General features: G+C 40.4%; 1 protein-coding gene across 1 annotated transcript; it reads left to right on the top strand.

The window, feature by feature from the left end:
• Nucleotides 1–36,021: 36,021 nt before the first annotated feature.
• On the top strand, nucleotides 36,022–66,705 carry DCT (dopachrome tautomerase). Its single transcript, XM_068526684.1, has 8 exons — nucleotides 36,022–36,316; nucleotides 44,313–44,612; nucleotides 47,179–47,279; nucleotides 47,413–47,579; nucleotides 49,715–49,894; nucleotides 51,517–51,652; nucleotides 62,986–63,187; nucleotides 66,527–66,705. The coding sequence occupies exons 1-8, from the start codon at nucleotides 36,022–36,024 to the stop codon at nucleotides 66,703–66,705; spliced, it is 1,560 nt and encodes a 519-aa protein (XP_068382785.1).
• Nucleotides 66,706–72,089: the final 5,384 nt, after the last annotated feature.

Below are 72,089 nucleotides of genomic sequence, written 5' to 3'. Positions count from 1 at the left end.
TAAAAATAATAGTATCTCCCTCATAGGATTGTTGTGATTGTTAAATTGCTAATATATGTAACTAAAACAGAGGCTGGTACTAAGCTCTAAAAAGGTGTTTGTTATATGACCATGTCAAGTATGTGTCATATAAAAATATTCTCACCTTCTTGAAAATTTAGTACAAAGAAATGAATGGGATGAGTTTATTAAAAGGAAACGTCTTTTTCACGTTCCCACCATTTGGAGGCCTCTAGAGTAGCATTTAACATAACACATGCCACCTTGGCACAAACTCCTGCAAAGGCAAAGGGAGCACTCGCTCCCCCGGGAATGAGGCTGGAATGAAAGAGGTAGGTCTCCCTGTGACATGAGGGGAGGATATAAGATGAGATGGGAAATAATTGCAAAAACCGAGGAGAGAAACCTGTATTAGTTTGCTGGGGCTGCCGTAACAATGTCCCACAAACTTGGTGGCTATTATCTCACAGTTCTGGAGGCTAGAAGTGCAAGGTCAAGGTGTTGGCAGGGTTGGCTCTTTCTAAGGGCTCTGAGAAAGAATCTGTTCAGTGCTTCTCGTTTAGCTTTGGTGTTTTGCTGGCACCTTTGTGTGTAGAAGCAGTACCTTGATCTCTGCCTTTGTCTTCACACAGTGTTCTCCCTTTGTGTGTGTCTGTGTCCAAATTTCTCCTTTTTATAAGGACACCAGTCATATTGGGACCACTCTGATGATCTCATTTTAACTTAGCTCATTACTACATCTGCAACAACCCTATTTCCAACAGGATCACATTCTGAGATACTTGGGGTTAGGACTTCAACATATGCATGTGGGGGGAATACAGTTCAACCCATAATGAAGCCCTGCTGGGGTTCTCCAGAAACAACCACTGAGAGTGAACCAAGAAAAGACTCTATTATTTCCTTTTTTTTTTTTGGCTGCGTTGGGTCTTCGTTGCTGCACACAGCCTTTTTTCTCTAGTTGTGGTGAGTGGGGCTACTCTTCATTGCGGTGTGTGGGCTTCTCTTGTTGCGGAGCATGGGCTCTAGGTGCGTGGGCTTCAGTAGTTGTGGCATGCGGGCTCAGTAGTTGCGGCGCACAGGCTTCGTTGCTCTGCGGCATGTGCGATCTTCCTGGACCAGGGCTCGAATCCATGTCCCCTGCATTGGCAGGCGGATTCTTAACCACTGTGCCATCAGGGAAGTCCCAAGACTCTATTATTTCTTGAGGTGAGAAAACAACCAGCTCTGCACAGGAGCTTAAAATGGAACAAAATCTTTCTCTTTTCATCGAAGGTGAGACGACAAAGCAGCCAGCACAGTGATGCTGGCTCAGCTTGCCCTATCCCACCTCAGTGCACATGACTCGGAGCCCACATGTCTGAAGCGTCCCAAGGCCACTGGTAAATGGCACCAGCGAGGGTCTGAGCTGAGCCAGGACGGCTGAGAGCTGGCCCTGGTCCAGGATTCTCTGCAGCCCCACACCCTTCTCATCTTGAGCAGACAGAAGGCCACACACGCAGCGGCTCCCTGGCAGCCCTCCATGCCTTGTGCAGTGATGCTTTTAATTACTGAGTCATCTGAAGGTGTTACAGCCCACTGAACTTGCAGCGCCTGTGAGGAGCTTTGCTGGGCTCACCACAGCTTCCGAGAGAAGTGAGCAACCAGTAGTTCTTGGTTACAGGTTGCAATCTTCTATGCCCCAGTCACAGTTGGTTTTGAGTTTTGCAGCGGAGGGTCTTTCCTGGATAGAACAGTCTGGAAGGAAATCATCTTGTCCTGGTATAAAGGGGGAGGGGTCAGCTCATTTTGCTGAATTTAAATCCACAGATGGATTCCAACCCCCTTTTTTCCCTCGCTCTCTGCTTCTCCCAAAGTGGTTTCCAGCTTTTGCGTACACACTATCCATACGCACTGGAGCTGAGCCCATGAACGGTGAGTGTTAACGAGTGACTTTGATTTGGGTTTGGCGGAACTGAAAGATGATTTTTAAAAGTGAAGTTTTTAGAACATTTTCTGAAAACTAAAATAACTTGAGGTCATTTCCGCCTAGCCAAAGGGGTGGGAAGATTTACAAAAGAGGAAGGAGTAGGCTATCGTACGTGTTTGCAGCAAAGCTTAGGGGGTTCAACGGGGGGTGTAAATACAGAAGAAGGAACTGACCCCTCCCCCATGAGGCCAGGGCAAATACGTGTCTGCTCACGACGGGGCTGCTTAGAAACGGCCTAGTTGTACAACCTCAGATACGGGCCTGGCCAGGCGGATACGACGATGGAACACTTCACAAAGGCACCATTGTTTTGCTTCCTCAAGGAATGGGTCAACCCCTGTAGAAGCTGTGATGCATTCAGTTTGAAGTTGGAAAGCTAAGATCCTCCACCCCTGGCCATGTGGTCGCTGGTGACTGCACTTGGGGGGCAAATAGAATTCATGGCGAAGAACCTTCATCTCCTCTCTGCTCCCTCCAAGGCACAAAAAGTGTATCCTGGGCTGTGGACCATTCACACACCCCTCGCCGTGGGACAGGTTGACGCTCACTGCAGCTCAGCTGTGTGAGGAAAAACAGGGACCCTGTTCCGAAGGTCTGGGTCTGAGTCCCAGCTCTGCTGGTAACTGCGTGGGGACCTAATCTTTGCTAAGATGTCTGATTTCTTTGGACTCATCTATAAAATGTAAAACAATGCCTGCCACCCAGGATTGTTGTGAGCTGCAGATAAAATCGCTCCTGTTCAAATGAAATCATGTGTGTCAACACACCCTGCCAGACAGAAAGCTCCTCTCTATGGGGGATTGTTGGTACTATGTGTTATTATGCTTTTATTATTTAGCACTGAATTTACAATTATTCTATCAAGGAATAATAGCAATGGGTAAGCGGAATGTAGTATATCCATGCAAGAGAATATTATTCAGCCATAAAAAGAAATGAAATCCTGATATACGCTATAGCATGAATGAACCTGATAACATGCCAAGTGAAAGCAGTCATTCACAGAAAGACTACATATTAAAGTAAGTCCCCTATATACGAACCTTCGAGTTGCGAACTTTCAAAGATGCAAACGTGGAGCTTACTAATGAAGACCTGATGGAATTGGAGGCCTAGAGAAAGGACAAAGAGAAACAAGAAGAAGAAGAAGAATTAACTGAAGAACTGAAGAGATTCACGATGCAGGAAATGGCAAAGGGATTTTCTTTATTTGAGGAGTCACTGTTAGTTTTTGAGGCACAGAACCGGAACGTAAAACGGTACACGAAGGTTGCAGCAGCCGTTCAGAATGCAATCCAGTGCTACCGTGTCATCTATGATGAGAAAAAAAGAGCCACTACCCAGACATCACTGGATCCTTTTTTCAAGAGGGTAGATAGAATTGAATCCAGCAAGGAACCAGAACCCATGCCATCAAAGTCAGGCATGAGTGACATTGCAGCTTGCCCTCCATCTCCCATTGCTCACGATCCTTCGGTTCTACCGTCTCCCACCTCCTCTCCCCCATCCAGTCAGTAACTCTTCTTGCCTGTTCACTCGATGCCAGCCCCTGTATGCCAGCTGTTGTACTGTACTACTGTACTTTTCAAGGTACTGTACTGTAAGATTAAAAATGTTTTCTTTATTTTTTGTGTTTATTTTTCATGTAGTATTTGTGTGAAAAGTATTATAAACCTATTGCAGTACAGTACTATATAGCCGATTGTCTTAGTTGGGTACCTAGGCTAACTTTGTTGGACTTAGAACAGGTTGGACTTACGAACTCGATCTCGGAATGGAACTCGTTCGTACGTAGGGGACTTACTGTATATGATTCAATTCATATGACATATTCAAAATAGGCAAGTCTATAGAGACAGAAAGTAGATTAGTGTTTTCTTAGGGCTAGGAGGAAAGGATGGATTGGGGAGTGATAGCCAATGGCTATGGGGGTTTGTGTAGTAAAGAAAATGTCCTAAATTTGATTGTGGTGATGGTTGCACAGCTCTGTGAATGTGCTAAAAACCATGGAAATGGACACTTTCAGTGGGTTCATTGAATGCCATGTGAATTATGTCTCAATAAAGCTGTTACCTGAAAACCAAACAGCAGCAGTTGGAATCACCCAAGTGTTCCGAACATGAAACAGTATCTTCTCTTTATGTACTCATTAAAGGTATCTGGGTTCCTCTATCAACAATAGTAGCAGCTAACCTCGATAAGCACTGTGAAGTGCCAGGCTCTCTGTTTCATCCTCACAACACAAGTTTTGGTCCCCAGTTTAGAGATATATAACAAAAGCTCAGAGAGGTGAAGCAACTTGCCCTAGATCACACAGCTAGTGAGTCGCCATGCTGGGGTTTGAAAGCAGGCAGATGGACTCCACAGCCTCCATTCTGCCCCTCACCTCCTCATATCTTCATTGAGAGCATATGTTGAAAGGTTTGGGACTCTATTTTGTCTCCGTGAACTTTCCACTAAACTTAGATGGTTTTGGCTAGTCCTATTTAAATATTTACCATGTAATTTGCCATCTGGGAGGAAAAAAACAGCAGAGTCTAACTCTTTCGGGGAATAGTTATTCTAGAAAGGCATAAACTCAGTACCAATGACTCCATCTGACTTTACTGCTGGGCATATATTTGATCTTGAGATCATGCCAGGAAGGTGTGTGTTTGTTTCTCAGCCTTTTCTTCCACCTTCCTAGAAAGCCAGAGCTTCAGATATTATTAAAAGCCTGTGTATGTATCTGTTTTCAGAGGAAAAAAAAGGGGGGGGGGTTAGGTCAACTAACTGGGGAATCGTTTAACATTTTGGTAAGATTTGGGGGCCCAATATGGTTTTGTGGTCTACCCTGTCGTGAGCCCGGAAGGCTATCGGCGAGGCGTCTGCCATTCCCCACATGCTCCAGATGACTTTCCCCTTTGACGCAGGGTCGGAGGCTGTTTCCCAGCACTGTGGCAGCCCTTGCCACTAGAATAGATTAATTTTGTCATTACCCTTTCTCAATTTCTGCCTTTGACCAGAAAAAAAGAGGTTAATTGTGTGCCATTTCTCAGGAGAATGAGGTATCAGCATTTCAATTCCTGATATTTTATGAATTGTGGGTAGCTAATTAAAACTTAAAGATTAGAGGAGCTATTTTGGCTGAGGCCTTTTGCAGGATTGTGAAATGGAGAGAACAAAGGGTTGTCTTTTCTTTTTATTCCGACAGCTTAAATGAAACTTCAGGCTGAAATAGAGCCTTGAATTGTTTTACAAACTGAGTATTCATTGTATTGATTCTAATTTTAATTTGCAGCGAGTGGTGTGGTATCTGAAAGCTGTTGAGGGGTGAACGCTGAGATTATTGGGAATGTTAAACAGCAGGATTTGTGTTTGGAGGCTCCGTTTGATCCTTCTTGACTTCTGAGAGACATCTTAAAGTCAGATAGGAACCACTTACAGATTCTATTAGATGTCCTTAATTGCCGTCTCAGAACTCAATAGGAATTTAGATCTCTTCTGTTGTCCCTCACAGTTAACTGTTGGAGTTGCTCCATGGTTGATTAATGGATCTCCCACAAGCATTGGAGTTTTCTTGGTTCCTTTACTCCCTGGTTGGCTTTCAGGCTATTCCATTTGTTTGGATACCACCAACATCACCGAAAACCCACATCTTTGGCATGTGAATCAAGGAAGCCCCCAACCGCTACCCTACTTTGTGCAAATTAGGAAAGGCACATCTTCAGCTGATGCAGTCCCCACAGGCATGTAGCTTGGAAAGTCAAGTGTGGCTGGATTTTAGCTCCTACCCACCTCCTGACTATGTTCCCTTGAGCTGGGCAGAACGCACACAACAGATTACAGTGGCCATGAGTCAAAGGACTCTTTCCATCTTAAATTTCTTAGCCATGTGTCTCAATATGCTTCTTGATCTAAAAGAATTTCTTCTCTTTGAAATGAGATTAGGTTAGATGAGATTGAACAAGTGTCCGGGTGCGACCTCCTTAGGTGCAAAAACCAGGCTGGGCTCATTTTTCATATCCCCGACTTTCTAGTTTTTTCCTTCTATCCAAATTGAATAAGCAGCTACTAGGGCCAAGAAATAACCAGATTGGGGGAGGGAGTGACGATGGGGCAAAGGAGAAAGGACTTTCCATCCAATCAGAAGAGTGTGGGCAAAGATTCTGAAGCTGGAAGGAATTTGGTGCATTCTAGGAATTGAAATAAGACCAGCAAAATCGAAGCTTAGAGATCAGGGAGAAGCACGAGGCAAGAAGAAACTGCAGGGAGGGGAAGAGGACAAACCATGGGGGGGGCCTTGAGTCCATGCTAAAGATTTGGGACTTGTATCCTATGAGGAACTGGAATCTATCCAGACACTCAGTTTTAAGCACAGATATAAGCTGGTCAAACTTGTCTTTTTTTAATAAATTTATTTATTTATTTATTTACTTACTTACTTATTTATTTATTTTTGGCTGTGTTGGGTCTTCGTTTGTGTGCGAGGGCTTTCTGTAGTTGCGGCGAGGGGGGGGCCACTCTTCATCGCGGTGCACGGGCCTCTCACTATCGCGGCCTCTCTTGTTGCGGAGCAGAGGCTCCAGACGCGCAGGCTCAGGCTCAGTAGTTGTGGCTCACGGGCCCAGTTGCTCCGCGGCATGTGGGATCTTCCCAGACCAGGGCTCGAACCTGTGTCCCCTGCATTGGCAGGCAGATTCTCAACCATCGCACCACCAGGGAAGCCTCCAAACTTGTCTTTTAAACACTAACTCTGGTCATGAAAAATGAATCAACTGGAAGGGAGCAGGAATGACTGTGGGAGATCTGTGCAGAGGTCATGACCCCAGGTCAGGCAACAGACCCTGGTGAGTTGAACGTGGCATTGGTGGAAAGTAGGGGAAAGTGAACAGTTTTAAGAAACCTTGAGGAATTAAAATCAACATGATTTGGTGATGGATTGACCAAGAGCAGTAGAGGAGAAAAGCGCCGAGGGTGACCCCCTGGTTTCAGCACGGGTGACTGGACAGTATTAGTGCCACATCTTGAACTGTGGAACCCTGAGAAGTAGGTTTGGAGAGTGAGATCCTGAGATGGGTTTTGGATGTGTTGGATTTAAAGTCCCTGTGTGTCCTCCAGGTTGAGCTGGCAGTTAAATACATATGCCCTGGCACGTGACTGAGGGCTAGTAGTGTGGAAGGCCCGGTTGAGGCTCACACCAACAATTTTTGGTGGCATCAGTCTGCCTGGTTGAATCATCATTTAACAGTTGCTCAGGTGCTGGCACAGAGATGGCCAATGTTTAGGTTAATCTAGGGTGGAGAGTAAGTCAGCTGGTTATGGAAAGGGAATTATGAGCATCTGCATTATTATAATGATGGAAAATAGAATTTAGGATGAATAAAGAGGGAAGAGAAGACAAAAAGGAAAGTGGAGAGGGCAGGGAGAAAGCCAGTGAGCCAAGGGTCTGGCAGTCCCATATGACTAATGTAACATCAGGTGACAAATAAAGGTTAACAAACATAAATAAGATGACGTTTATGGGTTCCAGGGCTTAGAACCTGTTCTCTTTGGGGGGCATTACTCAGCATACTACAGAGTACTTGAGCACGGAAGCAGGAAGGATGGGAGGTTGTGATCACAGAATTGGGTATTTACATGTTTTCACGACTTCACCTCCAAAATTACACAGAGTTGTCATTTTTGGAAGCGACACAGTTTCAAGTGATACTAAAGGCAAGAACAGGACCATGAAGGTGGTGCCTAAGCTAGAGGAAAGGAGGAATATTGGAGAAGAGGTCAAGGAGATGAGAGCCCGGATACCAGATGGGCGTTCACACAGACCTTGAAGTCACATTGGACGATGGCAGAAATGGCAGTGGTCAATTGTCAAGGTCCTCAGAGAATGAGGAGACGCTATTATAAGTCAGAAGAGGACAGAAAAGGAGGAGATGTTGGCAGGTGGAATAAAGCTAAAAGAGCAGAAGAGAAATTGTCTGGAAGCTATTTCCAACCTATATCATTCCCCTCGATCCCCTATTTCACCACTTACCCTCTTGTGATTTAGCAAATGATCACATTTTGGGGGGAAACTTTAGAAACTATGTAATTAGCATGCCTCGACATTTATTTGCAACAGCAAATCTTTGTATAAACTTTGCTTTTTTGGACACTCTTCTGATATTGGTTTATTTTGCCTTTCTTTGAATGAGCTCATAAATTACTTGATATTAACATGGATCGCTTCTAAAGATTTATTCTTTTGAAAAGTTTTTTGTTCCCTCCACTGCAAATGACACAAACCATGAAATCTTGAGCACAAAGAAGCATTGCTTAGTTCCCTTAGCTTGAATCATGTGGTTTTCATCAGACATGTTTCTCTTCTGGGCGGCAGTTTTAGGAGGGTTTAGATTTAAGGTAGAAAATAGTCGACCCAGCTTGTACCTCAAGGCCTAACTCTGCCAGTTTTCCTCTCCACCCACCCACACTTGACCATCATCTCTTTCTCCTTTGAGCTAAGCCAGGCTCACAGTACGTGGCAGGAACGCTAAATCAGCACATCCCTTCCCATACACAGGCCTGGTTAATAGGAGGCTTGGGAGCTACTGGGACCAATGGAATCTGGTTCCCGAGTCCTGTTCTGTGAGATGGAGGTGCTCCTATGGTTAGGGTGGGTGGACGGCATCCGAGAGCTTGGGTCGCTGCGTATCACTGCCTTGTATTCCAGCCACCGTGGATGTTGCCCTGTTTCTCATTTTCCTCTCTACAGTCTCTCTCGGAAAGGTCACTTTTCAGCCCTACAACTCTCAAATCTGTCCTTTAGTTCAGAGCTCGTTCTTGTGGTCTGGATGCATAGACCAGACATCCCACCAGGAGACCACACAGCACACGCCAACTCAACTTTTCCTCCCCCAGCCAAGCTCCCAGATGAGCACCTGCTACCACGTTCTTGGGCTGTGCAGCTGCGGGCCACTTCCTGGGCATGACCTGCACTGGTGCTGCAAACTGAGGCCCAGGCTCTCCCGAAGTTCTCGAGATTTGAAGTAGCTTCTCTTCTGGGTTGCAGCTCTAGAGCTTCCTCGAATCACTGCTAGCCCTTCTTGAGATTTTATAAGCCTCTAGTTCCTTGTGTTCAAACCCACCATGCTTGGAACACAACCAGGAAGCTTCTGTTTCCAGAACGAGTGGTGTCTGAGGCAGTAATCGGTAGGTGGCCTCACCATCTACCAGTTAGCTAAGCCTTAACTGTGGGGATGGTCCCTCGCCATCCCATCCCTCACCTCCCACGTCCAGTTGGTTTCCAAATTCTGTTTATTCTTTTTTTTTTAACATAAATTTATTTATTTATTTATTTATTTTTGACTATGTTGGGTTTTCGTTTCTGTGCGAGGGCTTTCTCCAGTTGCGACGAGCGGGGGCCGCTCTTCATCGCGGTGTGCAGGCCTCTCACTGTCACGGCCTCTCCCGTTGCGGAGCACAGGCTCCAGACGTGCAGGCTCAGTAGTTGTGGCTCACGGGCCTAGCCGCTCCGCAGCATGTGGGATCTTCCCAGACCGGGGCACGAACCCGTGTCCCCTGCATTGGCAGGCAGATTCCTAACCACTGCGCCACCAGGGAAGCCCCTGTTTATTCTTTTGAACCTTCTTCACACAGTTTGAATCTATCCCATCCTCTTCATTCCCCAGTGTTGTCAACTTGGTGTAGAATCATATTTATTTAACAATTGGATTATTGCAACATTCTCCTAACTGATTTTGCTGCCCTCTGTATCCTCTTGAACTCAGTCAGTGTTTACCACACTGTTGCTGGATTAATCTTTCTAAAATATAACTCTGATTCTGTTACGTCCTAGCCTAAATTCCCTCCAAGTCCTCCCTTCCTTCAGTGTAACATCCACGCTCCTCTGCTGGCCACACAAGAGCATCTGTACTATTCCACTTCTGCCCTCCCCCCCGACACCAGCCACATTGAGGGTCTTGAAAGCACCAGGCTTCTCATTCCCTTTTTTTTCCCTTCCGTGGTCTTCCCTTTGCCTCCTCACTCCCTGCTCTGCCTGGATAACAACTGTTTATCTTTCACAAGTAAGCACGGCCTCTCCTGACACGGCCCTGAAGTCTGGGTCACATGCCTCACCCTGTGCTACGGCAGCCCCGGAACATACCGACCCTTCCAGTGGGTCTACCAGCCACAGGAGCCCCAACAAGTGGCCTCCAGGGCTGCTAGCTGTGCTTGTTTCACTTAGACTGCAGCGGTCGGTGCAGCCTCTGTGGACAGTGAAACAAGAAGGCCTGGTTTGGAAAGTGGGCTTGAATTCAAATGCACTTTGCCCCATCCGCCTTCCCGGTTCGGTGGTCTGGCCTGAGCGCCAAAAGTTTGTCATAGAATTCGTATTTGACTATGTCCTCTTCCTCAGGCAGCCCTGGTCTCTTCCTGTATTTTATCAGGAGGGAAATGGAGAAAGTGTCCTTGAGGCTTGTACCTAGATGTGCCACCTCCCATCCTTGACCTTTTTATCTGGATCAGGAGGCAAGATAGGTATAACCAGGGACATACTGCTTTATCCTCCAGCCTGACTCCCAGGGAGCTGGGTAGAGTCTTCAGGGCCTGCCTAGTCCCACGTGGTGGATCTGGGGTCGGGCCTTGCTGCCCCCCTGCTGGTTTTATCTCCCTGTAATAGGCCACACCTGAGAAATCTCAGCGGCATACAGCAAGTCCTCAAGTTCTACCCATCATTTCATATGTTATTTCTGAAAAATTGATGATCGGGGGTTGCTGTACCAATTGCTTGGTGCGCTGAAATTTACTCTAAGCTCAGGATTATTCCATAGATGTCCGTAAAACTGTTAACAGACCGTAGATACCTCCCCACGTGATAAATTCTGGCCCTCTGAATTTATCAAGCACCTGGAGTGGAGAGAGTAATTTACATGCCCAGGTGGAAGCAGGGCAGGAACCCACCAACCAGCAGGAGCATGGCGTGTGAACTGGGACGACACAGCCTGGTCGCATCTCAAGGGCCCCGAGGACCGAGACAGCATCGTTCTCATCTCTGACAGTGCTGTGTCCTTGGGAATGACCGGTGCTCATCAGAAAGGCACATTCCTTCCCCCGTGCCACAAAGGAGACCAAAAGCACAGACGTGAGGCAGGAGCAATGAGGAAAACAGCTCTTCGCAGTTTTTAAAGACATGAGTAAGAATTTGACTTGGCGGAGATGTCAAACCGGCGGTCTCTAAACACGCTCGTGGCCTCTCCATGCTTTTACTCCCCTCCACCTGGGAAGCCCTCCTTCCTCTTCCTGTGCTTTCACTCCTCCCATAACTTCCTCTTCAAATCTTCCTACCTGCATGAAGGCTCCCTGCTTACAGTGGTCCACACTAACCTCTCCCTGTTCTGTTCTACTGGACTTGGATACTTTGGCTGTTTTTGTCTTAAATATTTCATGTTTCTTTGCTATCTAAAAAAAATAAGATATTTATTTTCCTGTGTATACACACATTAGTGTATGTATGCGAATGTGTCTGTATATACATATATACATAGGTATATATTTAGGGAAATTTAATATTCCTTGGCATTTTGTACTATAAATCTTGCGTAGATCATTGAACTGGTAAACTAATGTGAATTATTTAAGATTGAGTGGGGGGCTTCCCTGGTGGCTCAGTGGTTAAGAATCTGCCTGCCAATGCAGGGGACACGGGTTCGAGTCCTGGTCCGGGAAAATCCCACACGCCGCGGAGCAACTAAGCCCATGCGCCACAACTACTGAGCCTGTGCTCTAGAGCCCGTGTGCCACAACTGCTGAGCCCACGTGCTGCAACTACTGAAGCCCGCGTGCCTAGAGTCCGTGCTCCACAACAAGAGAAGCCACTGCAATGAGAAGCCCATGCACTGCAACGAAGAATAGCCCCCGCTCGCCGCAACTAGAGAAAGCCCGCAAGCAGCAACAAAGACCCAACGCAGACAAAACTAACTAAATAAATAAACTTATTAAAAAAAAAAAAAAAAAGCTACCCATTAATTCTGACGTGAAGAGGGCCAAAGACATAACTCTGGAGAATGGTATGGATAATAAGGGAGTAGAAAGAGGAGCTGGAAAAGAGATTGCAGAGAGGCCAGAGAAGAGGAGGGAACCAGTCAAGAGTGGTATCTTAGAAAGCAAAGGGGGGAACTTCAAGGAGGAAGCTGCCACGAGTGAATATTGTTCAATGGATTAGCACCAGCTTGGGATGCATCACTGATATTCGTGTCAAAACAACTTAATTTACTTTTTCAACAAAATTTATTGAGTGCCTGCAATTTGCCAAACCACATGGTTCCTCATCCAGTGGAGCTTAGAGGGTAATTACAATAGTAGGAGACATTTTTGAGCATTTACTTAGAAGCTAGGCACTGCTTACCCACTTTCTGTGCATTAACCTGCTCACGTGATTCCCATAGCAACTCCTATGAGATGGGTGCTGCTATTCTTCCATTTTATGGATGGGAAGTCTGAGGTTGATAGGTGTTAAACAGCTGGCCCAGAGTGTGTGTATCAGTCAGGGTAGGTCAAATTATGCTGAAATAACACCTAAGTGTTTTAAAACAACAAGAATTTGTTTCTCATTCACACAGTACATCCATCGTGGGTGGCCGGGAGCTCTACACCATCCTCACTTGGACACCAGGCTGCACATCACACACTGGCTTTACAGCTTTCACATCACTGGCCAGAGTGAGCCACATGGCTTCAGCCAAGTGTGTGGTGGTGGTGGTGGTGGTGGTGTGGGTGTCTAATTTTACCTTGAAGGAGAAAAGATCCGGAAATATTTGGGTGAACAGCAGCAGTGGCCGCCACAGTCAGGAAGTGGGAGCCGGGATTTGCACCCAGGCAGGCTACCTACAGAGCTGACCTCTGACTCACCACGCTGCCCGGCCTTCCACTTACAGGTGGGGGCTGACCAGGACCACTGGGGAGAGAACCTCACAGAGGTAAGGGTCTTTCAAATTTTAGACCTCACGTAGGTCTCTTTTGACTCTGAAAGACTTTGACATCAAGCCACCGGTTGTCTAAGTTGGCCTCTTATCCCCAAACGCGTATTCACTTTGCTTCTCTACACTCAACATAGAAACAGACTGGAGCTATGACACCAGAACAGGGAGCTGCGAATTGCCATCTCTCAGGAGGGTTCATCCACTGGCAAAGTGGAAGTTCAGAATTCCTCATGGAGCATCTTGGCCGGAAGAGACTTTCAAGGTCATCTAATTTAAGTACCAATCCCCTGCTTTTGTCCTTCTTTGAGAGTTGGTCATCCAGGCTCCTCTGGAGCCATCCCCTGGGACAAGGAGCTCACCAAGTCCTCAGGCAGCCTCGCCTGTAATTGGGCTTCCCGGCTAGAAAGCACTTCTCCATAAAGAGCTGAAATGTGTATCTCTAAACTTTCTTCTCAGACCGCACACAACAAATCAGATTCCCTTCTCCCAAAAAAGCCCTTCACATTTTTAAAGATGGCTTTCATGTTCCCCCTGAGTCTTTCTCCTCCAGTTTGAAACTTTTCTCTAATTTGAAACACATTGAACTGCAAGTTCCATTTTTGTGACAGCAATTGAGATTCTTCATGCAATTTAAGATGTTTCTTCTCTTCCTCTCCTCCTTCCTTCCCTCCCTCCTTCTCTCCACTCCTTCTCCCCCCTCCCCACCACACCAGTGCTAACAGAGTAATAATCTGATTTAAAAGAGATAAATAAAAGGGGACTGATCAAATAATGGACACAGCTGTGGCAACTCGGTCACTTTCCCAGGTCAGAACTTGCACGGACCCAGTGTTCACCCACCCAGCTCTTTCTCTGAAGCCAGATATTACAAGCGAATGTATGTTTGCTGCCTCATCTGTGCCTACCTCACTGGGCTATTGAAGGATTAAAGGGAATAATCCATAAAGTGGTCTGCTCACTGTCTGATATATATCAAGAATAAAATGTTAGTTGTTACAAGTAATCAGGGCAATATTAGATAGCTCTACCACTAACATAATACATACAGATTAGTAATAATTACTTTTTCCTCATATCATTATGAAATATAGCATGCTATGTACATTCTGGACATATTTGCAAGTCACTGAGGCTTGACTATGTAAGTTATGTGAAAAGCATGTAAAAACATGACTAAAGAACAGTGTATGGGGCCTTGAAGTGCACATTTTTTCTTTTGCTAGTGATTTGAATTAGCAATTCCTTCAGTCACGAATGATGTGAAGGACAGAGACTAAAACCTGTAGACTCTTGACTCTGTTAAATTAGAAGAGACTAATTAAAACTGAGCTAATGTTTTCTAGGGATTTAATTAAAAATAGTCAATATAGCAGAAATGCAAATTCCCCCTGTTGTTCAAAAACAAGGTGCCCTTGATATGGGATGGTACTTAATGTATCATCCGAGAAGAGACTCTTTTATAGCTTAGACCAAAAGTCTCGTACGTGTTAAATTGTGGTGGGAGGCTAAAAGACCATTAGATCCAGTCGTAGAATGCCAGGTGGAGTTTTTAATTTTTAAACTTTTTATTTTGAAATAACTTTAGACTTGTAGGAAAGTTGCAAAAAACAGTAGAAAGCTTACCCTTATGTAACTAGCTTATAGAACCGTAGGAAAATGATCAAAACGAGGGATTGATATCATTGTAACATTGATACAATGATACTAACTAATCTAGAGAGCTTATTTGAATTTTACCAGTGTTCCCTCTAAAGTCGGATCCCATATGGCATTTAGTTGTCATGTGCCTTTAGTCTCTTGTGATCTGTGACGATCCTCAGTCTGTCTTTGTCTTTCATGACTTTGACATTTTTGAAGAATACTTATTTTCCAGATAAAGAAACCAAGACCCAGAGAGCACCATACAGTAAGGTAATAGTAAAACTCTCAATGTGTATCTGTCTGATTTTTTTTCATAAGTAGATAGAAGTTAGGCAAGAATTTTTGGCAAGAATACCATCTAAGTAATACTGTACCCTTCTCGGTGCATGATATCAGGAGGTACGTGATGTCGGTACGTTTTGTCTTATCATTGGTGAAGTTAAATTTGATCACTTGATTAAGGTGGTAGCTTATATGTATCTCAAGTTTTATTTTTGCCTCTACAACAAATAAGTATCTTCTAGGAAGGATATTTTGAGATTATGTAAATACACTGTCTCTCATCATGCAGCAAAAGCTACTGTGGAATTTGTCTAATAGTTACTTTCTATTTGCATCATTCTTTCTACATTTATTAATCAAATTCTACAATCTCTCCCATGCTATTTATTTATTTGATTATTTATTTATATCTGTATGGACTCATCAATATTTATTTACTCTGTAAGTTATAATCCATAACTATCATAATTTATTTTCTTGCTTAACTTGTTCCAAGCTTGACCACTGGGGGCTCCTTTAATTTGGTTCTGTGTCCTTTTGACATACCACATCATTTTTTGAGCACTTTCTCACTTTCTGGCATCACAAAATGTTTCAGGCTATGCTTTTGTTTTTTTCCACCTCAACCCTGGAATCAACTATTTTCCTAAGAACCCAACTTAAGTGCCTACCTGCAGTAAATCTTCTGAGCTCACCCTGAGAAGCAAACAGAAGCAGAATGGTGCTTTCCAAACAGTTTGAAGCATTGAAAATAGAGTGTAAAATTGGAACAGATGATTTTGGCTGACAATTACATCAGTCAGACACAAGTATCACACTCTATAAAAGTAGCAAAGATTGCACCATTTTACAGTAGCATCTTATTAATTCTGCATCTTGTAAATTGACTTTGGATTAGGATAGTCTAATGTTTATCTTTGCTTTCACTTTGATAAATGAGCTCATAAACAAAGACCACAACAAACAAGACAGAAAGAAAATATTTATGTGACTTATGCACAATCAACACCACTCATTTTACGGATGAAAGACAAATATGTAGTTTATCAATAACCCTAATCGTTATGAAAACCAGGGTCTCCGCTTGATAATTATGTGAGCAATTTTATTGAATAAAAAGAAAAATGGATATGTACCTGTATTTGTTCCCTAGGGCTGCCATAACAAATGACCGCAAACTGGGTGGCTTATAACAACAGAAATCCATTTTCTTACAGTTGTGGAGGCTAGAAGTCAGAAATCAAGGTGTAGGCAGACTGCACTCCTTCTAGAGGCTCTAGGGGAGAATCCCTCCTCATCTCTTTAGGCTTCCAGTGGCTCCAGCCTTGTCCTTCACAAACTCTTTCCTTCTGGGCTAAGTGCATCAGCCACCTCCTGATGGTTTGTCTCAGGGCCTTTGTAACGCTGTTCCCTATGCTTGGAACACTCTTCCTCCCTCCCTCCCTCCCTCCCTCAGGTTTGGCGTTCTTGCTCTGAGTTCCTCCAGACCTGTACTTCCTCTGTCTCAATGTGCGCATGTGCCGTGAGCACAGGAGCCATGGCTCTTTTACTGTGTTACTGTGATGCCACACGTGGGTACCCACCCAGGGCAGTGCCTGGCACACAGCAGGTGCTTAATAAACATATTTTCCACTGAATAAATCAATAAAGAAGGAAAGAAATAAGGAAGGACGGGTGGAGAGTAGGAAGGCCAAGTTACTTTCTACATACTATGTGTACTAACTTAATTTTTCCAACAACCTGATCAGATAGGTCTTATGAACGGCATCTTCCTTTTATAAATGGTGAAAACAGAAGCTCAGAGAGATGAACGTACCCAACTGCTTTAAAACCTTTTTGGAACAATTACTTAGAAAGAAAGAAACTAAAAATAACTGTGCAAGAATGGCAGTGGTAGAAAAGTCTGGAAGGATAGCCACCACATATTACTGGAGTTGTCACTGAGTGGTGGGTTATGCTAGTCCGTTTTGTTCTTCTTGTTTATCTGAGTGATTTTTAAGATAAAAAGATATTTAAAAAGTGAAGGCCAGCTGTATTTTGGGCTGGAGCACAGAGGGGTATAATCATCCCCTACGGAAAGGGTGAACGTCTGGAACACAGGATTGTCCAGGGTTGTAAGGGGAGGTTAGTTTAATATTCTCCATGTCTTGGAGTTGGGGGTTAGATCCCAGAGTCAGATGATTTCTAACTTCATTTTGTTTCCAGTATAAAATTGGAACGGTGTTTAGCCACTGATGATACACTTCGCTTATTTATCCAAGAAGAATCCGAGATGCTCTGTGTGTTTAAAGTTAGGCAGTCTAATTCTTGCTGCCAACTTTGCTTTGGAGCATCCTGAAGAGAATAGTATCTTCTCTCTTATATCACCGTCAACAGCTACTTGTTTTGTGCTTCAGAGGGAAAAATAATCCTCCCTCAGTCCTCTTACCGCTTCTGGAATGAGCATAAATAACTTTATGCTTTTAGTTTTCTCAATGCTAAATTTTATTGAGAAGGATAAAGGTACAGCTCCCAAAGCTTTTCTGTTTGGCTCTGATTTATTTATTTGTGTTTCTTCCACAATTTTAACTGTTGGATTGAAGAGAAAAATCAGCAAAGTCCCTCTTATTATGGTGGGTTAACCAGGGGGCTTAGTGCCTGGTGGGGTTCCCCACACATTTTATCAACATGCAGTCCTTGATAAACCAAACCTGGGGGTCTGACTCATCCAACATGATTCCCTTCCTGGGGGAAGAGGAGACTTGTGATTCTGTCTTGCTGTTGTCCTCCAACCTGTGTTTGCTTCCTGAGGACAGCAGCTCTTATTTAGACTACAGAATGTAGCCTTGTTCTGACAATTTTTTTTTTAACATCTTTATTGGAGTATAATTTATTTACAATGGTGTGTTAGTTTCTGCTATACAACAAAGTGAATCAGCTATACACATACATATATCTCCATATCCCCTCGCTCTTGCGCCTCCCTCCCACCCTCCCTATCCCACCCCTCTAGGTGGTCACAGAGCACTGAGCTGATCTCCAGGTGCTATGCGGCTGCTTCCCACTAGCCATCAGTTTTACATTTGGTAGTGCATATATGTCCATGGCACTCTCTCACTTCGTCCCAACTTACCCTTCCCCCTCCCCGTGTCCTGAAGTCCATTCTCTACATCTGCATCTGTATTCCTGTCCTGCCCCTAGGTTCTTCAGAACCATTTTTTTTTTTTTAGATTCCATATATATGTGTTAGCATACGGTATTTCTTCTTCTCTTTCTGACTTACTTCACTCTGTATGCCAGACTCTAGGTCCATCCACCTCACTACAAATAACTCAATTTCGTTTCTTTTTATGGCTGAGTAATATTCCATTGTATATATGAGCCACATCTTCTTTATCCATTCATCTGTCGATGGACACTTAGGTTTCTTCCATGTCCTGGCTATTGTAAATAGTGCTGCAATGAACATTGTGGTACATGACTCTTTTTGAATTATGGTTTTCTCAGGGTATATGGCCAGTAGTGGGATTGCTGGGCTGTATGGTAGTTCTGTTTTTAGTTTTTTAAGGAACTTCCATACTGTTCTCCATAGTGGCTGTGTCAATTTACATTCCCACTAACAGTGCAAGAGGGTTCCCTTTTCTCCACACCCTCGCCAGCATTTTTTGTTTGTAGATTTTTTGAGGATGGTCATTCTGACCAGTGTGAGGTGATTCCTCACTGTGGTTTTGATTTGCATTTCTCTAATGATTAGTGATGTTGAGCATCCTTTCATGGGTTTGTTGGCAATCTGTATATCTTCTTTGGAGAAATGTCTGTTTAGGTGTTCTGCCCATTTTTGGATTGGGTTGTTTGTTTTTTTGATATTGAGCTGCATGAGCTGCTTGTATATTTCAGAGATTAATCCTTAGTCAGTTGCTTCATTTGCAAATATATCTCCCATTCTGAGGGTTGTCTTTTTGTCTTGTTTATGGTTTCCTTTGCTGTGCAAAAGCTTTGAAGTTTCATTAGGTCCCATTTGTTTATTTTTGTTTATATTTCCATTTCTCTAGGAGCTGGGTCAAAAAGGATCTTGCTGTGATTTATGTCATAGAGTGTTCTGCCTATGTTTTCCTCTAAGAGTTTTATAGTGTCTGGCCTTACCTTTAGGTATTTAATCCATTTTGAGTTTATTTTTGTGTATGGTGTTAGGGAGTGTTGTAATTTCATTCTTTTACATGTAGCTGTCCAGTTTTCCCAGCACCACTTATTGAAGAGGCTGTCTTTTCTCCATTGTATATTCTTGCCTCCTTTATCAAAGATAAGGTGACCATATGTGTGTGGGTTTATCTCTGGGCTTTCTATCCTGTTCCATTGATCTATATTTCTGTTTTTGTGCCAGTACCATACTGTCTTGATTACAGTAGCATTGTAATATAGTCTGAAGTTAGGGAGGCTGATTCCTCCAGCTCCGTTTTTCTTTCTCAAGATTGCTTTGGCTATTCGGGGTCTTTTGTGTTTCCATACAAATTGTGACATTTTTTGTTCTAGTTCTGTGAAAAATGCCATTGGTAGCTTGATAGGGATTGCACTGAATCTGTAGATTGCTTTGGGTAGTAACACTGGGTAATCAACATTTTCACCATGTTGATTCTTCCAATCCAAGAACATGATATATCTCTCCGTCTGTTTGCATCATCTTTAATTTCTTTCATCAGTGGTTCTGACAATTTTTGAATCTTCCCCAGTGGAGAGAGAGGGAGATGGGAAGAAAGAGATGGGGAGGGGAGAGAGAGAGAGAGAGAGGGAGACTGAGAGACCGAAATTTAAAGGAATTGGTTTACGTGATCATGGAGGCTGACAAGTGTAAAATCTGCAGGGTGGGCCAGCAGCCTGGAGACCCAGGGAAGAGGTGATGTTGAAGTTCAAGTCCGAAGGCCATCTGCTGGCAGAATTCCTTCTTGCTCATGGGAGACCAGTCTTTGTTCTGTTAAGGTCTCCAACTGATTGAATGAGGCCCATTCACACTATGGAGGATAATCTACTTTGCTCCAAGTTCACCAATTTAAATGTTAGTCTCATCCAAAAAACACCTTCACAGAAATACATAGAATAACTTTTGATTGAATATCTGGGCACCCAGCCGAGTTGACACAAAAAATTAACCATCACAGCAAGTTTTCCAGAGACCAGACTGAAGAGCATTTATTAACTGGTCCCACACTTCGTGTGTTCCCGTGGGTCTCGAAGGAGGCCCAGGACTTGGCTGTCCTCTTCAGCCCACGGGGCTGACCTTCACAGAACTTGCTGAAGCCCTTTGATCCATCTTGCTCTGAAGTCCTGACATCCAGAAGTGCACTGAAGCCTGCAATTCTGGTTTTCCCGCAGTGAGCATGCAGGCTGGCCTTTTCTACCCACATGATGGGCTGATCGTCTTCTGAGGCTCACCTGTGTGTTCGTGAAACGCAAGGCTTCACAGGGCAGGAGCCGCCATAGAAAAGACAGGATATTGTCTGAAGGAAGATGCATTTGCCTCAAGCTCCTGCAAGGAAGCCAACTCATAATCTCACCAAATTGAAGGAATTGTAGACATAGAAGGTGATCCTCAGTCCTAGGGGTTAAATATTTTCCTGAGATAACCCAAAGATTGCTGATTTCACTGTGGACAAAATGATGGATAATCTCAATATCATAAAATAAAAGACTAAAAATGCCACCTCGGCCTGCTCTGAGAAAACAATGTGTACATAGTAACAGAATGCCTAATGTATGGGGGAGATAAGTGTATCATGGCAAAGAGAAATGCATTGTCTGTCAAAGACTTTGAGAACTAGATGCTTCACAAGACTGGGATATTGTCTGCAAAACTACTGGTACATTATATGATAGTCTTAGAAATATCCCACACGATGTTCATCAAAGGCCAAGTCCTTAGTCTTTTGCATAAGAACACATTGTACTTCGTATGGGTATAGCTCAAGGGATTCTGTCACTTGGGTGAGGAAAGGCAAAATACGGGCATAGCTCAGAGATACTGCAGGTTTGGTTCCAGACCACGGCAATATAGTGAATACTGCAATAAAGCCAGTCACACAATTTTATTGGTTTCCCAGTGCATGTAAAAGTTGTTTCCACTATACTGTAGTCTGTTAAGTGTGCAATAGCATTATGCCTAAAAAAACAATGTAGCTCCTTAATTAAAAATACTTTTTGCTTTTGCACAGCAAAGGAAACCACTGACAAAATGAAAAGAATGGGAGAAAATATTTGCAAATGATATGACCTGTAAGGGGTTAATATCCAAAATCTATAAACAACTCAATATCAAGAAAAAAAAATTTTAAAAATGTCAGAAGACCTGAATAGACATTTTTCCAGAGAGGATATACGGATGGCCAAGAGGCACCTGAAAATAAGTTCAACATCGATAATCATCAGAGGAATGCAAATCAAAGCCACAATGAGATATCACCTCACACCTGTCAGAATGGCTATTGTCAAAAAGACCACAAATAAGAAACGTTGAGGATTTGGAGAAAAGGGAACCTTTGTGCACTGTTGGTGGGAATGTAAATTGATGCAGTCACTATGGAAAACAGTATGGCACTTCCTCAAAAAACTGCAAATAGAGCCACCATATCATCCAGCAATTCCTGGATATATATATATCCGAAGGGGAAAAAACCCCCCACTAATTTGAAAAGACACATACACCCAGTGTTCATAGCAGCATTATTAGCTGAGGTATGGTAGCAACCTAATTGTCCATCAACAGATGAATGGATAAAGAAAATATGGTGTGTGTGTGTGTGCGTGTATGTGTGTGTGTGTGTGTGTGTGTGTGTGTGTGTGTGTATATATATATATATATATATATATATATAAAATGGAATGTTACTTACAAAAAAGTATGAAATTTGCAGCAACATGGATGGGCCTAGAGGGTATTATGCTTAGTGAAATACTATGTGTTTTCACTTATATATGGAATCTAAAAAATAAAACAGACGAATGAATATAACAAAACAGAAGCAGACTCACAGATATAGAGAACAAACTAGTGGTTACCAGCGGAGAGAGGGAAGGGAGCAGGGACAAGATAGGGATAGGGGATTAAGAGGTACAAACTACTATGTATCAATATATAGTAAATAAGCTACAAGGATATATTGTACAGCCAATGAATACAGCCATATTGCTAAAAAATGCTAACCATCATCTGACAAGCAAGGTTGTCACAAACCTTAAATTTGTAAAACACAATATCTGTGAAGTGCACTAAAAGTGTGCCTGGGAAGAAATTTGTAAATGATACTTTAATTCTAAATTTAGCTTAAGATGTCTGCTTGCAATGGGGGGAAAATAAGCATTTTTCCCTGAATTAACCTGATTCAATATTCACTTCTGACTGGCTATTTCAAACAAACCTTAATGCCGTGAATCGCAGGCAGAGATACGAGGGGAAAAATAGCAAAACATGGGCGGTTGTTCCCCCTCCTCTGGGCTCCCATAGCCCTTCTCAAGTGCTTCTACTTGAGGGTCTTGCCATCTCACTTTTGTACTGTTATGTGTTTTTCTCTCTTATCAGACCCATCATGGTGCCTGGCACATACCAGACTCTCTGTATGTGTCAGTTGACTGAATAAATGAGTGAATAGCCAGTATGTTAGGGTCTGCTGTTTCTCTTTAAACACCACCAAGGGAGAAGATGGCTATAGTAAGGAGAAAATTACTCAGGAAACATTTTATTAGAAAGGTATTGAGAAGGAAACAGGTGAACGAAAGAAAAACGCAGGCAATGTGCAAGTCCAGTTGGCTCCGTTCCTGAGGTCCTTCTCATTCTGGATGATTTTCTTGGGGGCTGGTCTGGCTCTGGTCTTTTCTTCTCTCTTCATCAGATCTTCTAACACCTCTGCAAGTTGGACTACTTCCAGGGAAGCTTGGGAATTTTTCTTTGTAAAATTTGGGGATCTACCTCTAACTATAATCTGAAGGGTCCACCTATGTTTTGGCAAACAGCATGCCAACATTTGGCACGGTGGTTTTTGGAGCCTGTCTGGCTGCCCCAGGGCCCTCGGTATCATGGTGATCTGGGGTTGTTGGGAAACCATCCTGAGATAGTTTGGCTGATATACAACCAGTCATTCTCCTGAATTGGTGACCTTTGGAAATCTCTGAGCAATTGTAGGGAGCAGTAGGTTCTATTTTGATCATCGAAAGCCAACCTGATTTCACACAACGTTGTAATGTTAGTGCTTTAGCAGGTAAAAGGGATGCTCAGCGTATCAAAACATAACACACAAAATATTTTTTCTCCTTCACATCTATGCCTTAGCACATCCAAATTCTGTATTTTACCACCAGTCCATACTTGAAGAAGATCAACAAGGTCTGTTTCTGCCATTGTAAGATCTCTGAGATGGGTGGAAATGGTGAATACACGCCAGAATCCGTTCCAAAGACAACTCGTATAGAATACATCTCTTAAGTTCCAAGGTGATTCATCTGGGTTGCACTTTATAGGGTTCAGAAGATCAGAAGATAGGTTGGGTAACAGCAACCTGTCATTGAAGATAAGTGAATGTTGACGACAGAGTGAATGGGGGGATGAGAAAGGCAGAGAAGAGTCCGTTGGCAATGCTCCGAGGCATGCAGTATATTGTTCCTTTCTGAGAAGTGCCTGCCATCTGGCTTCTTTTATACAACAGACTTACCATGCAGTGTCACTACGCCTTACAGAGTAATCTTTGCATGAATTCTGAGTAGGTGCCATAGTAAATTATGTATAACCAGATTTAAAAGAAATTCCTCATAATTGAAATATGGAATCATGTTAAACCTCTTATTCCTCCAAAAAGGCTTATACAGTTAAACCACATTTCTCTCTCCTTTGAGATACTGTCCTATCTTCTATCCTCTACAATTGTGGAGTGATTAATATAGTTAGAGGATGGGTAACCGTGAACATTTAAGAGAAGTATTATAATATTAGTGTTGCGACATATTCGATGAAGGTCTCATGTTATATTCTTATTTTCTCTTCAAATTTTTGCAACTTGCATTTTGACACACAGTCCCCAATCCATTTAAATTTAAACTCTAATGACATGTGTAATACATTTTTTCCTGCAAGTTTTGGCCTTAAAGATGAATTTATTTCTTGGGCACTCGCATGCTATGCTTTTGGGAGTGGAGGTGCTGCAGTCTTTCTGGAAGGCAGTTTGGGAACATGTAACAAAAGCGTTAAAATAAACGTGTACTTTGACACAACAGTCCTACTTCTAGGAATTTAATCCATGGAAATGATCAGAGATGAGTACAAAGATTAAGCAACAAGGATGTTTGTTGCAGAATTCTTAATACAGGTGAAAAACTGTAAACAACTCTAGATGTCCAAAAATAGGGAAATCGATTACACCAATTATGATAACATCATAATTATTTATGGTGCAATGAGTTATTATGTACCTTTAAAAATCATGAGAAAAATTTGAATAATATATTGCTAAATGGAAAAGTTATAATATAGAACGTGATATCACAATTTTGTTTAAATTTATGTGTATGTACCGAAAACAGATTGAAAATATAAATGTCAAATAGTAAGCCATGGCCATCTCTGAGTAAACGACTTATCAATGAATGACTTTCTTCTTTGGTCTCTTTAATAGTTTATAAACTTTCTATAATGAAATGGATCATTCCTTCATAGAGGATAAATGCTAGGATAATGCTAGGGAAGACCCCCAAGAAGCCAGACAGCCAAGGGTTAAACAAGATTTCACACATAGTTGCTCTACTTTTGCTGCACAGGGTAGAGTACATGAGTGATGGCGGAAGGAACCAAAGATCAATGAATAGTATCAATTAGGCATTCTGGAATAGGACCCAGCCTAGGAACTCTCCAAAGACAAAGAGGAAGAACTAGTCTCAGGGAACCCCCAGTGAAATGAGTGAGCCGAACTGCACCTAAAAGAGACTTACAGAACCCAAACAAAAGGATACAGATTGAGGAAGAAGTGACAAAGGAATAAGAAGAGATCTCTAAGGAAATATTTCCTGGGGCCTGCCAGGAGCCAGGATCCTGAGAGGCCATCCAACCCCAGAAGGCAGGTGTCACCAACCGTGAGACCTAGGGGGGCCAGGTGGGCAGTGTATGTGGGGCAAGAAGAACTGGCCGGGAGAGTCTGGGGTATTGGGGGTGGGGTTTAATGCAGAGTTGCTGGAGCTTCTAGTCTTTCAGAGTAAGCTTGAACTTCTAAGTGGAATCTCCTAATTTTGTAAATGCTGGCACATTAAAATTAAAAAAAAAAATAATAGGCTTTATATTTTTAGGGCAGTTGTAGGTTTATAGAAAAGTTGAGCAGAAAGTAGAGTTCCCATATACCCTCTTACCCCTGCCCCCCAGTTTCCCCTATTATTAACATCTTGCATTAGTGTAGTATATTTATTACAATTGATGAGCCAATATTGATACATTATTATTAACTAAAGCCCACAGTTTACATTATGGTTCACTCTTGGTGTTATACATTCTATGGGTGTTGACAAATGTGTAATAATGTGTATCCACTATTACAGTATCATACAGAATAGTTTCACTGACCTAAAAATACTTTGTGCTCAACCTATTCATTCCTCCTTCTCTCTCCCTGAACCCTGATCTTTTTACTGTCTCCACAGTTTTGCCTTTTCCAGAATGTCATGTAGTTGTAATCATATAGTATGTCGCCTTTCCAATTGGTTTTGTTCACTTAGCTGTATGCATTGAGGTCCCTACATGTCTTTTCATGGCTTGATAGATTATTTGTTTTTATTGATGAATAGTATTCCATTTTATGTATGTACTACAGTTTGCTTATCCATATACCTATTGAAGGGCATCTTGGGTGCTTCTAGTACCTTTTTTTTAAAGACAGCTTTATGGAGGTGTAATTGACATATAATAACCTGCACATATTTCAAGTCGAAAATTTGATGAGTTTTCACACACCTATATACCAGTGAAACCACTGCCAAAATCAAGATAATGAATGTGTCTATCACCCCCAAAGGTTTCCTTATGCCCCCTTTGTAATCCCTTCCTCATACCACTACCTGCCACCCTGTCTCCAGGCAAACACTCATCTTTCTGTCACTTGAGATTAGTTTGCATTTTCTAAACTTTATATAAATGAAATCATGCAGTGTAAACGCTTTTTGTCTTGCTTCTTTCACTCAGCACAAGTGGGGGCAGGTATTTCCCCTGGATTCTGTAGAAGTCTAAATTTCAAGAAGCTGGCATGTCTCCTGAGGATGGTAACTAAGAAGATGCAGCCAGAGATTTGCCCTAGTGTCAAATGTCCCCTCATGCAATATCTCCTTATACACTATATTAGTTATGAAAATAGCCCAAACTGTTCTTTCCTTCAGAGTCATGTTGCAAAAGAGTCTCCGCTCTCGTTAGTCCACACACGCAGCATTTTCACAATCTGATGCAATGAGCCGTCCAAGCACAACGCCCTGCCCTCCCCCCATACTACCACTCCCTGTGACTGCTGTGTTTTGATAGGACTGACGTGGTTTTGATGGAGTGAAGCTTTCAGCCTTCCTTCTCTCTCTGTTTTAACAACTGCAAATTATGGAGAAGCGTTTTTGACATACAATTACATGGAGGATAAAAGTAGATTATAAAAATATGTATTCTATAATACAGTTTGATTAAAAAAAGACTATTGAAGGAATGACTCACTACATTCCTCTGGAATGATAAACAGCAAAAGAGTAATCAGAATTACTTCTGGATGGTAAGATTATGAGTGATTTAAATTTTCTTCTCCGTACTTTTCCATGTTTTTCAAATTTTCTGAAATGAATGTGTGTATTGTTATCAGAAATAGTGTGAAAAATATTTATATTAAACCCCAAATTTGGGCTTTTGATTTGCAAGAAATTACCAAGTTATTTGGAGTAAGTTCCCACGCCCAACTAACTTGAACCCTAATGTTAGGGGAACCACTGACTGAAACTGCCCACCTTGACCAGGCACCACAGTAACCATTTGTATGAGTTATTTTATGACAGAAGATCCTGGCAAGGAACACAGAACTAACAAGCCACCACCAACCGGAAGAATTCGGGAAAGGTCAAAAGGAGATGCCAGTCCGTATGTCCTACCAACCTCCCAGGATCCTTCTCGCTGGAATCCATCTTGGCTGAGTGATGCGTGTGCCACCAGGAAGGGCCCTGAGTCAGAATGATTGGCCAGAGACAATCCGGAAACTAACCCCATGACCATAAAACTTGAGACTTCGAGCCACGTGGCAGAGGAGTTCTCCTGGATTCCCTTACCCTCCTGCTCTCCACCCGGGTGCCCCTTCCCAATAAAGTCTCTTGCTTTGTCAGCACATGTGTCTCCTGGGACAATTCATTTCCAAGTGTTAGACAAGAGCACACTCTCAGGCCCTGGAAGGGGTCTCCCTTCCTGCAACACTAAGGTAGCAATAGTCACTGTTTATCATTCATTCACTTATTCCTCCAGCAGACATTTATTACTCAGTTATTACGTGTTAGACTCTGTGGTAGATATTGGATACAAAGATGAACACAATAGTAATCCCCTTCCCTTGGGAAGATCCCTCTTCAGCTGATTAGTTATTCAGGTCAGTGTACTGATTTGAAGAGGTCGGTCAAGTTGGGGGTTGGGAGGCGGGTGGTGGTTAAGAATTCAACTAGGAAGTTGGTTTTGAAAGAGAAGGAGAAGTGTATTGCTTTTGGTACTCAAGACTGTGGAATCCATTCCAATGACAAATGTCATTCAGCATGATTGTATTAGCGCCTCCATCAGGGAACTGGGAGGGTCATTAAATACTTGAATGTAGTAGCAACTGCGGTTCTATCAATGTGTTGTTTTCTGACTCCATTATTCTAGAGATTTTTTAAAGTTAACTTCTTACTTTGCAATAATTGTAGACTCACATGCAGTCGTAAGAAATAGTACAGAGAGATTCCATGTGCCCTTTACCCAATTTCCCTCAATGGTAACATCTTGCAAAACTATATTATAATATCACACATTCTCAGGATTTTAATACCTAGGAAAATGAAGAAGAGACCGGTCTGGCTCCTCACCAAACTTCATATATAGCTGGTACCTCTGCCATTCTTGGCAGGATTCTGCAACATTGGCTTTTTCTCTTACACTTTAGTAAAGGCCTCCCTGAAGATAGATTTTTTTCTTTATATCTTAAAATATTCAAGTATTTCCTTAAAGGGTTACATTCAAGTATTTCCTTAAATTAGATTATTTTCTTGAATGAAGTTAGTATATAAATGTGAAGGAACAGCTTTTAGTCATCAGGTTATGGGGACCCTGTGAACAGAAAACTTAACCTATGAACAGTAAGGGTGTTTGTAGCCATGGGAGGAAGACTGATGGAAAGATTGTTCCCAAAGGAGACTATTGAGCAGTGCACAGTCTCAAAGGGGCCTTCACAGGGGCATCTGGAAGTGAATGTAATCTCCAGCCACAGTGCCATATACAAGGAAGCTTCTATTGCTTCTACAAGAAGAGGAGTAGCCGTGTTCAGAGATTCGAAAGACTTAAGTTCAAGGGAAAAATCTGAGAGGGGAAGAGATGGAAAGTTTTCCCAGGAGGAGCCCAACCCACCTCCCAACTCAGAAGGAAACAAAGGAGCTCCCTGGACCTTTCCATAGAGATGGAGGGGCCAGTAAGTCAGGAGACCATCTGGATGTTCAGCTGACGAGTTTATCCTTTAAGGCACAGTGCTTCCCTGTTCTCATTCATAAATTCATTTAATAAATATGACTGAGCACTTTTTATCTGTCCATCCCTAACTGTTGAGTTGGCAGAAAGATGAGAATTGAGTGACTTTTTTGGGTTTTTTTTTTGAGGGTGTTGCATTTTTAAAAAAATATTTATTTATTTATTTTGGCTGCTCTGGGTCTTAGTTGTGGCACACGGAGTCTTCATTGAGGCATGAAGGATATTTTAGTTGTGGCATGCGGGAGCTTTTTAGTTGTGGCATGTGGACTCTTAGTTGTGGCACGCATGTGGGATCTAGTTCCCCGACCAGGGATCAAACCCGGGCCCCCTGCGTTGGGAGTGCGGAGTCTTACGCATTGGATCACCAGGGAAGTCCCAAGAGTGACTGTTAAATAAAAGATACTTGAGACAAAGATGAGGGGGAAAAAAGTGTCCATATCAGGAAAGAGATATCTTATATTTTACTCATCCTGGTTGCCTAGTGTCAGGAAAGAGCACTGTACTATGAGTCAGGAGACTGAGGCTCTGTCACTAACTAGCTCTGTGATCTTGGGTAAGTTATTTTTGACTCTGTGTGGGCATTGGTTTTCTCAGATGATTGGTCCAAACGATTTTTAAACTTCTCATCAGCTGAATAATTTATGAGATAGTATGGCTCAAAGAGATCATGTATAGGACTAACTGTAGAATAATAGGAGTGGTACTGCCTGACAAATGCTAACCTTTAAAGAAGTAGGCTGCCAACACCCAGTTCGGAATTTCCGATGAGATTAAGCAGAATTCTTCTTGTCACTAGAAAGCAGCTAAGCAGCTAAGGCTTATAATGGTGTCTCCCTAACATCTCTTCAGTGTCTCTCTCCCACCCACGTGACCCACACCAACCCTCCTTCAAAAGCCAAAAGGTGAATGGTTGAGGGTGACCTGGTTGTGAAAAGAGATGGAGTTTATGAGTTTTGATGTCCAGTTTCACCATTTACCATCTGCTATGAGTTGAGCTGTGTTCCCTCTGTGTTTCCCCACCAAATTTATGTGTTGAAGTCCTAACCCCAGTACCTTAGAATGTGACGCTATTTGGAAATGGGATTGTTGCAGATCTAATCAGATGTAAGATGAGGTCATGCTGGATTAGGGGGGACCTCTGGACTTGTGTGGACTTAGGGTGGACTTGTGTCCTTATAAAATGGGAAATTTGGACACAGAGGCACACACACAGGGAGAACACCATGTGAAAACTGGAGTCAGGCTGCCACAAGCCAAGGAACTACCAGAAGCTGGAATACAGTCTGCAAAACATCCTTCCCTCTTGCTTTCAGAGGGAGCATGGCCCTGCCGACACCCTGATCTCGGACTTCAAGTCTCCAGAACTGTGAGATAATACATTTCTACCATTCAGTTTGTGGTACTTTGTGTTTAAAGTAACCAAACAAGGAGGCCATTGGTCTGAGGTGACCCTAATGTTTTGGTCGTCTACATAAGCAAATCAGAACCTAAGCCAGAGTGAATTCCTGTAAAAGCCTCAAGGTTAAGAACAACCCAATCACAAACAGCCAACTAGGCTTTCCCCCAAAAATGCAACCACTTAAGCTATAGCCAATCAAATAATTTCCTTGCTTTGCTGCTGCATCTCTGTAAAAACCTTGCCCCTAACTCCTGCTGGTGAAGCACTCCTAACAACTTCCGGTTTGGGGCTACCCAATTCAAATCACTGTTTGCTCAAATAAACCCTTAAAAAATTTAATATGCTTTAGCTTATCTTTTAACGGTTCCTTACGACAATGATAGCAAGCTAATATACCATCTGTGAGATCTTGGGCAACTCAGACAATTTCTGTGAGGTCAAATTTCTTCAGTGGAAATTGAAGACATAGAGGGAGGTTTATTTTTTTTTAATGTAGATACTTTTTTTAAGTGTATTTTACTCCTTAATGCTTCACCTTCTGTAGTTCCCTGTCCCCATGTGCACCATGACTTTGCTTCTTCACTTACAGCTTTTTATTTCCTTGAGTCTTCAGTGAGGAAAAACATGTTTCCACCAAGAAGACTTCTCTCCCCTCCATCATTTCTGAGTTCTGACTTGGGCTTCGAATCATCCTGCTCAAGATGAAATCCATTTCTGTGGCATAAATAGACAGTTGGTGTTCATAAATTTCAATTGATTTTTATGACTATAAAATATTATGTCATTATAAGCACCTCTTATAATTGAAGTAAACCAAAATCTCCAATAAGTTATCTTGTTTTGCACACTTTTCAGTCTGTTCTTCTTATATTAGAACACTTTTTAGAAAAGAAGAATTCATAACAGCAAAATTTAAATTTAGTAGGTTGCTGTCTGCCTTGATTTGTAAGAATGTATTTCTTTTTTGTAGCTTATAAAATGAGCTGGAAGTTTAGAGTTATTCTTTTGGGCTACGTATATTTGTGTGTTCGTGTGTGTGTGTGTGTGTGTGTGTGCACTTGGCCTATTAAAAGTAACTGAATTAGTTTAGATGAGATTAAATAAGAAGGAATCTTTTCCAAAGACGGCGTCAGGCACCATGGTTAGATGCTTTTGGACAGAAGTGATAAAATAATGAGCTTGGTATAAAGTATCAGATTCAGGTCAAGTATTTCTTGAAGATTTATTATTTTATTTTATTTTTCTTATTTTTAATGATAGAATTCATCTTTGTCAGCTCTTGAAATTAATGAGTTGCCTCAAATCTGGTTTCCCCGGTCTCTGTGGCTTATTTAAGCTTTGTCCACACATATATTTGTTATAATTAATGATGGAGATTCCTAAGTTCTAAGGCTAAGAGAATAGCGTACCTGTAAACATAGCACATCATCATTTAATTAATTCAGCAGAATCTAGGAAAGAACAGTTCTCTTCATTTCTGGGTAGTAATATTGCATAATAGATAAGAATATTTTCCATGTGATGAAATTAGAAGGATTGATTTAGTTTCCAGAGGAAACATATTATGAAAAGGACTTCTAATTAGATTCTTGGATTAGATGTGTGTATGTGTGTAAGTGTGAATGTGATTTATAGATGAGGAAACTGAGGCTGAGAGAGGATAACTACTTTGTCCAAGGCCATTGAATTCGTAAGTAGCAGGACCAAGACCAAGAACACAAATCTGTGATGTGCCAAAGCCATATTGTTTTTACTACTTACAGGAAGTTCCTTTATATAGTGTCATCCTCACAAGTACCCATCATTCTAAATTTTTTAACTTAAATTTTTAAATTTATGATTAAAAAGTAAGTACTACATGTGAGTGGTTCAATATTCAAAATGTACAAAAATATAGAATGAAAACAAATCTCCTTTTCTCTCTGGTTCCCCAGCTCTTTAGGCCCCCTTCCCAGAGAAAGCCACTCCACCAGTTTCTTGTGTATATTCTATACATTTACACACACACACATACACATACACTCCCTCACTGTGTTAGCATAGTGAATTCACAGTTATGTATCTTATGATTTTCTCTTGACATTATATTTTGGTGATCCTTGCAGATCCCAAACTGTCTTAATTGTACATTTATAAACTATGGTGGATCTGTTAGTACTAAAATTGTGTTAAAAATTTACATTTTCAGGCCATACAACCTCTTACAAATGTATAGGTGGTATTTGCTGGGTTTGATCAGAAGTGGGCAGAAAGGGGAGTGAATCTCTCCCTTCCACAGATCTGTATTTTGAAGGGGGAGTAGCTATATTACTTACCCAAGTCAGTCATTAAATTATAGAGGTACACATAAAAAAATCCACATTGAATACCCATTACCAGGATGAAGGATAAAAGCCAAAATGATAAAATAAAGATTAGAAGGCACAAGTGTGCATAACAAGGAACTGAGATGGATATAAAGATGAGTGATGCAAAATCTGAAATTAAAATACCTGTTTGGTATATAAACAGCCTTAAGAATAGACTATCAAAAAATACATGCAAGAGGGAAAAAATGCATCCAACCGAAATAACAGAAACCACACAGCCTGTTTCTAACCCTTGATTCCTCTGAAGAACAATTCACACCACGAAGAAAAGAAAAGCTTTTAGATGTAGAAAGCAAAACCCTTATCAGGACAGATGCCCAGCATTTAGGAAACAATTTGGACACAGGGGAAAAAAGTAATCTCTTTTCCCCATGATGTGTCTGCAGAAAATAGATCAAAGAGCATCAGACAGAGGAGTCCAGCAGGGCTAAAAACAAGGAGGATTTTCACATTCAGGGGCTTGGAGAAGGAGCAGGCAACTCGCTGACAAGCAGAAGAAAGATGCAGATGATTGATTTCTCTGTATTAATCTTAGCTATGGCTCTAAAATGTTTACCACCCCATTTGATTGCTTACCAGGCTCTGAGCCATCTCTTCCTCCTTTGAACGTAGCGAAGGCATGGTTTGCATCCTACCTCCAAAGTTTTTCATGTCCACCCTGCATTGTCCACAAATTCTCTAAAGAATCGCGCATTGAGTCCTTTTTACGTGCAAGATCGTACTAGATGCTGAGATGCAAAATCAAGGTATGCAGAACATCAATTTTCATTCAGATTCTTGCCTCAACTGTAAAAGAAAAGGGTAAAATACATTGCTTTCTGATAAGGCACTTTTCTACTCAGATTATTTCCCTCTGTGATATACAGCTGCCTCTCTTTACTGGCTTTCAGAACACTCCATAGAATAGTCCTTGATTTTATGGCTTCCGGTGACGACAAATGGTCTCAATGCGCCCATGAGGTATTTCCTCCTGGATTCTGCTCTTCGGTTTCTAGCAAAGACTTTCCTTTTTGTAAATAAGGCAATGTTTAATTACAGCCATACTCATGATCTGAGATCTTCTAGGCTTATGTCCTTAGATGTCTGATTACTTACACCAGCTTCTCAGGAATTCTTTTTGAATTCTTCTCTAAGCCTCGGCTTGCTTACAAACAACTTGGCTGGGAGTTTATTACTGTTGGACTTACACAGAAATGTATGTGTGCATCTGTACATCTCTCCGCCTCCTTTTTCAAGGAACTTGAGATAGACTGGAGAAATACATAAATTTGCAAAAGGATAAAATAAGAATTTCCATATCTAGGAACATATGGGAAGGCAAATATCAAACAAAACACTGTGTGAATCAGTTGCTAGACATGGGGCTATGAATTTGGTTCTAAGCGTCATAAGTGGTCAAGGCAAAGAAAGAGACACTGTCTTAAGATTCATAGGATCTAAAAGTTCAGGACAAGCTAGTGGCTACGGGGAAGCACCGTTTTTCTGGAAATTGAACCCTGAGAGAAATCCCTTCCATGGATGCTCATAAAAATGACATTGTGATGTATATGAGATGATACAAAAACTCCTTACAAGTTTCACATGATATTTTGCGATGACATGCCTTCATGTAGGCTTATGGCTTGATACTAAAAGATAATTCAGTTAATGTAATGGGAGGAGGGACCTCAAATTATTACTTTAGCTAGGCTCCTGTATCAAGATGAGGATTTCTTAACTCTATTCTGACCTGCTTAGGGCTTCCATCTAGGGTAGCAATATTAAAGCACAGAGAGGAGGAGGCCACGTCCTATGGCAGAGATTAGAATGATGTGGCCTCAAACCAAGGCAGCTGAGGAATGGCAGCAGCCGCTGGAAACTGGAAGAGGCAAAAAGGATGCTCTCCTAGACCCTTCAGAGCGCGCGCAGCCCTACCGACACGCTGCGTTTGGACTTCTGGTCTTCAAAACTGTGAGAGAATACGTTTCTGCTACTTCAAGCCACTCAGTTAGTAGAAATTTATTAAGGCAGCCCAAGGAAATGAACACACATGGAATATTTCAGTTGACTTGATTCCAGCATTTCCTTTGGAGCCTTGCTTTATTCTGACCCAGTGATTCTCACCTCAGATTGCACATTAGAATGGCTTAGAGAACTTAGAAAAAATGCTGACGTCTGGGCCACACCCTCAGAGGGTCCACTTCAATGGGCTTGGGCTACAGACTGGCAACGGTGTACAGTCAGAGTTGAGAACATACATTTCTGTTTAAGTCCAACATTTAATTAGTCGCAGCAACTTAATATCATAGGGGTGACACAGAAGTACATGGGGTGGGAACAGCTGTATAAAAATGTTTTTCAGTTAGGAATTTGCTTTGGGACATAACATTCTGTATCTTCATGCCCAAATAGAAAGCATTCTTAGACACTGTCTGAAGCAGTTTTGCATCAGCTGTCTGCACAGACCCTTATGGCACTAAGAGAGTCCTGTTTCCACCATGAGGAGGGAGTGTGGATGCTCTCACAGGTGGCCACCGCTGCCCATCTGGACGCTCCCCTCGCTGCCTCTGGAAAAACTGGGGAGGCATTGCCTTCTAGACTGAAGCTGGACAATGCTTAACTTTAACATAAATCAAAAGACGTCACTTGTAAGTCCTTGCTCCAAATTGTCCCACTGCCTCTTGACAATTAAACAATGACAATTTTGAATTTCTGGTGGCATGGTACTTTGTGTAATTAAAAAAAAAAAATCTGCTGCAGATACATGCTGAATAGGAGAATAGTACCTTATTATTTGGAGGGAAGAGGGTCCTTCATTGTGAATTGTGGAACAAAGCAATTCCTTGTTCGTCAGCCCTCAATAAATGTTTCTTTATTTGTGAAGTCGTGTGATGGCCTGTAGTGGTTTTTTGCGCACGTCAGGGCGCAGTCAGGAGTGAGCTGCAGTTAGCAGTGGGGCTGGTCTATCAGGGGCCTTTGACGACGAGCTCACTGCATCTATTGACTCCCCAGGAAGTCTGAGGTCACAAGCTTGGCTGGAGCACATGAGCCCAGATAATGAAGATGGTTTGGCCTTCTTGAAACAAAGCCAGAAACTTTATCTACTTCATTGTGCACTTTGGGTCATGTGCTAACGATGAGGATTTGTCTAATACTAAGCCCCCTAATGAAGGCTTCTCCCAGCCCTTACACAAACCCCACAAGGCCCCGTGATTTGGCAAGCCGGGCAGAATAAAGGCGAAACGGCATTTGGCTTTTGAACTGAGTTCAAGGCAATTAAAGCCATGGACTAAGGAGGAAAGGAGGGGGTTTAGAAATACCAGTATAATAAGTAGTATGACTGAAGCGCTCCGTCAATTAACTCAATTAGACAAAGCCTGATTTCACGGGGGAAGGCGGTGAGAAGCGCTACCCTCATTAAATCTGGCCATTAGAGGTGCTTCTAATGGAATTAACTTTGTTTTAGTGGTCTGAGTCACAAAGTAGTCTGTGCATGTGCACGTACACACGTGCACACAGGCAGGTTCTGTAATTTTTGTGGGTCTTTTTTTCCAGAGGAGAGGAATAGAACGCGAAACAAAAATATACCCCCCAAACCGCAAATCCCCAAAGAAAAAAATCAAAAACTGGGTGAATGCTCAAGAGCTCAAGAGTGGAAGACGAGGAAGCAGGAGAGAGGCGAGGAGTGGAAGGCGAGAGACAGTCCTCCCGATTATAAAGCCATGAGCCCCCTTCGATGGGGGCTTCTGCTCGGCTGCCTGGGCTGCGCGCTCCCGCCGCGGGTGCGGGCGCAGTTCCCCCGCGTCTGCATGACGGTGGGCAGCCTGCAGGCCAAGGAGTGCTGCCCGCCGCTGGGCGCCGACACGGCCGACGTCTGCGGCTCTCGGGAGGGCCGCGGCCAGTGCGCGGAGGTGCAGACCGACACCAGGCCCTGGAGCGGTCCTTACGTCCTGCGCAACCAGGACGACCGAGAGCGGTGGCCACGGAAGTTCTTCGACCGGACGTGCAGGTGCACAGGTGAGGCGGGCGGGCGGACGTGCGCATGTGCCCAGGTGGGTGGGGCAGGCCCGCTGGGAAAGGAGCCCCTTCCAAGGAAGAGATGGGACTCTTGAGATGCTTAGACTAGGCTTTGAAAAGCAAACCAAGTTGGTCCATCGTAGGCAGGGAATTGAGTAAGGCTGATATCTTGGTATACTCTTCACACCCTTTGTATGTCTAGGTATGAACCCTAAATAAATATTCCGTGGGCCAAGCTTGGTTATAGGAACGCATGCCGACACACCATGGGCTTGTCTGTTGGAGGGGGAAGCTAAAGAGCCCAAGAGTCAGCTTTGAAACTCAGAGCAAGTCCTTTCAAGATGGATTCAGTGCCCTCTCCTTCTGAAATGGGTTTGCACTTGTTGAAGAGGGTGGTGGGTGAGGCGTGGCGTCTGGAAGACAGACGTTGAGGGTAGGTGTTCTGTAGTCCGAGTCTCAGCGTTCCTAATGATTTGAACAGGTCTCAAGCAGGATACGTCTTGCTCGTGAAGGTTATGACTGGGTTGTAATTTTGCCAGCATCGGAGAGATGTGGCATGACAGAGCTTTCTCCGCGAGCTGAAGAAGAGAGGCTGGTTATTAGATAAAAATGGCTTTTCTCACTCTTACCTGGGTTTGATGTGAGCGTTTCAAAATTTGCTCAGTGTCTCTCTTTTAGACCTTGGTCTCTCTTATTACCTGGTTCTTTGAAATCTCTGTGCACTTCTTAATCCTCCGGCACTTCTGAGCCATCTCAAATCCTCTTTAGCGGGCCTCCCCTCCAGTGTTCAGCAAACATGCACAGCAGTGATAACACTCAAAGCCTGGCAGGGCATGTGGAACACAAAAAACATAAGCCGTAACTTTAGCAAAGCCCTTGGAAACTGTTCTACAGTGTCTAGCTGCACAAGAGTTTTTTCCTTTTGAAATTATGTTTTTATTGATGTTCTTATATGATGCTGGAACATAGAAAAATACAGATAATTGAGCTATGTAAGGACATAAAAAGGTAAACTAAGGGAATGTACAAAGGGCTGTGATGTTGATGTAGGAATGATATCAGATTTTTTTAACTTAAATTCTGAAACTATTTTTTATACAGTGGATAAACAAGATGCTATTGTATAGCACAGGGAAATATATTCAATATTCTGTAATAAACCATAATGGAAAAGAAAAAAAATTCTGGCTTTATAATCATTTTGTAGTCATATTGTTAATTCTGTGATTCAAAGGAACTGTTTTGCCTTGGGGTATTATTGTGACAAAAAGTTTTTAATAGCATGTTGAATATATACTGTTCATTTTTTTCTAAGCTAGTTGAGCATTTGCTTCTGTAGACATTATCTTGTAGATTCTCATGGTTTTTCAGTCTAATGAGATGCAGCAGGTTTCATATTACTTGTGGGATTGGAAACCACACTACACAGTGACTTCTTTGTCCATGACTCAAAAATTCTTCTAGAAAACTTATTTCCAGGTCAATTAATGATAGAGTACCACAAGTTACAAAGGTTGGGAATCTCCATTTTATAGAATCCTGGGGGCAGAAGACATTAGGAACTCAGATATAACTGTTAACTCTCCTTATCACCATCTACTCTATATTTCTGACCTGACTAGCAAGTTTTTTAAAAAGTGGAGATGGAAGGAATCAAGGATGGCAGAATAGAAGAGATAATTGCAGTCTCCCTGTCCTGAGGGAATGGTTATAAATATTCCTCTAGAAGTGTCAGTAAATTAGGGTCACCGTGACCTAAGTTGTCTCCCTCCTCCAGGATTTGATCTGTCTAGACTCATTCAGGACCATAGCTCTTTCCATCCCAACTTTGGATGGCTCCACTCATGTTGGCTAGATGGTCTTTTTCTTTGAGCCTCAGGGTACCAGGCTAGGTCCTTAGTGACTGAGCTGGACAGCTATTTAGTATATATAATAATCATCGTGATGTGTCATATGCCTCAAAGCAAGACACATGTCTTTCAGTTTATTCTCCCTAAAGAGTGAGTTGCTTGCTTTCTTAGAGTAATTTCTTCATGATTTAGAAGGCAGTCTTCAGAAGTTAAACCTGATCTCTGGTAGCCTCAAAATTCTTTTGCAAATAGAATCACTGGGATTCTTCTGGTGTCACCCAAAATTTATTAATGAAGAAATGTATATTAGCAACCAGACTGTTGATGACCTTGAGCTTTGTTAATACAGTGGAAAGATAAACACACCATTCGTCTCTTGATGGACATTTAGGTTGTTTCCACGTCTTGGCCGTTCGGAATAATGCTGCAGTGAACACGCAGATGCCAATATCTTTTTGAGATCCTGATTGAAATTCTTTTGGTTAAATACTCAGATATGGGATTGCTGGATTATATGATAGTTTTATTTTTAATTTTTTGAAGAACCACCATACTGTTTTCCACAGCAGCCTCACCATTTTGCATTTCCACTATTTCCACTAATAGTGTGCGAGGGTTCCAGTTTCTCTGCATCCTCGCCAAGTAGTATGTATTTGCAACTTAATGCCATTCAGCCCTACAAAAGAAGGAAACCTTGCAGTATGCAACAACATGAATGAACCCGGAGGACGTTATAGTCAGGAAATAAATCGGTCACAGAAAGACAAATACTGAATAATCCCACTTATATGGCGCATCTAAAATAGTCAAATTCATAGAATCAAAGAATGGAATGGTGGTTACCAGGAGCTGGGAGGAAGAGGAAGTAGAGGGTTACTAATCAATAGGCATAAAGTTTCAGTTAAGCAACATGAATAAGTCCTAGAGTTCTGTACAACATTCTACCTAGAGTCAACAATAATGTATTGTACACTTAAATATGCTTTCAGAGGATAGACCTCGTGTTAGCTATTCTTATCACAATTTAAAAAAACACACACAAAAACCCATAGTCTCCACGATCTTGAAGTTGGTAAAAGATTTTAGCTCAATAAAAAGAAATAAATGCAAACTCTGAGGGGGAAAAAAACCCCTAAATTATGTGCTCAAATTCTCCAGAGAGAACTTCTTTATTCTCTGTGGGGATAAATTGAACCCCCAAAACTACTGAACTTAATTGTCAAAAAGTGGTAAGTTTCAGGAGACTTTGGCATTAACCGTTCACCTTCCAAGTCTCACCTGCCAGTTGGCATTCCTGAGCATAGGCCAGTTGGCATTCCTGAGCATAGACCAGCTGCAGCTGAGTCTTTGGATTTTTGAAAAATATGTGCACCAAATGGTTTATGAACAATTAGCCGAGAACTTCTTGTTTGTACAAGTGACTAAGTGCTCCCATTTTCCAATCTCTGAAATGGGGATAATGATGAAACCACATTTGTAAAATCCTTTTGAACTCTGTAGATGAAAGGCCTCATGTGAGTATAAAGTATTGTTATTAATATAATAGATCTCTAATTAAAAGGAATAGGCTATTTAGAGCTCCTTGTAAATTCACTAATTGGTGGTCTTTAAGCTTAATTAATCTTATAGCCTTTGGAGGTTGAGCTGATGCAGTTCATGTAGGAACGTGCATTGTTTGGTTGTTCTCATTCTCTTTCCATTTTTTCCCCAGTCCTAAGTAGGTATAAGACTTTGTCTTTTTAAATTTAATTTTTACTCAAGGACATACTCAGTGATAGACTGGTATCTAGGGATCCTTTCTTTTTTCTCTCTCCATTTCCCAGTGAGATAACGCAATCCTTTCTAAAAGGGCCCTTCATTTATATATCTATATATCTATATCTATATCTTGGCTGCTGCTATTGGTGGACTAATGGAAAAATTTAACTCATTAAGTTGATGTTAGGAAATACTAGGAAATCTAAATTAAAGAAATAAACATTTTGTGTGCTAGGTTTTTATGTTATTGCACTTTTCAGTTGTCTTCAGCATTTTAACAAATTCCTTAAATCAGGTTTAGAAGCTCAAATATGAAAGGGATCTGACTGCAGAGCTGTGGGATATATTTTCTCTGAGACATGCTGGAAAAGGGATTTTTTATCAAATACATTTATGGGTCATAGGTGAGCTCAAATTCACACAAATGCTTTCTTATTAGCGTTTCTACATTGCTTTTCAGGGGCAACTCTGGCTTCATGAGATGTCTTTGTTCAACATAGTTGTGAAGCATCTCTGGTCTTCTGAGTCAGAATTAATCATTTTGTCTTTTGTCATTCATGGTGTTTGGTTAATTCTTGTTTTCACTTTTCCCACAGTTAGACTTGTGTTGATATTTCGTTCCACCCATGTTCCTCGTCCCACTAGATGAAGGCACTGCGCCTTATATTTGTATTCTCTAGGGCTTAATGTCTTTTATTTAATTATTCTTGACTCCTTCATCAGCCACCCAACCAATGTTTATTTAGCGCCAATTATGTTAAGCCCTTCAGGTACAAAGGGGAAGAAACCCCAACATAATTTTTGATGTGTCCACAGTGTAGTGGATGAGTAAGACAGGTACGAAAACAAATACTTAGACCATACGACTTGATAAGTGGTAGCTGGTAAAACTAGTAATGGTAACACTTCATATAGAACTTACTATGTACCAATACTGCTCTATATTAACATGATTGCTTTCCATAAGAACCCGATGAAGTAGAACTCTTATTCCAATAGGACAGGCTTTGAGAGGTCAAGTCCAAAGTTACCACGTGTGGCAATTGCATGAATGTACATAAAGCTGTGGGTGCACAGAGCAGGGCATGATTAGTTTTGACCTCCTTTTAGGTATTAGGTGTTAATAAATTATTTGTTGAATAAATGAATGAGGGAGATAATTAGTTATTGGTAATTTTGTTTCTAACAACCACAAAGAATCATGGTAGAGAAAATGCAAAGATCTTAAAACTCATGGCCTAAGTTATGAATTACTCAATTTTAATAATGAGACCCCAAAATTCAAAGACAAGTTTTATGCCTTTAAATCTAGAAATGTATCGAATTTACCATTTTGAAATTTGTGTGTGCTATTTCTTAGCATTTTGGAGGAAGGAATTGCTCTCCTATTGTAGAGCTATAACTACACATTCACCTCCAGTCACCTGGCTGTAGGTAAACAGCTGGAAGTTTAGATATTTAGTATTCTTCACATGCATTTTGTTCAGTCGCTTCTCAAAAAATACTCTATTCCTATAGAAGCTGCCAAAGTAGGGGATACATTTTAATCAAAGATGTTTTAAAAATAGATATTATACAATTTTAGTAGGTACCCCAAGGGAAAATAAATAGATGCCAAGCTCCATGAAGCCTGAAGTACCTTGCGTAGTATTTGATACTGTAGTAGCTGTTGAGTAAATATTTGTTAAATAATTTATATTTACTAGCTTCACCCAAGTGATCAACATAAATTTTAATGTTTAATGCACACTATTCAAGAACTTGATTTTCAGTCTTGGGACTAGTAGAATTTTCCCTTTTAAGTATTTTTTTTAAACTTATGTTCTCATTTGGTGTTGAAATAGGAAAATACAAATAAGCTGTGTAAGAGTAGGTAGAATATTTTGTATGTTACAAAGAGCATAGAACACAAATTAAAAAAAAAAATTCTTCCTACTTATGATATTTTTAAGGACATTTTCTTTAACCATCAAAAAATCCATTGGGTTAATAGAGAAGGAGGCCTGTGCATTTTCTTTACGTAGGACACATGCTAATCATTTTGTTTTCATGTTATTGGAAAATTTTCTTTTCCTTTAGAGATCCAAATAACCCTCTCTTTACTATGGTCATAGTATGTTTTACTTGCATCTATTTTGGTACTTATAGTTTATCAAAATTATTTGCAGGGCCTGCTTTTCCTTCTAATTCACAAGGGAGAGAAAGGAAGAAGAAAACTGAGGCTTATTGAATCATCTACTACATGCTTTATACTCCTTGTTTTTTAATTAAAAAACTTAAATTTCAGCTTTATTGACATATAATTGATAAATAAAATAGTAAGATATTTAAAGTGTCCATCGTGGTGATTTGGCTTTATGCTTCTTTCATTCATTAAAGAAATATTCATTTGCACAAGGCCAAGCGTAGGCCTAGGCAGCAGGATAACTGCCTTCCAGTTGCCTGTAGCTGAGACCAGTAGATGTCTACAGTTGGCATGATTAATTCAGTGAAAAAGGACATATGAGGTGTCATAGGAGCACAGCATGGGATCATCACCCTGGTGTGTGGGATTGGGAATGACCTTGTAGAGAGCGCATCGTGAAGCTTAAAGGTGGAATAGGTAACCCATGCAAAGAGGAATGTAGGGAGACTGTGAGGGAAAAGTGTTCTAGACAGAAGGAAGAGCAAGTAAAAAGATCTGGGAGGAGGGGGAGGAAGAGAAGGAAGGGAGATTGTCACTCACGTTAAGTGCTTTACATAACCCCTCTCATCCCCTAGGAGATAAAGAGTTATTATCCCCTTTTGTTTCAACATTTCACGCCAATAATATTTAAATGTTTATTCTAACTTATTACCACCTAAGGAATGAGGTGCTGGTCATACCAAAAGCAATAATCAAGGCTAAAAAGGGAAAAGTCAAGCTAAGATAATTTTAACTTTAGATGCTAATCAGAAAGATGCCTAGAGCTTGGTATGACTAGTACTCAGTCCCTGGGGTGATAACAAGCAAAGCAGAGCCGTTTTGTTTGCGCTTCCTGACACCATGGCAGCTAATTCACCTGCCAGCCTCCATTGATTTTGTCTTAACTCTGTCTCCTTTGTGAAATAAACCAGCTTTTTAAATGTTGGATTTCACCTAAATTCCTGGAAATCAGCTTATTTATTTTGGTTCCACCTTTAGCTTGGTGTATATTCTCTTCCTTCTCTAAATCAATGACCTATTTTGCATCAGCCCTTCTGTATGTGCTTCCGGGGAGGGGGGCCCAGCAGTGATGACATCCAAGGCTGCAGCTCAACCCCAGGAAGGGACACCCGGCATGACCTGTGAGAGGCAGGGAACGTGGAAGGCAGCAGTGTCTTAGTTTGCTAGGGCTTCCATAACAAAGGACCACGGACTGGGTGACCCACAGAAACTTATTTCCTCACAGTTCTGGAGGCCTGAAGTCCCAGAACAAGGTGCCGGCAGCTGGGATTCTTCTGAGGCCTCTCTTGCTGGCTTGTTGATGGTGTCTTCTCCCTGTCTTCACATCATCTTCCCTCGGTAACTGTGTCCAAATTTCCTTTTCTTATGAGGGCACCAGTCATGTTGGATTAGCCAATGATCATTCCCCCCAGTGACTTCATTTTAACTTACTTTTTTAAAGACCCTCTCTCCAAAGATAGTCATATACTGAGGTACTGGGGGTTAGGACTTCAGCATATGAATTTTGTGGGGACTCAGTTCAGCTCATAACAGCATGGAATTCATTTCCTGTCCTATTTCTTTGCTGGGAATATTTCTAGGAACTCTCCAGTGTTCAGTCCACTTGGAGAGACAAACATTTCAAGAGGAGGGTAAGGAAAGGCAATTGATCTTCTCTTCTGTTCTACCCCAGAAATGTCTTCCAAACTACATAAACTTCTTTTTCCATCTTTCCCTTAATTTTTATTTTTTATTTATTTATTTATTTATTTATTTATTTATTTATTTATTTATTTATTTTACATATGATACATGTATTTATTGTACCTACTAGGTGTGTTCTCTTTGGGAAGTACAAAGCTCTTTGAGACATAGGTTGTTCATTTTTTTGTTTTCCCGCAAATACTGTGACCTTTTGAGCAGGAAGGTCTATATTTTACTAACATCTAGAACCAGCAGCTAACACGGTGTCTAAGATGTAGTCAATAAATATGAAATAGATAAATGAACACATTTTTAAGGAAGGGCCAGGACATGAACGAATAGAAATTTTTCATTTTCAGTCACAAAGCAACAACAGACATAAAAATGATCCAGACAACAAGTGCTATGGTCATTCAAAGAAGGCATAGAATAGATACAACAAGGATCTCCTCTGTGGCACAGGGAACTATACTCAATATTTCGTAATAACTTATATCCCTTATTTTTTAAAATGTACTAGGAAACTTCGCCGGCTATAACTGTGGAGACTGCAAGTTTGGCTGGACTGGCCCCAACTGCGATCGGAAGAAACCCCTGGTTGTCCGGCAGAATATCCACTCCTTGACCCCTCAGGAGCGGGAGCAGTTCTTGGGCTCCTTAGACCTCGCAAAGAACACGCCACATCCCGACTACGTGATCACCACACAACACTGGCTAGGCCTGCTCGGGACCAACGGGACCCAGCCACAGATCGCCAACTGCAGCATTTATGATTTCTTTGTGTGGCTCCATTATTATTCCGTTAGAGATACATTATTAGGTGAGGCTTTTTTTCCCCTGAGTTTAAGGTATTTTATTATAGGTTTGGGATTGGGGATGGGTGGGTGGGTGGCAAGTACTTTCAGGCAAGTTAATTGACAAGAGAAAAACCTCTCAAGGAATCAAGGAGGAATTAGGTTTATGAAAGTCATTGAATTATCAGATGCTGCCCGATGTTAGAATGCAGTGGTTTCTCCCTGGACGTTGGCTGCGGACATTTGAAAATGTTCTCTCCTATAGTTTGTGTTTTTGGTTCAGGGTCTAAACTCTTCTCTCCGAAGCTATTCATCCTCAAAGGCAAGAGTTGGTGAAGTGGAGGCAAATTCCTTTTGATTCCAGAAGAAAACATTTCTAAATCTGACCATGGAAGCCTTCTCTGACCTGTTCTTCAAATTAGAGGAATTAACTGAACATGTGCTAAAAGCACGTGAAGCTTCTTTGTGCAGAATTAGAGTATTGGTATTGGAAGTGTGTATCGCACTAAACTCACATGTATTAGTTGTGAGACTTTCAGGTCATCACTCGTGGTGCCCATGCACTGCTGTAACTCCCAGGGTTTTTGGACTTGAATTGTCAAGGAAAAGCATGAGCTGAGCCACAGCAATGAAGCTTGGCTTAGCCCTTTGAACCACAGTTAGGTTGGATGCTTGAGAAAATGGCACCCTGCTCTTCCAGATCCTAAAAACTGGGGCCTGGGATGGGATCTGTCTGTTAGGAACGTCATGAATCTGGTACATCAAACTTTATCCTCTGTTATCTTCAGTCAGGGGAAAGCCATAGCCACCAGTTAGCTCCAGGAGGGCTGGAGTCCCGTCCAGATTCTGCTCAGTGCTCTCCTGAACTTTTGCTCTATTTGCAATTATCCCCACTCCTGGGGCTTCTCTTTGGGGTCAGGGTGAATGAAGATACAGAGCTCACTTTGAATAGTAAGATTCTCATTTGAAATCATCTGTCCTTGTGTTTATCACTCGCTCCCCCTCACTTGATTCCCCCTCGTCATTTTGTTTTGAGAACTTTAAACTCTGTTTTGCATTAAAACATTTACAAAGGGCTGCGTAGCCAACATCAGTGACAGCAGCTTTTTCCCCCTCGGTGTCTTTTTAAAACCTGCCTCATAGGTAAGCATCTGCCTTTCTTTATCGGTAGATACGGACGCTCTTCTGGCTATAAACCTTTGTAGTTTTCCTGTCATCACTCTGAGGAATTTTTGCTTTATGAGAGAGTAGTCTCTCGAGAGGAAAAGAAAACTATAGTTTCTGGTTGCATCTAGGAATTAAATTTATATTCATTTCTGTTCATCTCTCTGAAGTTATCATGGGTACTTTGAAAAACAACTGAAAGTTAGCTGAAGTTTCTACATAACCATCAAAAGCTGTTATGAGAGGGAGAAGAAGGATGGAACAGGCAGTAAGGAGGTCATTAAATCTCCCAAAGCTTTTCACTAAAATTGGCAGTTCCAGAGGCCAGCCAAATTGGTTGGAATGTATTTTTCTCTCTTCTGGCCTCGGCGACCATGCTTGTCCGCTAATAGTTATAACTGATTGATGGCTGGGGCAGAATCCGTGGAAGTGCCTTTTGGTTACGTAAATGCTGAATTTGGACTAAGTGCAGTTGAATTTGCTTTATTATTCATTAATCCCTCCCTATAAATACATGCTTTTGTGAGGAATAGGTTAGAAAATGTCTTTTAGAAATATATTTCATTTAGGTCTTGATCTATTTTGGGGGATACTCATTCTATCTTCATGAAACATTGCTTAAAAATTAAATTTATAACAGGAGCTCTTAAGATGACCTGAATTTCTCTGGATCTCTGCTGCCAATCAAACTTTCGAGAGATGAAGGAGAACTTATCCTAAAACTGCTAGTTGCTGCTGAGATTGTTTTGTTGATGTTGCTTTCAGAGAGATAAATGACAAAAACAGTTGTTTTCCCTTATGGTTACCAAAGGGGAAAGGGGGGGATAAATTAGGAATTTGGGATTAACAGATACACACTACTATATATAAAATAGATAAAGGGCTTCCCTGGTGGTGCAGTGGTTAAGAATCCTCCTGCCAATGCAGGGGACACATGTTCGAGCCCTGGTCCGGGAAGATCCCACATGCCGCGGAGCAACTAAGCCCGTGCGCCACAACTACTGAGGCCCACGCGCCTAGAGCCCGTGCCCTGCAACAAGAGAAGCCACTGCAAAGAAGCCACTGCAAAGCTCACGTACCGCAACGAAGAGTAACCCCTGCTCGCTGCAACTGGAGAAAGCCCGTGCGCAGCAACGAAGACCCAACGCAGCCAAAAATAAATAAATAAATAAATTTATTTTAAAGAATAGATAAAGAACAAGGGCCTACTGTATAACACACATATATATATATAAACTGAATCACTTTGCTGTACACCTGAAACATTATAAATCAACTATACTTCAATAAAAAAAATAATTAATTTTAAAAAGTTGTTTTCCGACTAAAACATCACGGACTTATTGGCTCTGCAGCACCTCCCAGGTAACATTTAACATTTAAAAACATCTATTCTGTGACCCCTAATATGTTTCCCAATTGTTTTAGGACCAGGGCGCCCATACAAGGCCATAGATTTCTCACACCAAGGCCCTGCCTTCGTTACCTGGCACCGCTACCATTTGTTGTGGCTGGAAAAAGATCTCCAGGTTGGTCCAAACATTAGTTTCTATTAATTTTGTTATGTATTTGGTCAAGACCCATATCAGTCTTTGCTTTATACATTTTCTTGTTGTTATCTGATGACATGAATTAAATGACTGGTCATGCCCTTTTTTTTAGCGCCTCAATGGCAATGAGTCCTTTGCTTTGCCCTACTGGAACTTTGCCACCGGGAGGAACGAGTGTGACGTGTGTACAGACCAGCTGCTTGGGGCTGCAAGACAAGATGATCCGACTCTGATTAGTCAGAACTCCAGATTCTCCAGCTGGGAAATTGTCTGTGATAGGTAAATCGCATGTGTACCTGCAGCGGAAATCCAGAGACTGTGTTTTCTTATGTCTGAGAGATGGAGAATAACTTTACAATTCTGTTTCGAATGCATGTTGGATTCTGTTTACATGTTTCTGAACATTATGTTCCTGAGGGAGGTGGGATTTTAAAAAACCCTGAGCCCTGTAATAAAAAAAAAATTAGAGGTATGGAAATCACACTTGTGAATTGAGTATGCTTGGTTATCACTTTGAGATCAACTGTCTTAAAATGAGAAGTAGTTCCTGTATTCAGGCAACATGTCTTAAGCACCGATCATATTCTAAGCAGTTTAATAGTGTTGGGAATACAAGGATGAATAAAATATAGCTTCCCTTCGGAATATCATTTTATACTTACAAAGGTAGAAGGCTGGTAAACAAATTACAATATAACATGAGAAGTATTTTAATAGGTGTATGTCCAAAGCCAAGAAGAGAATCAGTGACAGTCTTTAAGAGGTAGAGACACGAGTATCCTGAGACTTCAAGGAGGCACAGACCTCTCAACCAGAGGCAGGGGAGGGTTGTGTGTCCTAGATGGAGGGAACATCATGTATGAAGTTAGAAAAGTCCCTAGAGGCAGTCTGAGATGGCTGGACCATGGGGTGCTGGGGAGATGAGGGCAACAGGAAATGGGGTGGTGAGACGAATCTCTAAAGTGCTAAAATCGGGTCATGTGCATCTGGTGTAGAAACTTTTTTCTACCGTAAGTGACACCAACAAATGTTTGTTATTTGAAAAAAAAGAAAGTACTAAAGAACACACAAGCAGCCCATACCCCACAGAGAATTCTGTCCTCAGTGATTCCTTGAATTTGTTTCTCTTTCCTGGCACACATCTCAGGAAAAGATTCCCCAAGAAGCTCTTCTGTCTTCCTATATTCATTTGTTTCCTCCACGATCCTTCTGTTTTGAACTCCACTATACTAGCACCCTTGCCCTTTGTCTTTCGACCGCTCCATGGCACAGGGCTTCGTCGTCCGCACCCCAGGCTGGGCATGCGCATGTTTTCGGGAGTCTAGGTCTAGCTCACCGTGATCCCATCTTCTACATCCTAAGCTTTTCCTACAGCCCTCCAGGCAGTGCTCATAGGGATGTAGTAAGTGCTTTGTACATGACTTAACGTCATTCCATAAGGGCACCATTTCTCATAGTGCCTTGGGCTATTAATAGGTGGTATGTGAAAAGAGATTCCTCTGATCAAATAAATATAGGGAATGCTGAGTTAAAAGGGTTTTTTAAATTTTAGAATGTCTCAGAGCCTTTCATAAGTAACTGTGTTCTTATTTTTCAAGAGGGGCTTAAACTTATCTGACCCTGACACCCTTATTTCACAGACCATCTCACTGGAACACACTTGGGAAAGGCTGCTTTGGAGGCTGTTTTTTGCCTAGTTTTTAGGTACTGGTGTCTTTCATCCTCACGTGTGTGCTGATTCTGTTCTCACACACCCAGTGTGACCCCCTCACCCATTAAAATGCACACAGAAACATCTTTAAAATTTTATCTCTACCAAATGAAATACTGTTCTGATGGTGGAATTCCAGGCCCCAACAGGCATGTAGGATATAATCTTATGGGCACGGGACCTTCTCAGCATCCACGTTTACCAATTAACCATCCCTACTGCCTTAGAACATTTTCTAATACAGCGTTTCTCCTAATACCTCTCCTCCATATAGTTTCATGTGTTTTCACTCTGACCACCTTCATTTGCCTTCAGTTTGCCTGAAATGCTTTCCTAGCTTTACTTCTGCCAAAACTGGCTTAGCTCAATATTAATACAGTCTACCCTGGTCTCTCCTCAGTTACTCAAGATTCAGATGCACATAATAGGAGTCACCGTCTTGCCTAGTAAACCCTCTTACTGTCTTTCCAATGGAATGGTAATTTTTCTTCATTATTTATGTGTTGATTCATATTTCCTGCATCTATGTTTTTGAAAATCCTTAATCCATAATTGCTTTTGGAAGCAGTACTTTTACCACATATTTTTGACCCTTGTAAGGTAACTGTAGTAAAATTTTACCACGACTATAACCTTGATTGGTTTGCTGGGCTCAAAGTTATGATACTATCCGTATTATTTCTAATCTCCTTACACACCTTAGCTTGGATGACTACAACCGCCGGGTCACCCTGTGTAATGGAACCTATGAAGGTTTGTTGAGAAGAAATCAAGTGGGAAGAAGCAGTGAGAAATTGCCAACTTTAAAAGACATACAAGATTGCCTGTCTCTCAAGAAGTTTGACAATCCTCCTTTCTTCCAGAACTCTACCTTTAGCTTCAGGTTGGTGCTCTGAGCTCTGCGACCCTGGCATTTTATAATACTTTTAGATTTTCACGCCTGTGGTTGTAATGAACTGGAAGGAAATCCAGGTGTTGGGAGACATCAAAGCTCAGTAATAGGGAAGCACTTGGTAAAAGAGGGTAACAGGGCATCAGTGTCAAGAAAGTCACCATCCCCCTGCTATCATTAATAGCGTAGTTTGAGTATCTTCTAACTCAGCCATTCAAAACCACCTTTTGTATTTCTAATTTCTGTACACATATAAGTACAGTCTTCAGAACCAAGGCACCTCACTAAATAGAGTATTTTTGAAATATTTGCTCATGTTTTTTCTTTTTCTTTTCTCCCTTAAAAAAATTCTACAACCATAGACCTTAATATTGGGGTCTGAGATCTCAGAGGAGTATTACAGATTAAATGCAACTCAGATTACAGCACAGCAATGACATTACAATACTTGAAATTTAAAGGCCAACTAATAATTTTCTCCCTCTAAAAAGACAGTAAGCATTATGAGAAATATGTATGGCTATAAATAAGATTTTAAACAAACATCTTTGAAGCTCCAAAAAAGAATGGCAGATAGACTCATGGTCTTCTCCCAAACTGAATTCTCTCTCTCAACCGTGTGTAAATTAAACAACTGGCGTGTTATTTGGGGCCAGGGGCAGGGTGGGCTGAACTTACTGCAGAGGTTGTGCCAAGTGTAGCAGAGCCCGTGCCAAGTGTAGCAGAGCCCAGGGTCTGTGCTGGGGTTGGACACATCCCTCAGAATAGTGTCAAAGGTGAGGTGAAGGGTGACCTTTACCTTGAAAAGGAGCATGCATTAGTTTTTCATTGTGATACAAGTGCAGTCGACACAGATTGCATTCCATATAGATTTTAGTTAAGCGAGTGGTTTTCAAAGTGTGGTGGCCAGACCATCATAATTGGCATCACCTGGGAGTCAGGTAGAAAGAACCACAGATTGTTAGGACCCAGCCTGTACCTACTGAATCAGAAACTCTGAAAGTGGGGCATGAAATATGTATTTTTATTTTCCAGTGATTCTGATGTATGCTTAAATTTGAGGATCACTGAATTAGGGTATGGACAATTAAAATTTCCTGAAAATCAGGAGGGGAAAAAAGAGAAAGATAAGGGGAATTTGGGGATACGTTTAGAATGCTGAATGTGTTACAGTCAAACAGCAGATCTATTTAGTGGAGAAATAGGAATATAAGATTATATGTTAATTCAAAAAAAAATTTATTGATCTCAGACCATGTGCTGGGCATGGTACTGAGACCTGGAAATACAAATTTGAAGAAACCACAGTCTCTGTCCTCTAGGAGTTCATATGTGGCATGGGAGACAGATATGACGGTAAATAATTGTCATACAGTACACAAAAGATATAGACTCCAACCGAGCAGGTGTGGAAGTAGCATGGATTAGGAGTTCCCTTCTCTTTAGAAGATCTCATTAAAGGTTGTCGCTAATTCTTAGCTATTTAGCTACAACAGAGCTTCCCATTTCCCGACACAATCTCAAAATAGAAGACTATTATCTAGGCTGGAAACAATACAAAGAGACCTTTATCAATTGATGACTCTTGTCGCTGACATACCGATTTCTCTCAGGAATGCCCTGGAGGGATTTGATAAAGCAGACGGGACCCTGGACTCTCAAGTGATGAACCTTCATAATTTGGTCCATTCCTTCCTGAACGGGACAAATGCTTTGCCACATTCTGCTGCCAATGATCCTGTTTTTGTGGTATGTTCAGAGACTCAGAAGAGATGAAACATCTTCTAGATAATGTGTTGGATTTACGTGCTTTACAACAAGATTAAGGTTTGGCGTGTGTTTTATTCTCTGTGTGAATGGGATGTATGCATATGGAAGTTAATTTAAATCTACAGCATAGGGGTGGTTAGATAGCATTTGAAGTTCCCTCATCAGAAACCTGTACTTTAGAGATGGTTAGCTTTGGAATGACCCTAGATGGGAGTTTACAGTCCAGAGGTGGATTCATAAATTAGCATAATAATATTATAAATTATACCATAATTTAGCATAACGTATTGTACATTAGCATAATGATGAGTGATTTTTCATTGGTGGGATGAGTGGTGTTGAAGGTAAGTGATGGGCTGGAAGTACTGTGCAGGTACTGTGACCCTTGCATGATGCCCAGGTACCTGAGGTCCAAAGCTCTGTTTGGTGTTTGGTCCTGGCTTCCCTCACTTCACAAAGGATTCTGGCTAAAAATGAGCTGCTTTTGCCGTCAGAATATCAGAAATGTGGACTATTGGTCCCAACTTCTAACAAGGTGGGGGCTTGTCTGTGAGTCCTCCATTGCCATCTTTGTTCTTCTGTAGGATGATCCTTGTTCCCTGGCTCTAACTTGATATCTCACAGCACTTTTCAGGCTATCATTTCAGCCATCAGATTATGCCAAGCATTTTGATGTCTACCTCCTCTGCTATCTATCGACACATCTATTGACACCATATGTCTCTAAATAAGTTTTTATTAAAACACACATTTTAAACTATATAATCTGTACATACAACTCATATTCATAAGAAAAAATGTCACTCCTACCCAGTACTCCAAAATATTATGAGTAGAACAGCAGAATCCTCTGACAAATTGAGGATTAAACCCAGACCTTTCACTCCTACCAAAGGTAATAATGGTGATGGTAGTAATTTTTTTTTTAGAACATCTTTATTGGGGTATAATTGCTTTACAATGGTGTGTTAGTTTCTGCCTTATAACAAAGTGAATCAGCTGTACATATACATATATCCCTATATCTCCTCCCTCTTGCGTCTCCCTCCCTCCCACCCTATCCCACCCCTCTAGGTGGTCACAAAGCACTGAGCTGATCTCCCTGTGCTATGCGGCTGCTTCCCACTAGCTATCTATTTTACATTTGGTAGTGTATATATGTCCATGCCACTCTTTCACTTCGTCCCAGCTTACCCTTCCCCCTCCCCGTGTCCTCAAGTCCATTCTCTACGTCTGAGTCTTTATTCCTGTACTGCCCCTAGGTTCTTCAGAACCACTTTATTTTTTTTAGATTCCATATATATGTGTTAGCATACAGTATTTGTTTTTCTCTTTCTGACTTACTTCACTCTGTATGACAGACTCTAGGTCCATCCACCTCACTACAAATAACTCAATTTCGTTTCTTTTTATGGCTGAGTAATATTCCATTGTATATATGTGCCACATCTTCTTTATCCATTCATCGGTCAATGGACACTTAGGTTGCTTCCATGTCCTGGCTATTGTAAATAGAGCTGCAATGAACATTGTGGTACATGACTCTTTTTGAATTACGGTTTTCTCAGGGTATGTGCCGAGTAGTGGGATTGCAGGGTCATATGGTAGTTCTATTTTTAGTTTTTTAAGGAACCTCCATACTGTTCTCCATAGTGGCTGTATCAATTTACATTCCCACCAACAGTGCAAGAGGGTTCCCTTTTCTCCACACCCTCTCCAGCATTTATTGTTTGTAGATTTTTTGATGATGGCCATTCTGACTTGTGTGAGGTGATACCTCATTGTAGTTTTGATTTGCATTTCTGTAGTTGCTAGTAATTTGATTTTCAATCCTAAGGCTCAAGGATTGCCAAATCTGATGTCCTTATTTTGAGGAAATCCACTAAGTGTGCAGGGCTTGACAACATTTTTCTGTCAATGGCCAGATAGCACGTGTTTTAAGCTTTGCAGGCCAGATGATCTCTGTTGCAGCTATGCAACCCTGCCACTGTAACATGAAATCAGCCATAGACAATACATGAACAAATGAGTGTATTACTCAAAGACTGGGTTTCAGTCTCTTGGCAGACATTGAGCCAAAAGACACAACCAAGCCAAAGATTGATCCGGAGAAGGAAGGATTTATTGCTTGCAGCAAGTAAGGAGAACACTGGGGATATTTCCCAAAGCAGTGTCTCTGAGAACAGCAAAATTGGGGAAGTTTAAGCTAAGGGTACATGAATATTCTTGAAGGGGCTTGTGCAGAGGAGATTCAGCATAGAACTGAGGCAAAGGTCGACAGAGTCCAAGCTTTAGTTGATTGAAGTCACAAGTCAGAAAAGGTTAACATCATCATCCTAGGTTCCACTGATCGGGTGGTTGAGCGCTAGAGGGGGGTTTAGATTCTTCAGAACAGCTCAAGAAAGTGCTTCAGGCTAATCTTTACCATTGAAACGGAACTGAGAGTTTTTACAACTAATTTGTTGTCTTTGCTATAGTTACTTCTCTTGCCTGATAACAGTCAGTTGGTTCTTTTGTTTCCTTAAAATTGTTATTTCTGAGGCCTGTTCAAGGGCAAGCATTGAGGACAGGGTTAGATCACAAAATGGCTTAGGCTTAAAATGGCCTCTCTTATGTCAAAAAGCTATATCTGGTTCTTTTCCACCAGGGACCCCCCCTCCCCTCTCTGCCTACAAGTGTGGGTGTTCTAATAAAACTTTATTTATAAGAACAGGCTGCGAGCCCTATTTACCCAGCAGGCTTTAGTTTGCCAACCCCAGCTTGAAGGGATCAGGGTCTTCTCTGCAGTACAGATGTCTCTTTAGTCATCTTTCTCTTCCTGCTCTAGTTAGAAGCCCACATTATGACTTTACGGACGAGGAATTCCATGACTTACATGTAGTTCAAAGACACTAGTTGTTTAATTGTCCTTGTCTTCATTACTTTTAATACCTTTAATATTTAAAATTTTGTTTTCTTTGGTATAAGTTATGTATATATAAATAGACAAAAAGCCATAGCCCTTCTGTGAAGGCACAGAAGGAGTAATGTTTTGGCACCAGTTCCAGAACTCACAGTTACTTTAGGCTGTTTACAAAGAGTTTCATGTTGAAGCCAATTCAGCTTCAATAATACTGAAAGCCAGGTTAAAGCACTTAAGTTAACAGAGTTATAGCTTCTGGAATTTCAAACTCATGAGTCAATTTATGCAAAAACATTGCATATAACATTTATTAAATTTATTTTTCTGAAATCTCTTCAAGCAAGAGAAGTACAAAGTTGTATGTGATTGCAATAATGAGTATAAGAAGGTATAATGCTAAAATGCAGGAAAAACTCTGAACCAATCTCTGAAATTCTAATTTTAAGGTAATTGAAGGAAATGCACACATTTATCATGGAAAATAAGATTAGGTCACAGGAACGCTAAGTAGTTCTGTTTTCAATATTAAATGTAGATATAACCTAGAAAAGAAAAAAAAGAGGGAAACCAATAGACTATAAAGTTAAGTAGTTAACTGCCACAAAAGAAACTATGTTAGAGACTAGTAACTTTCTTCCCAATTCCTAAAGATAATATTCTTAAAGTGTATTTGGATATTATCCTCCTAGAAAGTTACATTTGGCAAGTTGTAATTCTTTCAATTCCACAGTAGCTAGGGGATTCATAGGTTGCATGGTTAGTACTCACTGAATAGCTCATGTGTCTATTCTTCACCTTATATGCTGAAATTCTAAATGGAATTAAGACATACCAGCAGCCTTATTGCCATTTGTATTTCTTTCTTTCTTTTTTTATTAAGCTATAGTCAATTTATTTACATATAATATTGTGTATATTATATATGTAACTGAATCACTTTACTTCACACCTGAAACTAACACAATATTGTATGTATATGTATATATATTCTTTTTCAGATTCTTTTCCATTATAGTTATTATAGGTTATTAGATTATTACAAGATGTTGAATATAGTTCCCTGTGGTATACAGTAAAACCTTGTTGTTTATTTGTATTTCTTAACAATGACAATCATTTGGATAAGAAAGGAATTTAAGAATATAAAGCTAGAAAAGAGAAAATGAGTTTCTAAAAACAAAGATCTAATGGATTACACTAAGTTAAGCCTGTAAGACCTTATCTGACTCTACTTTTCTAGGCTGCAATAAAATTACTAAAATTAATAGGTCATAGTAGCAAATATAAAATACTTCTGAGTTAGTATGAGTTCAGTTGAAATTTTCCAAAAGAAGTATATAGGACATTGCTTTTCTCCCATCAAGAGCAAAGCACTTAAAAATGGGTCTATTATATTTATCTTTCTTAAAAAGTCATAGAGTAATATCTTGAGTAATTAAAATAACATTGTTTTATGTCAATTTGAAATGTATTAATGGTTTAATGATTTATAATTGCAGAAATATTGGCAAAAAAGTTTTTAGATGTCCATAATTTCATTTCAATATTTCTGCTTATTTTGTTTCATATTCTTATATGTTTATACAGTTGCCAATATAATGCACACAGTTTTAGGTTGTTACATAGTTTCCTAAATTTTTTAATTAAGAAAATTTATAACATTATAAGAGGTTCAAATGTAAAAGGCACAAAATGAAGTCCCTGTGTCAATACCATCTCTCAGCTATCCATTCCCATTTTTCCCTATTCTTCCAGATATATTTTATAGATATACAAGCACACATATTTATGTATAATATTTCTCTTTTTTATACAGATGGCAGCATACTATAGACACTTTTGTGACTTTGTTTTACTCTTTCGTTTGTTTGTTTGTTTTACCTATTCTAAACACTTTTTTTTTTAAAGGCCGCATGGTATTCTATAGCATGAATTTTTCCTGAAATTGGTCTCCTACTGATGGATGTTTAGGTGGTTTCTAATCTTTTGCTTTACAAACAATACAGCAATAAATGAACATGTAGGATAAGTCAAGAGGATAGAATCATGGGCTCAGAAGTTAAATAAACGCATTTGAAATTTTGATAGATGTTGCCAAATTGCCCTCTGGGAGGTTGAATGATTTTTTTCTCTGACAAGCTATGTAGCAGAGGGACAATTCCCCCACTCTTTCTCATTAATATGGTATGTTATTACACTTTTTCATCTTTGCCAATCTGATAAGTGAAAATATTTCAGTGAATTTAATTTTCATTTCTTTTCTTCTAAGTGAAGTTCAACATCTTTTCACATATTTAAAGAACCATTTGCATTTCCTTCTCTGTGATCTGTCTGTTCATGTAGGATAATGACTTCTGGGAAGAGCAAAAAAACTAAAGGTTCTTAAGAGAATTAGTTAAATGATTTATTCTCTATGTAAGTTAGTAACAAATACAGCATCCTCTTTTGATATTTTATTTTTCTTGGAAACCTAATACTCTGTTCATATAAAGATGTATTTTCTAGATTTCACTAGCTTAAGGGAAGCTAATGTGATCATTGATACAATATCCAATCTCCGGAACAGTGGTTAGGTTCTTTAGTGGTTAGTACTTAGTTGATGTGCAATAAATTATTGAGCATCTATTAATGTGTCCCTACACTAGATGCCATGCAAACATAATCCTTTAAGTTCACAAACTGTGTCTGGTAAACAACTCTCCTCGTTTTAAATATGGGGAAAATAAAGTTCAGAGAGGCTAAGAGGTGAGTACAACATCAGATGAACTAGTAAGTGGCTGAGCAGAGATTATAAGAAAAGTTTTCTCCTCAAACATTTCCTCACGTGGAGTCTTCCAGCTACAATTTCGCCTCTTGTCAGTTTAGACAATTCTAATTTGATAACTTCACAGTTGCTTTCATTATAGCTGAGGACACATTGTCCTGTTAGATCATGTTGATAGGAATTAACACTAATTGGTGAGGCAGGTCTGAATAATTTCCCTTGACTTTTGAAAAGATAGGGCATTGGTTTTGTCATGAGTAAGGATTCGTGACTTTAAAATGCCACATTTACTTATTTAGTATATGTATTTTGAAATAACTGAGATGATAGACAGCCACTGATTCCTGAGTAGCGTAACATCTTGGTGAATTTTACAAGAGCTCAGGTGCCAGAAAGGGTGGCTGGTCACCTGCCTGGGCAGGAGCTCCCAGGGTGGCAGGGTTTCTATAGGCTCAGTCTGGGTGGTTTTATTTTATTTTATTTTATTTTTAATAATTGAAAAGCTCTAATAATATTGAATTAGGTACCAGAAATACTCTTGACTGAAGTGTGTATCACATTCTATTGTGATATACTCTTATTTACTCTTTTTTTGATTGAGGTATAGTTGATGTACAATATTATATAAGTTACAGGTGTACAATATAGTGATTCACAATTTTTAAAGGTTATATTTCGCTTATAGCTATTTTAAAACATTGGCTATATTCCCTGTGCTGTACAATATATCCTTGTGGCTGATTTTATACACAATAATTTGTAGGGATGGTTTGATTTTTAACTTGCACATGCTAAATGGCTAAATGGAGCTGAAGGGGTTCTTTTTCAACTCTAGACTTTATAAGGATAAACACCTACTGTACTGAGAAGAACTAAACTTGTAACTAAGGGATGAACTATATACGCTTCATTATTGATGAATTAAGTAGTATAACAGCAAACCATAATTTATATACAAATCTAAGATGGTTCTAGCATTCATTTGAGTTCCTCTCTCCTAGAGCTTTGGTGGTACCTTAGTCTTGAATGGCCTGGGAGTATCTCAGTTCTTCTCTAGAATCTCTTCTAACATCACCCTGGGCCTCTCTTTTCAACCTGTATTGTCTGCCTATGATGTATGCAGTTCAGCATACATCGCATCTTTTAAATTGGCATACTAATAGCAGAACTCTCCTGTGTTCTCTGTTTGCATTTGTTCAAAATTTAATGCTTAAACTACAAGCTTTCTTCCTCAAGGGTATAGCCACTGAGTTCCTAATGCTCTTGATATCTCTTCTTATATGCATGCTATCATATCTTATATACAGTGTATACTGTATAATTTTATGTATACATATGTATATTTTGTATCCAATGCTATTATACAAATATTTTGTGCAGAAAGGGTGCTTTCCCTATGTAACTCCTCCAAAATGCCTGAAAAATGCCTTCTATTCTGTCTGCTCAGGATGCAACGAGAGAGTGGGTAGAAAAGGATAGGGAGAGAAAATGATAGCAAAATGGGAAACACACACCATCCGGGCTGAGCACTGCCCAGGAGACTATTATTATTCAAATGCCCATTTTCTCTGGTTGTTTCTCCTCTCTCTCACTGAATGTGTTGTCTATGGAGTACTCAGGTCCCTGTGGGAGAGCTTAGTCAGCTAAGTAGAAGTTGGGTGTTGTGTAACTATTCCATGCCTATTACATATGGCTTATTTAGGTATGTAAAACCAACATCTTGACTATACACTGCTTCAGATCCTTGACAGAACAAGGCAAGAATAAATAAATATTATTGATACCATAAAATAACAAGCATGGTTAACTATTTTTTTAGGAGTTACCACTAGGAATTCTCTCATTTAGAAATTCGGACCCAACTTTTTACTTGTGACTTCTAACTTAAGTTTTAGATTAGAGCTCCTCATATGGAACTGTGTGTCTATCATGTGACTTTTAAATGCTCAGATATGAATTCTTAGAGGACCAGAGCATCATCATGTTACCACAATAAGATCCACTCTGATTATGAAGGACATCTTCTGGATAGTAATACATGAACTCAGGTGGTGAAAACCGCAGTGAGCTGGTCTTTGGTGAGGTACAGATGTCTTTTCAGTCAGCCTCAGGTTTCGATAGTGATCTTCCTCCAGGCACAAATACTCTTCTCTTGTCACCACGAGATTCCATGTGGCCGGAATCTGAATTTGCAGCCGTTTAAATGAAGGTTAAGTTTGGTAGTAACTTTATCCTCCAATGATCTTGAGAAAGATATGCATGCTTTCCCTGTACTTTATTAAGTTTCTTTATGCCTGTAAGCACAACATTTGTTGATCAGTTGCTTTCTTCTGCAAGGGTTACATTTAAAAATTTTTACCTTGAAAACCCATGTAACCAGATTTTCTTTAATACTGCCTCGCAAGTTGAAATTTAGTGGGTTTTTTTTTTTCTTCCTGTACTTATCCACACTTTGTTGGAACAAGATAGAATAAGTTTTATACCGAAATTTGTAACCTCATTTCTGAAGCACTCAATTATTAATGCCAAAATATAACTATGAATCTCTATAGCAGATATAAGTCAACAACAGTTTACTTTTACTTTGTTTTGTTTTTATTTATTATTGTCAAATTACAATTTGGCCTTTACAGAGATATTAACTTTGCTTATGTTCAACCTGTGTCCAACAAACATACCATTAGTTTCTCAAGAGCAATTCAGGGTATTTCGTTTAGGAATAATGTTCACAACTTCATCAAAAATACCGAGTCTCCAGGTTGCACTACTTCTCTTTCTAGCCTTTGGATACATTGTTGCTCACAGCATTTTGTCTGTTGCCTTTTTTGCATCTTCTTGGCACACACTGGCCTTTTTTTTTTTTTTTTTTACTACATTCTATAAATTGGGTACTCTGTGTGTAGTTCCTACTAGAGCTTTTATTGTATAATGTTTAACAACCCTTCTGAGACCTATAATCTCTCCTTCTTACTCTTCCCCTGTTCTTTTATCTCTCCAAATTATGAATTGCTTTAGAGTGTTGTCCCCTCCTTAATTATTTACACTTTGTGCTGGGTGAATTCTAGTGCTTTCACCCGGTTATTTACCTCTTACAGCATTGAATCTGTATCTTTCTATGCCCTGAGAGTCTCTTATTTCTTTTCGTAAATCACAATTTGATCTCTCACTTGAACTCATACAGTATCTAAAAGTTCAACAGATGCTGTATGGCCTTCCTTGGAAAATACATTCTGGTACACCCCTTTTTCTGTGTATCACTTAGCATTTGGTTCAGCTGCTTAAAACAGAAAACCAAAATTACAGAAGCCTAAACAAAAAAGAGGTTTATTTTTCTCTTTGTGTAAAAGACCTCCAGTGGCAGGCAGTCCAGGGCTGGTATAGTAGCTCCATAGTCATCATGAACACCTTCTGTCTTTCTGTTTTACCATCCTTGGTGAGTGGCTTCTTTTCTTAACTTTGCTTGTTAGCTGCTAAGATGGCTGCTGCAGCTTCAGCCATCACATCCATGTACCAGGAAGCAGCAAGGAGAGATGGAAAAGGAAAAGGGGACACTTTTAAGGGAGAAAACCACCTTTAACAAAATGTCCTAGAAGTCCAATCCAATGACTTGCCGTTAAATCTCATGGATAACTTGACACATTGTTTCACCCCGAACACAAAGGAAGTTACTGTGGAAGAAGCAGAGAAAGGCTATTGGGTAAGCAACCCACAGTGCTTGCTACCCTTAGACACTGTACATCTATTGCTTGGGCTCCATGCTTGAGGTGAAACTTCTGTTTGAGGCTGGCAGGCTCCCGAGGCTACACCTGGAGAAGGAAGCACAATTGCCCTCTCTGGGAACCTCTTAACCTTATGTGGAGTTTCCAGGATTTAGGGCATGTGATATTATTTTCAGGGACCCACACCAACAACTAACACTTAGCTCCTTTTCCAGGGCTGAGGCCTCTTCTCAAAGATGAACTGTTCCTGAACTCTACTTGTGGGAAACATTGGTCACTAGCATTATCATGTGTTCTTCTAAAGTTGTTGCTCATGCGATAAACTCTATGCCTTTATTCCTCCGGGGTTTAAAGTTTGTTACTCAAAGCCAAGATTTCAGAACTCAGAAAATCCTTTCTCTCTGTGAAAGCCCACGTCTTACAATTTGATGTTTTGATTTTTAACATGATTGTCTCTGCCATGAACTTTAAAAATCCATTCAGGAAAAAAATCCCCTCAGTAAATCACTTGATTCTTTATACTATCCTGAATGTAGAAAGCTCTCACTGTTGCCTGAATGGGTGAACTAACTACAAGGAACCTTGGGTAAGATTTGAAACTATTATCTACTAAATAAACAACAGTAATACAAGCCAGAAGGGCAATGCAATTAAAAGGGTTAAGAAGTGCAAAGGACTAAGAATTCAGACTGAGGGCAGTCAGGGAAGATGTCTCAGTACAGGGACCACTGAGTTTGTCTTGAAAGACTCTGATGCCAGAAAACAGAAGGAACAGGATTGCAGACAGAGGGAATAGCACTTGCTAGAAAGAGGCCTGTTTGGCTGAATTGTACAAAATATAAAACTAATTTGCATGGCACTCTCATCAGCTAACAGAAACTTATTAAGCATCGACTCTGTCCAAGTTGTATGCTAAGCCTGAAACTTCAAAGATGAAAAGGCCTTATCTCTTGCTTTTAGGAGTTAGCGGTCTTGTTAGGGGAAATTGATAAACAAATAACAAGTTATAGTATAATTTGACCAGCTCTATAATTGGTAAATTGGTAAACGAATTCATTTAAAAAGTATTTATTGAAATAAGTGTCCCCCTTCCCCCTTGCAACAAACCCTGGGTTGACAGGCCCTGGGGACACAGCAGGGAAGGAAAAGCAGACAGGACCCCTGGGCTCCCTGAACGACAGTCTAGGAGTGAAAGAGAACCTCTAACCACCTGGGCTGACCTCTCACATTTACGTCCTGCTGCAAAATCAGGACTATAGATGTGAAATTTTGCTGTTAATATTTTAAAACATGTAATAATTGCTGTATTTGAAAAGGACTTAGCTTCCCTGAGAAAATAAAACTGAACACTATGCACATTACAATGTTTTTAGACTTTTGCTGGCGTAACACTGAGAATTCAGACGATAGGGTTATAAAATGAGCACATAGAAGGGTGTTCCTGGTGAGAAAAATTTGAACACCCATTTTGGATGTTTTCTTTCTTTCTTTTTTCTTTTCTTTTCTTTCTGTCTTTTTTTAAAAAACTATCCATTTGTATTATAATACTGGTAAACACGTTTCCTTTCTCTCTTGTTAAAACCAAAGCATCTGAATATTGACTACACTATATATCTCATCACACTTGCCTTTTTTTCTGAACCTAATAATTAACATGCATTTGTTGAAGGCCTCACATATTCCTAAGCCAATGTTGAATCTGCAACGTGAACTTCCATTTGTCTTAACAAAGGGGTTTATAATCCTGTTTGGAGAGATATTCCATACAGCCTTGGAAACTTCACTAAAAATGCCAGTGGGTATGTCACCAAGAAGTTCCTGATGTCAAGAAGACCCAACCCCATTTCATTTTAGAGAAAGTTCCAATCAGATTGGTCTGATTGGAACAGACCTATCAATGTTAACACCGTGTTCAACTGTCTTGCAGGTCCTTCATTCCTTTACTGATGCCGTTTTTGACGAGTGGATGAAAAGATTCAATCCCCCTGCAGATGCCTGGCCTCAGGAGCTGGCACCCATTGGTCACAATCGGATGTATAACATGGTTCCTTTCTTCCCTCCGGTGACTAATGAGGAACTCTTTTTAACTGCAGACCAGCTTGGCTATAGCTATGCCATTGATCTGCCAGGTAACTAATGCAACTTCTAAATGCGTGATTCATTCATCTTCTAAAGAAGCTTTCTTTCCTTTTTCCTTTCTTTTTAGTGTAAACCACGACCTTACATTGAAGTACTCAGGTCTAGTTAAGTGTATTGGCAATTTTATAGAGTACCTATATTTACCAAAATGAGCCTTTAAACTACCAATTAAACATCAGAAAAGGGACTGGCTGGATGACTCTTGTTTTAGAAAATTAAAAGTTGTTAAGAGAACTTATTTCACAGGGAAAGTATCTACACCCGATTTGATAATTCTACTTGAATTAATTGAAAACTGGCCGTGGTTTGAAATGCCTAAGCAATAAAATCAAAACGCACTAGCCACCTATGGATGGAAACTAGCAAGACCTGAAGGTAAGGCTGGGCTTATGGTGAGGCAGATGCAGCACCTGCCTCAGGCACGAAGTTCAAGGGCAGGCCAAAAACTCAGTAACTGAGCTAAGGAGTAATATTCTCAAAAACCCAAATTAATGCAAAAAAATCTATGATGAATACACTATCAAAATTTTAAAGACAGGCTGTCGTTGTCTGTTTGTTTTATACCCCTGCATCAGTTTGTAAGTAGACCAATTTTTTTTTTTTTCCCCAGTTAGCCAGTACCACACCTGCTGAATGGGTTTGTGAAGATGATAGTGGCCTGCCAATAGATTGGGCTGCACGGGGCTTCATGTGTACATTTTTTTTTTAATGAATTTTTTGAAGTCATGTTTTTAAGTTGTAGGTTTTTTGTTAGCTTTTCCACCTGGTTCAAAATATGGGAGGATATTTTGATAAGTGTTATGTAGGGACATGTATTTTTTTATTTGCCCAGGCCCCAGTATAGCGCCATGTGCCGTTTAAAGAATCTTAGGACAGGTTCAGAAAGGAAGGTAAAACAATTTTAAAAATCTCTAAGTTTGTCAAGAAGCTGAAAAACATACGGCCTATCTGCTGGTGGCGTTTCCCCATTGGTGTCTATTTTGTCTTCCCTAAATCTCAGCCTGCAAAGTAATCAAGATGATTTCTGAGGTCACATCTCTCTCTCTCTCTGCCTCTCTCTAACTTTCAAAGCCTTTCAGACCCTGGACCCTGTCCTTTGTTTTTCCTTCCAGTTCTACATCTACTGCAGCTTGTTCCCCTTACTGATTTGAAGTTTCTGTTCTTTGGTCAGCTAAGGATATCTCTTTGAAACTTTTCTCTTTTCTCTGGGAGTGAACATAATAATAATCAGAAAGTTTGGAATGTGCATTTTGACCATGCTTCCATGTCCTCTCACATCAGCCAATTAACAGGTACAGACCAAGAGTCTAAATATGCCTAGAATGCACTAACTCATTAGAAGATACAAATTACATTCATTTATTGGTTTGACAAAGAAATTTACAATCCTGCCTGGGGAGACATAACTATAACAAAAGGTTGGAGAAGGGAGAGAGGGATTTGGGAAAGGAGCTGGGTCTTGAACTAGATTAAAGAGATGGTAGGTCTTAGGTAAGTGAGGGGGAAAGAAGGGAGCATTTTAGATTGAAGAAGGGCAGGGAACAGGGCTGTGAAAGACACATGTAGTCTATATAGAGGACCATGAGAAGAAGGTTGGTTGTAGTGGAAGGCTTGGGTAGATAACTGTGAATTAAAGTTGGATTTGAGAGAAGGGCCTGGTTACTGAGCGCTTTAAAAGCTGGGCAAAAACCACAAGGAGATGCCACTCTACACCCATTAAGAGGGTTACTACCCAGAAAGCAGAAAGTAACAAGTGTTGATGAGTGTGGAGAAAATGAAATCCTCGTGCACTGCGGGTGGGAATGTTAGCGTAGGCTCTGTGGAAAACAATATGGCAGCTCCTCACAAAATTAAATGTAGAATTACCACACGATCCAGCAATTCTGCTTCTGGGCATATATATACCCTCAAAGAATTGAAGGCAAGTAATGAGATATTTGTACACCTCTGGCCATAGCAGCGTTATTCACAACAGACAAAGGTGGAAGCCGCCCAAGTGCCCACTGACAGATGAATGGATAAAAAAAATTTGGGCAATACATACAATGGGATATTATTCAGTCTTAAAAAAGGAAGGAAATCCCATCACATACTGTAACATGGGTGAATCTTGAAGACCTTATGCTAAGTTAAATACAATTCATAGGGTAGAGTATCCAAATTCATAGAGACAGAAAGTAGGATGGTTGTTGCCAGGGGCTGGGAGGGAATGGAGAATTGGGGAATTACTATTTCGGTTTTGCAAGAGAAAAAAGTTCTGTGGGTGGATGGTGGTGATGACTGCACAACAATGTGAATGTATTTAATGTCACGGAACTTAATTTAAAAATGGTTAAGGTGGTAAAATATATGTAATGTGTATTTTCCCACAATTAAAAAAAATAAGTAACTAAAAAAAAAGCTAGGCAGAGGAGTTTGGACAATAACAAAGGCAATCATTTTTGGCTCCTGAACCAAGAAATGACAGAATAAAAATCTGTGCTTTAAGAAGATGAGGAGGGCAATAGATCCTGCCGGATTGTTGCAGGAAGAGACAAATTAAAATCCTCTTGGAGAAACCCCACTGTGATGAGTCAGGGTCCTCTGTGGGATTGGAAGGAAATAACTAGAAGGACAATCTTACATCTAGAGAAGTGTAGAGTATAGAACAAGAACCCAGTGCAGAGAAACTGAATTTAAGAACAGCTGGCCAAGGATATGATAATTTTTAAGGAAACAACAAAAAATGAAATCCATTAATTTTGTGGAAAAGTGCTTATAAAATATATTTGAATAGAGGATTGGATTTATCATGTGATGATTCAGATTTTATTCACAACTATTTAAATGGGTCCAAATTCCTTCTGCTCTTGCTATTGAATGTCTCCTGTTATAATAGCCAATCTCATTTGTCTTACTCACTTATCACCCCATGAAAAAGGTAGAGACAATAGAAGAATTTCTAGACCTGAATGTTGTATATTTTGCAGTTCCCCAGATACCATTTTAGCATACATTTTTACAAATGTGTTTCTAACTCACAAAAGTAGTTATATACTTCATTGGAGGGTTTATTCTGTGTAAGTATTTATCGTAAGAAATTTTTAAAATGCAATAATCTACATTCAAATAATGGAATGCCATTTCCCACTTCCTCCAGAAAAACAATTGTGGATATGATAAATAGTTGGTAAGGAAGGAGAAGATAAATTTTATTCCGGCTAGTGTAGTTTTGCTTTATCAACAAAAGTGCATGTGAAAGGCTAATAATAGGTTTATTCTTCCCTTTTCTAAGAGTATTCATTCAGCCGATGAAAATCCCAATCATAGACCCTTCTCTTCTGCTTTAATTTCAGTTGAAGAAACTTCAGATTGGACCACAACCCTCTCAGTGGTTATGGGGATGCTGGTGGTCTTGGTTGCTCTTTTTGCACTGCTGATTTTCCTTCAATATAGAAGACTTCGAAAAGGATATGCACCCTTAATGGAGACACAATTAAGCAACAAGAGATACACAGAAGAAGCCTAGATGCTCACGCCTTACCCTAGAGAAGAGGCTGGCCAAGGCTTAGTTCTGACCCTGACAGTGAGCAAACGAATCCTCACTGTTTTTCCTTTCCTTGAAGATCTTTGGCATAGCTCCTCCTGTTGTGGGATGATCCCAAATACAGAAGATGCTTAGCTGTAGTTTCTGGTTTGCTTTGTTTATCTAACAAACAAGCTAAAGTGCTTGAGGGTGTCTCTACCATCAAACAAAGGTAGAGCTGATGATGATTGGTGGTATTTATTAATAATTCCCCATATTGATTAAGCCTCCTCGTGTTCTGAGAGCACCTCCAAAAATCGATAGAGTGGATTCATTGAAATTTGCAGGTCAGTGTAATTTGAGAGCTGGACAAGATCATGGTTAAATCTTTCTCAGCCCACGCATCTTCATTTGTGAAGGGATGGGGGCAGGAAGGTGCAGGTGCTACATGAGTCTCCAAGGTCTCTTTTAGGTATAAACATCCATGATTTTAGGTGCCTTCCTGATCATCTTCCTGCGGCTTCTTTTTCTTTTCTCTTGTTCTCCCCAGCCTTTAAAATGGCCTTGAAGATGAAAATAGGCCTTATTTTCCATACAGGATGGAGAATGAATGAATGAATGATCAATTTGGTTCTCTTTTATAAATTAGACTTTACAGAGTTTATAAAGAGTCTGCAGTTCTTAACAGCAGAGCTATCCCCAGAGTCAATAGCTGAATAAACATTGATCCTATAGTGGTAAACGAATAGATGAGGGATTAAATTAGTTTAAATTAATCTGGTTGATTAATATACTGTTTTGAACTTATTAACTAATACAGAGTAACTCTTTCCAGGAAAGTCTGACTGGAGAAGGCTGGTGAGCCTATCATCCTGAACATGAGACAATTTGAGTGTTCCATTGCTCTGAGGTCTCATTTGGCTGACCCCAAACCAATTCCTTTGCTAGGGAGCCTCAGATGAAAACTTATTCATGCATTTGGCTTATTTTTAAGAGTTGACTTTAAATTCATTAATGCTGCCCTGTACTGACATTACTTACAAATGCTAACCGAGTCTTATCATTTAAAAGCAAACCATCCATACAAAATACGACAATTCAGAATTAAATGGTTATGACCCACTAAGTAATCATCAGATTATGAGAGATAAGAATGAGGCAGTCTTTACGAAAATGTTTAGGCGTATCAAGATGATCCCTCCTTCTGAGGAGTTAATGGTTTTTGAGATCTTAAGGCAGTTTCATCTGTTCATATCTGGCATCCATGCAGTAGGAGTGAAGCCACAGAGGTGGCCCTTCTGTCCACTCACTTCAGCTCCTCTCTACTGGAATGGATGTGTGTAAAGAATGGGGGTTAAGAGCACCCTGGAGCCTTCTCCATATGGCGGGGCTAGAGGGTGCAAGATTTACCAATATCCAGTGTTATCCCCTGGAATAAGACTGCAGAAGCCAGAGAAATGGACAGAGTTCAATCTGAACTGAATTTGAGTGAGTCTCATAAAGTATATCTGAGAGTAGGCTCAGCAGAGGAGAATCAAGACAGCCCAGAGTCCTTCACGGGGTGAAGCCCTGCTTGGACCTCTTTAACCAGTGCCACATGCACAAATCTCAATGCCTCCCTTTAATAGAATTCATGGAAAATTCAGCAATGTGTTATTAACATGGTCCACTCTGGCAGGTTTATGTTCTGAACTCAAGGTTGTTGGGGAACACATTTCTACATCCTGTTTTTAAACCCAAAGAGAAATATCTTAAGATGAAGATATAAGTGTGCATGGTAGGTATGTTCCTGAAAAGTTGTGTATAAATCAATTATACATTAAAAGCACCAGGGGAAATTACTTTTTATGGATGAACTATTATGAATAATTCTATAAAGCACATAACCACCTCTAGCTTATCCTTCGAGTATATCAGAATTTTCATACATCATATTCTCATAAGATTTGTTTAAAAGCAAGATCTATCTGCGGCAGAAATAAAGACTAACCATTTATACTTAGCTCCTTTTAACTATAGTGTGTGCAACTTTTCATAAATATTATATTTTATGATGCCTTCCTAAGAGAAATAGTTCCCTAATTTTGTAGTTCATATTAGAGGAATAAAATTTTCTAGCATTTTCTAACATTACAATAAATCAATGATGACTGCCTTTCAGCAAATCTAAAGGTAGAATAAACCTGTAGAGTAAAAAGTTGGTATTTACTTACAGTGAATACTATGCAGATAAACTCAGAAAATATCACTGAGCATTGTACAGCCATACGTCTCAATGATGGGGGGAAATATTCAACCTTGAAGAAAATGAACAGATTGCTTTATATGCTTCTATCTGTAGTATTAGAAAAATTGTGTGTATATGAATTATGATTTTAAAAGAAACGCTTTTTAAAAGCTAACATTCAAAAGTGAAATGAAATCCAATAACATCTTTCCTTTGTGAATTAAATTCTCTTCTAATTCTAAAATTCTTTGACATAAATTTGTGTCTTGCTTAGGATTTAACATTGCTAATTATAATAATCCTAATGAATAATTCTAATCTCACATTAACAAGAAGTAGAAAACTTACTAAAGAGGAAAATAAAAATAAATATTGTTTTGCAGATTATTGTTCATCTGTTGGGGGCTATTGTCTTTTAATTTGTGAACATCAATTCCCGTCTTTTGGCACTCGATATATACATAAAATTTTATGTATATACATAAAATACATAATAGCTACTTCACTTTTGAAAATAAGTCCTTAAACTTGGACAGCATTATGCTAAGTGAAATGTCAGACAGAGAAAGACAAATACTGTATGATATCACTTATACTTTGAATATAAAACACAATAAAGTAGTGAATGAAACAAAAAAGAAGCAGACTCACAGATATAGAGAACAAAAAAGAAGCAGACTCACAGATATAGAGAACAAACTAGTGGTTACCAATGGGGAGAGGGAAGGGAGGAAGGGCAAGACAGAAGTAGGGGATTAAGAGGTACAAATTATTAGGTATGAAATGAGCTACAAGGATATATTGTACAACACAGGGAATACAGCCAATATTTTATAATAACTCTAAATAGAGTATAACCTTGAAAAATTCTGGATCACTATATTGTATACCTGTAAGTTGTGTAATATTTTATATCAATTATACTTCAATTAAATTAAAAAAAAGTCCTTAAATAAGCTGGTGTTTCTACTTTCTATTGAGTTTCTAAGCAACTGCTACTTCCTAGCTCTCTATGATATAGGCAGGAAAAGGAGATACTACCCCTTTTCCCAGGTAAAGAGTCACCTCTGATGTCCCTACAGTCTAAAGACTGAAATTGGAGTGGGGGGTGAGCAGGGAAGCCACTTGAAGTCACTGTACAGGGAGGCAGGCTCCTCTGAGAGAGCCTTCCAGCTCAGTCAGCTTGTTGGAGACGCCCAGAAGAAGGAAATTAGAGCCAATAGAGGTAATGGTTACATGGCATTCGCTTCCACTTCTAGACTTGAAGCTTCCAGAGGTCAGGTTGTACAGCTCTCTGTACAGCTCCAGTGCCATTGTATCAAAGCACTTCAAGTAAATACTTAGAAAATGGTGGTGGTTAATTGATACAGGCACATAAAAGAGCCAATTCACCTTCCCCACCCTACCCCCTACCCCCTCAGTGGGAGATAGCTACTCTCTTCAATGCAGTGGCAAAACCCAACTCTTCCTATTTCTCCAGGGCCTTGCTCATCCTGAGTACTCTGTAAATATTTTTTGAATGAATAAACTAATCTCAAAGTAGAACTTTTCATTCAGGGCTTCTGGCATATGTTTTGACATGTACTGGATAAAACATAAGATAATGGGGTCTTGTATCCCTGCCATGAAATGAATAGCAACCTATCTTTCAGATTCTGAGTTGTACCTATGCCAGATAGAATTTTACTCCATACAACCTAATACGAGGGGCTACTTTTCAGCCATATTTTCTTCTTGGGTGTATCTTTTCCCCACCATTGGTAGGCCCTAATTCTACCATTTATACAGACAAGTGTAGAAAGTTAAGACCTCACAGTATCATTATAGGGCCTTCCACCATCTGATGTCTTAAAAGCCTTGTTTCCATGGAAGGAGTTAGTGGGCAAATGATTTAGCGAGGCAAAATCAGTGCCTTTCTTACATGGATGGACCCATTGGTGAAACTTAAGAAATTCTCAAAGATGACATGATACTTTACTTATAATGGCAGTTCAAGATGAAAATAATTCCTGTGAAGTTAATTATACTTGGGTAGGTAGTTTAATGAAAGCTTGAAAACAACACACAAGAAAATTGTGAGCAATAGTATAAAATTTTTGAAAACTAAACAAAACAAACAAACACACAAGCTTCTTATTCAAGGCCTGAATGCTCTGCATATTATCACTAACAGAATTTCTATTTGGCAGAAACCATTAACCCACTTATGTTATTTCCCAAATTGATTCAAGCCAGAATTCTTGGATGTAATATGACGGAATTTGGTCCTTTCTTCTAGCCATTCTCTGCTCCTTTGCTGGTTTATAACAAAGCTAAAACTGTCACAGTGTCTCCCAAACATAACTGAGAGAAGCTTAAACTTGTCCCTTTTTATTAAAATACTAGAGATTTCACTGTCAGAGTAGACACTCTGATTACTCATTCACTTTGTATGTTACTGGGTGTTTCTGAATTTGTAATGAGCACAAATGACCATTTTGATTGAGAGGAATTAGGCTCACAATAAAGCAAAACCTGCCCTCTTGTGTTTTATTAGAAAATCGCACAATTTTGGTAAAGTTCTTATAGCTATTTTCCTCTACCGTGGTTAATTGCCTGGGGTCAGAGAAAAAAACAAATGCTAGAAGACTTGCCATCAATTCAAAAATCAGAACAGATAAAGCACAATATTTAGAAGGAAATGATTTCCTGTGCAGGCAAGGTAATCATATAATTAAAGCTCTTAGACTTTCCTTTCTAACGTACTTTGAAATGTTAAATGTTCCCCTGCAAGCCATAAAAATCTGGGGGAACATTTCAGGCCACTGGGCAAAAAACTCTTTTATGCTTGTCAGATACACAGAGGGTATAATTTAGTCAAATATTATTTATATGATCATACTGCAGCTGGAGATAGGGACTATTTCTTTTTCAACTAAAAACAGTTATTGAGGGCTTCCCTGGTGGCGCAGTGGTTAAGAATCCGCCTGCCAATGCAGGGGACACAGGTTCAGCCCCTGGTCCGGGAAGTCCCACATGCCGCAGAGCAACTAAGCCCACGTGCCACAACTACTGAGCCTGCGCTCTATAGCCCACGAGCCACAACTACTGAGCCCACGCGCTGCAACTACTAAAGTCCTCGTGCCTAGAGCCCGTGCTCCGCAACAAGACAGGCCACAGC

The sequence above is a fragment of the Eschrichtius robustus genome, chromosome 18 (assembly GCF_028021215.1).
Source record: "Eschrichtius robustus isolate mEscRob2 chromosome 18, mEscRob2.pri, whole genome shotgun sequence".
NCBI classification, from domain to species: Eukaryota; Metazoa; Chordata; class Mammalia; order Artiodactyla; family Eschrichtiidae; genus Eschrichtius; species Eschrichtius robustus.
This window is presented reverse-complemented; position numbering and strand designations above follow the sequence as displayed.

What these genes read in the sequence shown, in the direction of transcription:
- DCT (XM_068526684.1), top strand. Translation starts at nt 36,022, where the DNA reads ATGAGCCCCCTTCGATGGGGGCTTCTGCTCGGCTGCCTGGGCTGCGCG. An exon ending in TGGGAAATTGTCTGTGATAG is followed by an intron (nt 47,580 to 49,714) that starts GTAAATCGCATG and finishes TACACACCTTAG; the next exon opens with CTTGGATGACTACAACCGCC. An exon ending in CCAATGATCCTGTTTTTGTG is followed by an intron (nt 51,653 to 62,985) that starts GTATGTTCAGAG and finishes ACTGTCTTGCAG; the next exon opens with GTCCTTCATTCCTTTACTGA.